The 65,019-nt window shown below is 42.2% G+C and overlaps 2 pseudogenes; both read right to left on the bottom strand.

The window, feature by feature from the left end:
• Positions 1-15,053: 15,053 nt before the first annotated feature.
• On the bottom strand, positions 15,054-16,066 carry LOC110328186 (annotated as a pseudogene).
• Positions 16,067-27,408: 11,342 nt separating this feature from the next.
• Positions 27,409-58,368, bottom strand: LOC110317610 (annotated as a pseudogene).
• Between the last annotated feature and the right edge of the window lie 6,651 nt (positions 58,369-65,019).

The raw sequence follows: 65,019 nt of genomic DNA on the forward strand, positions 1-65,019 counted from the left end.
GAGACAGGGTTTCTCTGTGTAGCCCTGGCTGTCCTGGAACTCACTCTGTAGACCAGGCTGGCCTCAGACTCAGAAATCCACCTGCCTCTGCCTCCTGAGGGCTGGGATTAAAGGCGTGCGCCACCACACCCAGCAAACGGTGCCTTTTAAGGATGCAGACCTCTCATTGGTGAACAAGAATCTAACTAAGGATTAACATGAGGATGTTAACTACAAGGAGCATCCCAACCTTTGTCTGCCACAGCTCCCCCAGAACAGTTACATTTGGTTTTGGTTACTTTGAACCTCACTCCTTGGCTTCCTGGTTTCGCGATCAGCATTTCCAAAGACTCTGCTCTTTCTAAGCTGTAAACTGACAAAACTAGTAGTTATTGCTGCTATTGTCGCACAGTCACCTGTGAAAGGGGGGAAAGTGGGCATTATTATCTCTTTAGTGCAATATTCCGCAGCTTCTTTGAGTGAGACTCAGAGACTGTGTGAGGCCATTCCATCCGATTATTGGCTTTGATTCTAAATCATCATTTCTCTTTGACCACTCTAGTTTCTCCTGAGCCACATGAGATGAGTTGTCATGAAAGATGAAAAGACTGACGCATGTACCTGTGGTATCTGTCCTAAAATCAGACTACAAAAAGAAATGAGTATTTAAAAGAGCTATTTAATCTTGAACTTACACTACAGAGAAAATTCTTTACATTTCCCAAGTGATGTTACGCAGGATGGCTACGTGGGAAAATAGATGGGACAAAGAATGCAGAAATGACTGAAATTAATGAAGTGGTTATAGCAGAGAGCCTACTCTTTAACCCTGGATATGATTGTTCTTTGTGGCATATGAGAGGACTTGTGCTAGCCTAGACCGAAAGGGGATTTCCGATTAGAGATCCACACTGATGATGCTGAGCTTGACCATTTGCCTTTGTTACATCTGGCTCTCATTTACCTGTTCAACAGCAGCCCTGATGTTGAGACTCCTTACACAGATCAAACAAGGAAACAATCCAATTTCTTTGTCGGTTGCTCAATGTTTCCCAAAAGGACATGATTTGCAAAAAGGATCCAATGCAGTTTATTTTGCAAATATGAATTCTAAAACCAATATATGCTTTCTCTGTCAGACAAAGAGTAAGCTGTGGTGGTTTGAATGAAAATGGCCTCCACAAGCTCATAGAAAGTAGGTCTAATAAGAGATATGACCTTGTTGGAAGATGTGTGTCACTGGAGGTGGGCTTTGAGGCTTCAAATGCTCAAGCCATGGTCAGAGGCACTCTCTGTTCCTGCTGCCTACAGGAGCTGGATGTAGACCTCTCAGCTCCTCTCCAACACCACGGCTGCCTGTGTGCCCCCGTGTTTCCCACCACAATGACAATGAACTAAACCTCTGAACTGTAAGAAACCCCCTCAAATCAATATTTCTATAAGAGTTGCCATGTTCATAGTGTCTCTTCACAGAAATAAGACCTTAACTACAACAGCAGCCATTGACAAAGAGCAGGTAAGTGGGAAAGACAATACAGAATCCATCAAAGTAGGCAAAGCTGTCAAGCGGCACTCATTACAGAGAGCAGCAAAGTCAGGGGAGCTAGCGTTCTGTTTTCCTGGAGTCAGAGGTGCATCCAGCAGGGAATTGCCTTCCTTCAGAGAGTGCCAAGCTCCAGGCCCTGGCAGCAGGCTTTGTTTCTTCTAGTTCCTATTGGTCCTCCCCTGGTTCATCTTCATTTTTTCCATGCCTGCCCATTTCACCTTCCTGCTTTTGTGAATGATTTGGTTGGTAAATTATTCAGTAAAGCAACCATGAATTATTCTATTTCATCAATTTTACAACTTCTGAAGTTGATGGTTGAAAGTGTTTCTCTAGACACCTGCACGTACTTACCTGGAGCCCTGAACACCAAACCCTACTTCACTATGGATCAGACATAGAAGCAGCCTTGGGAATCTGCTCAACTCTGGCCATCCATCAGTGTAATTCAAGCATGTAGTAAAAAGGCCTTGTTAGTTACTTAGTGATCCTCTAAAAGATAAGCACATACTAGCTGTCAGACCCACAGTTAATTACTTCATTTTTGCCTCTGTTCCCTTGTATGTAGTATAAGGCAGAAAACATTATCTAGCTCATAGGAACACTGGGGTACTGAATGAGACAATCACGGCAATTAATTTAGAATGCTATTTAGCCAATGGGAATGGCATTAAAATATGGATAAGTAAACATGTTACTTGTGTGGGCAATCATATATGAACAGAGAATAATGAATAATTTTAGGAGAAGATGAACACATTAACTTTTCATTGTAAAACAATATTCCAAGGGTAGTTGACCTGGGTGTTTCTTCTAGAAGGCAAAGCACACTTGTTCTGGTGCTCTCAGCCTTATTAATGGTATTACAATCCATCCAGCTGAAACTACAAGTCACTAACAGCTCTTTCTCCACGCTTACACCCTAGTTGTTACCTGCTTCTACAATTCTGTCCACCAATCTGACCCAGTCTAGCCAGAAGAGTAGGCTAGGAAGGAGTAATTAATATATAGGAGAAGGGACAAAGAATTGAGAACCTTTATGACCAACAGTGGAAACAGGAAAGTAGAGACTCAGTCAGTGACTAGGGAAGTCTGGGGATACAGGAACACAGACAGTAAAACCAGCCACCAAACAAAGGCTCGGAGGAAAGGGGCAAGCCCTCCTGTTTATCCAGTGATCACCAGGTACCGCTCTGCTCTAACTCCCTTTAATATACCATTCCATTTGCCTCTTGTGTCTGATGCAAGGGCCTGGTGGCTTGACTCTCACTTTGCAAATTGAGAAAGTAAAGCAGAAGAAGGTTTTGGCATCTTGCCCAAGGTCAGGACAACACTAGATTTTGAATTTTGGTCTTTCTGAATCCAGAGTCTTAGCTTTCTACTTCAGTGCTCCAAAGATAAAGCCAACGGGTGTGGTCATAAAAACGTTCAGGTTAATTCTACACCAGCAGTCAGCTCAGATTTAGTAAAAGCACCAGGCAGTAACTATCTTTTCAGGCCGTGTGATCTCAGTCAGTCACAGTTACTTCCACTGGCTCTCACAGCACAAAGGCAGCCATTAAAGAAAGAAAGAAAAAAAAAGATGTCAGGAGTGGATGTGACTGTATCCTAATAAAAAAACCTTGTTTATAAAAACAGAGGATGAGTCAGATTGAGCAACAGGAGGTAGGTTTGCCAAGCGCTGTGCTAGAATGATTTCTTAATCAGACCTGTTTTTCTCAGACCATACATATATCTGTACCTTCAGTCCAACTCTTAAACAATAACAAAAAAGGCAGGGGTATCCAGGTGGTATGCGTTTGTTTGACATTTAACTAAGTCAGGCAGAGGGGAATTCATGCCAACATTTACTTTCTACCCTCAATCCTTCCTGGTCCCCAAACAAACAAAAAGCAGAACAACCAATTTATGAGAGCATAAAACTTTTAGAACCTAGATGATAATTCTCGCTTTGAAAATACAGTGTACGACAAGGTTGTAGAGGAGAATGAGCTGGATCTAAAGTTGCTTCAGTGGCCTTCTCAGGAGCTGGCTCTGTAACACCATAGGTGACCTCAACTTAGGGCTCATTGTTTCTGCTACAATTAGTGAAAGGAAAAGCTAGACTGGATAACCAGCTTCCTTCTGGAGGCCCAGGCCCAGCCATACCTCCTTCACTTTACGGCCTATCGGTCCTGTGCAAGCATTCCCATAGACAAATCAGGACTTTGGACATGAGATCAACTTTTAAAGATGTAGACTGAAGCACAAAGTGTGTCCAGTGACTACCATGTGGCCTGCACCACCACTGGGTACCCTAGCTGTCCCCAACAGTTAATCTCGTTGCTATCACCAACCTGCTCTAAGAACCCTGCCCTTCACCCATCTCGTACCTCAGTCACAAGCATGACTGTTGATAACTCAGATCTGGTCAGAGCTTTGACAACCGTCTTTCCTTTAATGGATGAGAGGCTGAATTCCAGGAAAAAAAAAGAGGAAGAGATTAACAATAGCCACTATGCTGGATAGTTTTATTTCAGCTTCATGCAAGCTAAAGTCACCTGAGAGGAGGGAACCTGAGTTGGGGAATTGCCTCCATAAAATTGGGCTACAGACAAGCCTGCAGGGTGTTTTCTTAACTAGTGCTTGATGCAGGAGGGCCCAGTCTATTGTGGGTTCAGCCATCCCTGGGCTGAGTTCTATAAGAAAACAAGCTAAGCAAGCCATGGCGATCAAGCCAGGAAGCAGCACCCCTCCATGGCCTCTGTATCAGCTCCTGCCTCCCTGTTCTGCCATGTTTGAGTTACTGGTCTGATTTCCTTCAATGAAGAACATTCATATGGGAGTATGGGCCAAATAAACCCTTTTCTCTCCAAGTTGCCTTGGTCACAGTGTATTATTACAGCAGTTGTACCCTAATGAAGAAAGCCACTGAGATAATATGATGCTGAATTACTGGTGGAAGAAAGGTCTCCAAGATCCAGTTCTCACTGTACTGGCTTTGAATAGCAAAGCATTGTCTTTCAAATTCTATGTGTATGTTGTATATACTTGGAAAGTAATATTTGTTCTTATATGAGTTCCATGAAACTTTCTTAAATGATTTTTTTCATATTATAAAAAAATAATTAATATAGCTATTGTCATTATGTAGAGGAAACGGGGACAAGGGAAGAGAGAGAGACAGAGACAGAGAGATTACTGCATCAAATCTCACTTCTGCCACTCTCTGGTGTGTCTGGATTTATGTTCTGATAGCAGCAATCTTCTGCTGAACCGAGAGGGCAGACAAAACCTAAAGCCAAGCCTGTGGTTTGCCTGTCCATTGCGTGACTGGACTGCAGCTGGCAGCAATGATGAGGAAGATGGTAGAAGCTTTAGTAACCAGCTGGAAGAAGATGATCAGTGGTGAATGTGCCTTTGGGGGTTAAAGGCTGCTGGTCCCTCCCTCTTCTCTGCTTCCTGACTACAGCGAGGTTAGCAGCCTCCCCTCCACTCACTTCCATGCCATGAGATCCAGCCTCACCAGGAACCAGAATCAATGGAGGCAAGGGTCATAAAATAAAAGCTCTGAGACGAAAAGCCAAAATAAACCATTCCTCCTTTAAGTCGTCCCTGCCAAGGATCACAGCAGAGCCAGAAGACAAACAGCTAGTAGGCCTGGCCAGGTCTCCCCAGTTTGTCAATGTCCTCATAAACAAGGAAAGTCTAGGAAAGTACCACAGCTCAGGAGACTTTAATATGCTGGCTAAATACAATCTATTCTGCATAGGAGACTGGAGCAGACAGGGTATGGTAAATAAGAGCAAAGGCTGACTCAATGCTCTGTAGACTACGTTAGTAATAGTAGACTGGTCAAAGGTTATTAGTTGTCTAGTATATCACACTAAATTTAAGTTAATATGACAGAGAAAGTTTGAACACATGTAAATAAATTTAAAACATTTCATGCGATACATACAGAAGGAAAAAGTCATCATAAGCATATTGGAGTGTTTGCCTAGGTCAGGGATTCTCAACCTTCCTAGTGCTGCGAACTTTTAATGCAATCTCATGTTGTGGTGACACCCCCCCCCCGCAACCATAAAATTATTTTTGTTGCTACTTCATAACTGTAATTTTGCTACTGTTATAAACTGTAATGTAAATATCTGTGTTTTCTAATGGTCTTAAACAACCTCTTTGAAAGTGTTGTTAGACACTGCCCCCCAAAGGGGTCACGATCCACAGGTCTAGGCACCGTAAGAGTTTTGAGTTCCAGAGACAAAGAAGAAAAAAGCAGGTCTAACTGCTCTGTCAGGTACACTAAATATAGAGTCTTAGCCCCGAGACACCCTTAGGACAATAGCTTCTTTTTAAATTAGAAGAAAACTGAAGTTTATCGGAGTTCACAAAGTTTTCATTTGTCTTTTCTTCACTTGAGGAAAAGGAGAAAAAAATGTTTAGGGACCATAAACCTGCACTGTGGAGGGAGGTGTCCACAGAGGCAAAAGTGACTAAGACCCGCAGAAGGACCTCAGGGTGTCCTCCTGAACACATTAAAATGGCAGCACTCAGCTTGAATGTGCCAGAAACCAGGACTGTAATGTGCCAAAGGCCGAGAATGACAAATTCAACTCTCTGCACCCAAAAAAAGGAAATCAAACTCACCGACTTAGAGCTAACATATACACAGCTGAAGAGAAGTCTTAAAGCAGCTAATGTTCTCCTGAAGGGAAAAAGAATGCAAGGAAGGAGTCCAGCCTCCCTGGACAGACAGCTCTTGTGTTTACCCTCGCTGATACTTCACTACACATAGCCAGCCTTAGAAGGAGTGAAAGATACTGCATGTATTTTGTTGGTTTGAGCAGGACCCAAAAGTTGCCATTTTTAAAGAGAATCCCTGAGCAGAGTCTAGAGACTCAGAGATACAATAAAGAGGCTAAGGCAGAAGGTCAGGAGTTCAAACCACTCCTGGGCTACATAACAAGTTTATATAACTGTGATAAAGAGTGAGACTGTGTTCAAAGATATTTAAATAAAAAGAAAGCAAGGAAAAGAGAGGGAAAGGGAGGGAAAGATGGAGGGAGAAGATTGAAATTTAGCCACGGTTGGAAGTATGCCACCGAAATATTTCAAAAGTGACAATGGGAACTTATAAAACTCTGTGGGATGCAACACTTGGCGTCTTGTGTGGCTCATAACCACCCTCTTGGCAGCAAAGAGTCTAACACAAGCCAGCTAAGGGGGATGCAGGCAACAAAGATGGGAAATCCAGAGTCTCCACGAGATAGCCCTTTCAGCACACAGCTCTCCATAGTTCTGGGAATCTTCCTGGGATAGCCATTGGAATAAGTTACACTTACCGCAGAGCTGGGGAACCCCAAATTATCTCCATTCTCTAAGCTAATTCCCATGACCAAAGGGAAAACAGCACTAATTGACTGTTTCAGGAGCCGAAGCTCACCACCATTCTCCTAAGGCAAGTTTGATGATAGAACTCTTCAAACGCTGAGGGTCCCCCAACTAACTCCTAATGAGGGGCCCTTTGCTCTGGTTGGACTTGAACATCTGAGATTTCCTTTCAATGCCACAGCCCTAATTAGAGGAAAGACCTAGAAACACCATTGGTGTCATGTTGCTTCACATTCGAGAGCTCTAGGGAAGGACACCTTTGACCATGACATGCCCGGCCCACAAGCAGTTTCTGCTTCCCAGAGAAAACTCTCATGTATATAAAAAGTTGCCAATTAATATGATTATCTGGCTCATGAAGATTATTTTTTAAATGTCTCTAAGGATACGTAATTCTTAGCAAAATAGACTAGAGAAGAAAAATATTAAAGAAAAAAATCCTTCAATAAAATACCAAGAAACAGCCACAGATGGAAACCTGTCTGCCAAAATAAAAGCCACTGACTTTAATCTAAAGGCTACATTTATGTTCCAATAGAAATAAAATTAATACGCTAAGTTTCACTATTATTCATAGTCTACTGATTCTAGTCATTGTGAGAAAAATGAGACAGAAATTAGAGTCACAAGACCAAAAAATGAATGAGAAGACACTCCTAGCAGTGTGACCTCACAGTCAGATAACCCAGGAGAAAACGCCAGGAAATCACTCTAATTAATAAAAGTTTCAGAGGCAGGCTGATCATAGACAAGTGCACATACTCCCACACACGCGCAAGTTACTTTTATATGGTAGCTGAAATTATAAAGGGAAAAGTGCATTCATGGTGTGTACAGAATATAACTATAGTAAAGGCTTTTGTTGAGAATATCTGTTACCTAAAGGGACAGATCAACAATGTTTTACTCACAGACATAAAGGCTTTAGTATGTGAAGAGGAAGGATATCATATTATATGACAGGAAAAAATGAAAAATGCCAACTGTTCACATCAATTTACATTTAGAATAATTCTAACATGAATCTCCACATGTTTGCTTGACAAATTGCTCTGAAAGTCACCTGGACCCTGGACATAAATTGTGTAGAATAAGCCCAGTTTTAAAAGTACACAGCAAAAAGGGAACACTCTTATCAGGGATTGGAATATGTCTTATAGAGTCAAAGTTCTGAGTATCTGTTACTGGTACAAACCAGACAGACAGACACTGATCATAAGAGTCCTATGGTAAGAGAGTGGACAGTCCTCAGAGTCATGTGGCTAACAATTTACACATGTTTGCACATAGTAGAAAAGGGTTAGGGGACTGGCAATAATTTGGAAACGTGTTGTTTTACATTATATCTTAACTCAAGATAAATGCTAGAGCTACATCAAGCACACAGTTGAAAATAAAATGACATTTGTTAAATCTGAAAGTTAGGGACTGGAGAGATGGCTTAGTGGGTTAAGTTCAGAGGATGTTCTTCCAAAGGCGTGTTTTCAATTCCCAGCACCCACATGGCAGCTCACAACTATCTGTAACTCCAGTCCCAGAAGGTATGACACCCTCACATAGACGTACATTCAGACAAATCACCAATGCGCAGAAAATAATAATAAAATCATTTAAAAAAATGTGAAAATTAAAGATAAAAATGTTAGTCACCAGAAAAATAAAAGAAGAAACTTATTTGTATATTTATAAAGCTTTGGGGCAAGGAAGAGTTTCCTTAACCTAGAAGAAAGAAAGCACAAGAGAAGAGAGGAACAGATGTCATGTGAGAGAATATATATATATATATATATATATATATATATATATATATATATATATATATATATCAGACTTGGCAACTATCATAGTTTGGTTTCTATTGCTGCAGTAGAACACCATGACCAAAAGGCAAGTTGGAAAAGAAAGGGTTTATTTGGCTTACACATCCTTGAACTTCTGTGGAAGTCAGGACAGGAACTCAAACAGGGCAGGAACCTGGAGGCAGCAGCTGATGCAGAGGCCATAGGAGGTTGCTGCTTCCTGGATACTCCCCAAGACTTGCTCAGCCTGCTTTCTTATAAAATGCAGGACCACCAGCTCAGGGATAGCCCTAGCTGCAATGGGCTGGACCTTCCCACATCAATCAGTAATGAATAAAATGCCTTACAGACAGATCTTATGAAGGTATTTTTCTCAGTTGAGACTCCTTCCTTTCAACTCTATCCTTGGTGGTCAAGTTAACCGTAGACCAGCCAGCACAACATTTACAGTAAACATATAGCAATGTGCCATGCCTTAAAGAAATGGTTGTGTAACATACTGAGGAAAAACATATTCAGATTTCTCAGAGAGGATCAGGACAGAGGAAGAGAAACAGTTAAAAAGTTAAATTTTGGTCTATATAAAGGATATGGAAGAAGGACACTTTCTTTCATTGCCTCCTAGCCTTCATTCTCCCTGGCCAGTTGACTTCTTCACTGGCAGTATAACCCACTTTTTTAGGATACTGAAGACCTGCTGAGATATCCATCTAGCATTGTGGACTGAACAACAATTGGATTCTTGAACTTTTAATTGTTAGACAGCCACTTTTGAATTGGCTGAACCATTGCCTATAAGACACTCTAATGAGAGAGAGAGAGAGAGAGAGAGAGAGGGAGAGAGAGAGAGAGAGAGAGACTGACTCAATCCATTGGTGCTGTTCCTCTAGAGAACCCTGACTAATGCAGTGATGCCTGTGTGACTTCTCTTGGCATACTGTAATGGTTCTCAGTTCACAGCATGTATCACTGTTTCATTTTCTCCCATTGCCAAATATCATCCCCCACACACTCATAAAGTGATGCATTTTTGCTGTTACATATTTTGGATATTGTGAATAATTCTGTTATTAACATGCACATACGAGTCGTGTGGGGAGGGTGCATGTATGTATGTATAAAAGTACACAAGCCTATATGCACACCTTCAGAGGTGAGAAAAAAGCCTAGTGTCTACCTATATTCTCTAGGCAGTGAGATTGTTGCCTTGAAGCAGTGTCTCTAACAGAGTAAGGCGCTTGCCATTGCAGCTAGGTTGTCAAGTCAGAGAGCTCCCAGGGCTGGTCTCCAATAACCAATAGGAGGTTTAGGCATGCTCAGTCGTACACAACATTTTTTTCCAGTGGGTTCTGAGGCTCCAAACCTGCCCTGTTTCTTGACCACTTTTATATCTTCTTTAGAAATATCTATACCTATCCGTGCCCATGCTTTTAAATTTGACCTTTTGTAGATAAGTTATAAAAATTATTCATACTTCATAGATCAGACATATGATTTGCAAATATTCTACTACATTCTGCGGTTTGCCTTTTACTTCTCAATATCCTGTAAAACAGGAAAGGTTTCGTTTTCATGGTGACCAATTTATTCATATTTTCCTTTGTTGTTTTTCTTTGGTCATAGAGAAGACGTCCTGACATTATCCATTCTATGATACATTTTAAATTGATTGACACCTTTGGTATGGTTAAGTAGTTTTAGCTAGAAAGTGTGTCTTATTGCTTCGTCTATTTTTTTTGCAGTAAATGCTAAGTAGCCCATCAAGAGATCCTTATGCAGCATCTAAGAGCCTGAAATAGCAGAATATAAATGTTTCATAAGGCCCAAGAGCTTCTCTAACCCTGTACAAATATGAGCCTCTGCCATACCTCTCAGGAAGCTTGCATTTATTTCCTGGCTACACTTGTGATGTAGTTTTTAACATCTTCAACACGTGGAGCTAGGAAAGCAGGATGTCAGTGTGCACCACGCAGAAGAACAAAGTTAGATACAAATCAGTCACTCTACACAAAAAATCAGAGCCATAGCAAGATTAATATGGTAAAAATGAACATCTTGCTAGAAGCAATCTACAAATTCAATGCAATCCCTGTCAAAATTTCAACACAATTTTCAGCTTCATATGGAAACATACAAACATATGTGTGTGTGCACGCGTGTGTACGTGTGCATGTGCACACACACACATACACACACACACACACACACACACACACACACTCACACACAGAATAGCTAAAATAGTCCTGAATAACAATATAACTGCAGGAGATATTACCATCTCTCATCTCAAGTTATGCTAGAGAGTCAGAGTAATAAAAACAGACAGGTTGTTCAATGTAATTGAAATACAGACCCAGGCATAAGTCTGGATACCTATGGACACATGATTTTTTTTTTTATCAAGAAGCCAGAAGTATGCACTAGACAAAAGGACAAAGGGTGCCATTCAAACTGGATGGGTGCATGGAGAAAATTGTAAATCAAACCACATGTATCACCCTGCACAAAAGAATCAAGGACCTCAAAATAAGACCATATCCTCTGAATCTGATAAAATAAAAAGTATGGAATAGTCTTGAATTCATTGGCACAAGAAAAGGCTTTCTGAAGAGGATCCTAATAGCCCAGGCACTAAAATAAAAATTTGATAAATGGACCTCTTATCTATATGGAAAAAGGTGCCATCAACCAGACAAAGTGGCAGGCCATAGAATAGGAAAATAGCTTTCCTAATACACACTTTTTTTTTTTTTACTAATTTAATAACTCTGATGGAGAATTAATATCTAAAATAAATAAGAAAGCATAACATCAAGTAAACAAATGATCCAACTTTAAAAATAGGATATAGATCTCAATAGAGAATTCTGAAAAAGAAAACAAATGGCTGAGAAATGCTTAAAGAAACATTCAAGATTCTTAGTATCAGGGACACTACAAATCAAAACTACTTTGAGATTTCCTCTTACACCCACCAGAATGGCCAGTATCAATAAAACGAATGACAGCTCATGCTGTGACGTATGTGGGGTAAAGGGAAATTCATTCACTGCTGGTTGGAACACCAACTTGTACAACCACTATAGAAAGCAGTAGGGCTCAGCCTCAGGAAGCTGAGAATCCATCTATCTCAAGATCCAGCTGAACCACTTGTGGGTATGCACCCAGAGGACTCCACGTCCTACTACGGAGACACTTGCTCATCCATCACCGTTGCTGCTCTATTCATAAGAGCTAGAAATTGAAAACAGCTTAGATATCTCCAGCCATTAATAGAGAAAAAAATGTAATATATTTACACAATGGACGAATGTGATACTGTTTTAAAAAAAAATTAAATTAGCTGGTAAATGGTTGTAGCTAAAATTAAAATAAAATAAATCATCCTGAATGAAGTAGCCCAGACCTAAAAAGACGAATTTGGTATGTATTCCCTTATATGTGGATGCTCCTTGCTAAGCCTTCCATTGACATGCTATTGTCAGTACAAACACAAAGTGTTATATAGAGTAAGGAGCTAGAAAGAAAGGATCTCCCCAGGAAGGAGAAATAGAATATATGGTTGTTGGGGGTGGGACTAGAACTAGAGAGTTAAATGAAGAGGAAGAAAAGAGAGGGGTCTACAAGAGGAAATGTGGAGTGGGACAGCTAAAATGAAGGGCCATTGGGAGGGTCAGAGGGCAACCTACTACAGTAGAAATATATATATATTTATGGAAAATAAATTTCCATATATATATATATATATATATATATATATATATATATATATATGGAAAAAGGTGCCGTCAACCAGACAAAGTGGCCGGCCATAGAATGGGAAAATAGCTTTACTATTTTTTTTCATACACACCTTTTTTTCATATATATATATGAAAAGAAACTACATGGAATTATTAACTTATAGGAGAGACAAAGCTCCAACTAGTTAGTTATCACTTTCTAGAAAGTCAAATCTCAATCTCTAGTGCTAGGTATGGCTTGTAGCTATCTAAATTTTTGGCCAAACGGGACCCTCATACTCTCAAACAACTCAGACCATTGCCAAGGCTGTTGATTGTTCTCCACAATCTGATGGTTAGGTCCTGTTGCTGAATACAACATTTACATGGCTCATTGAACACAGGGAAGTAGAACTGGGACACACTTACTGATCGTGTTCACAGTACTGCAAAGTACATTGCATGCTTTGAGGGAGACAGCAGAACACCAACCCAGTTACCAACCCTTTGATCTATAAAGGTGACCTAGCTGTGCCATACATCAGTGCAATAGTGGCACCAGTGTGGGAGCAACCAACCACTATCTAACTGGATTTACGTCCCACTGCAGGAGATGGAACCAATATTTGACACTGCTCTGGTCGCCAGGAGTCTAAGACTAGATAGGCCATGGTCCTACAAGAAAAGCAAATGACTCCTAATGACATTCTCTTGTACACATAGATCAGTGTCTCACTCAGACACCACCAGAGAAGCTTCCTCCTGCAGAAGATGGGAGCTAATACAGAGACCCACAACTTTACAATGTGCAGAGAGTAAAAGGCCATGAAACACTGAGTCCTAAATAGAATGTCTTCATCAAGCCCTCCCCTCAGAGCACAGGAAAGTCTGTGGAAGATGAAGTAAGAAGATGTAAGGGCCGGAGAGACGGAGGAAACCATAAAATAGTCTCTTCTAGCCACAACAGGACTGACACACAAGAACTCACAGAGACTGTAGAAGTATGCATAGGGTTTCCACAGGGCAACCCAAATAGAGTCTCAGCACTGCGGTGGGGAAGTGGACATGTGCTCCCATCTCTAAGCAAGAAGCTATCTCCAAATGACAATCACTCACAAAGGAAAAATTCGTTCCCAAGCGCATTTCACTGGGTAAACAAAGGACAGTTAAGAGACACTCCAAGCCCAGCAGTAAATAACTAACACTAACACAGAATGAACTCAAAGGTATTGTGGAAGTTTGGTTTTGTTGTTGTTGTTGTTGTTGTTGTTGTCTCATATAGCTTTGTTAAGACTTTTTTTTGATCTTACTGGTCTTTGTGTCCTTGTGGGGCATGTGTGTATGTTATGATTTCCAATTTTGTGTCCTTGTGGCACACTTTTTCTTCATTTCTCCATTTTGCTTTATTCTGGCTTGTTTTCTTTATTACCTCGTCTCTTGTTGGTTTTCTTAAGAGAAAAAGAAAGAAAGCATGGAGTTGGAAGGGTGAAAAGGGAGCTATCTGAAGGGTGGTGAGGAAGAAGAAAAACAATGGTAAGAATATGTTTATAATTTTTAAATTACTATATAAATAAATAAAAATCAGATCCAAGTGGTTCAGAAACCTCAACTTGAAACCTGAAACACTAGACCTACTAGAGGACAATGTAGGCAGTGTGATAGGTACAGGGAAGGACTTTCTGCCCAGAGCCCCATTTGCTCATGAATTAAGAACAACTGGAAACTCATAAAACTAACATGTTTCTATAGAGCTAGGGAAACAACCAGCCGAGCAAAGAAGAAACCCGCAGAAGGAAAAGCAATCTTTGCTAGCCGTATATCTGACAGAGCATCAGTATCCACAATGGACAAAGAACCCAAAACAGCAAGTCAGGGAAACAAATGGCCTGATTTAAGATTAGGCTAGGCAGTCTCAACAGATACAGCTACAAAACAATTCCCACGTCTACAGTTCAGGGAACACTTCAGAAGAGGGGCCGTGAACACTGAGCACCCCAAAGGATCAGGAGCTTGCTGTGAAATTGCATCTGCTAGTGATAATAGAAGCTACACTCATCAAGTCTCACCAACATGACTACCTAGACATGGGCTGAGCAAGGACAACAGGCATGCCAAAACGAATGGAGCAACGCCCATGGGGCCTCAACTCTACACAAAGAACTACAAGCAACTAAGGGATGCTAAGAGTGCGAGGAATAGTCTTCCCCGGGGAAGAGCTCACCAATGGCTTATCCCATACCAAAAGGCCAACCCTGAAAACATAAATACAAGTAACATTATACAGACTAAAAGTGTTATATTCAAGAATGTAGATTTATATACATGCATACATACATACATGTCATAATAGTGAAAAAAGAGGTCATGAATTTAAAAGAAAGCAGGGAAAAACATATGAGAAGGTCTGAATGGAGGAGAAATTACATAATCTTTTGGGGGGTGCAGAGAACTTTATTGATTGTATTCAAGAGAGTAGGGAGGGCTCCCTAGGTCCCTCCTGTTATTATGGGGGTCTGGGGTGGAAATTGTGAGGAAGATGCTCAGTGTTGGGGGCTGAGTTGGGACAAGGACTCCTCAGCAACCGAGGGCCTCTCTCTTGCTCTCAGTGTCCTTGCTGGGGTGGGTGGTCCAGGGTTTCTTACTCCTTGGAGGCCATGTAGGCCCTGAGGTCTACCACCCTATTGCTGTAGCCGTATTCATTGTCATGCCAGGAAATGAGCCTCACAAAGTTGTCACTGAGAGCTATGTCAGCCCCAGCATCAAAAGTGGAAGAGTGGGAGTTGCTGTTGAAGTCACAGGAGACAACCTGGTCCTCAGTGTATCCCAGGATGCCCTTCAGTGGGCCCTCAGATGCCTGCTTCACCACCTTCTTGATGTTTTCATACTTGGCAGGTTTCTCTAGACAGCATGTCAGATCCACAACAGACTCATTGGGGTTGGAATGCAGAAGGTCATGGCAGTGAGCTTCCTGTTCAGCTCTGGGATGACCTTGCCCACGGCCTTTGCAGCACCAGTGGATGCGAGGATAGTGTTCTGGGCAGCCCCATGGACATCACGCCACAGCTTTCTAGAGGGTCCATGGACAGTCTTCTGAGTGGCAGTGATGGCATGGACTGTGTTCATGAACCCTTCCACAATACAAAAGTTGTCATGGATGACCTTGGCCAGGGGGGCTAAGCAGTTGGTGGTGCAGGATGTATTGCTGATAATCTTGAGTGAATTGTCATAGTTCTCATGGTTCCCACCCCTCACAAACATGGGGGCATTGGCAGAAGGGGCAGAGATGATGACCGGTTTGGCTCCACCCTTCAGTGGGCCCTGGGCCTTCTCTGTGGTTGTGAAGACATCAGTACACTCCACGATATAATTCAGCACCAGCATCACCCCATTTGATGTTAGTGGGATCTCACTCCTGGAAGATGGTGATGGGCTTTCCATTGATGACAAGCTTCCCATTCTCAGCCTTGACTGTGCCATTGAGTTTGCCATGGGTGGAGTCATACTGGAACATGTAGACCATGTAGTTGAGGTCAATGAAGGGGGTTGTTGATAGCAACAATCTCCTCTTTGCCATGTAGAGAGCAGACGGCAGCCCTGGTGACCAGGCACCCATTATGGCCAAATCTGTTCACACTGACCTTCAGCATTTTGTCTACAAGACAAGTCTGGCACTGCACAAGATGCAGCTGTCTCTGGAAAAAGAAGAAGCAGAGAGCCAAAATTGCATAATCTTAATCTCAAAAATGAAATACTAAATCTGAAGAAGAGTAGGACAGATACATAAACAGGGCTTTCAGTAGAATGAATTAAAACTGCTAAAACATAGTTCAAAAAAGTATTCATTTCTAGCCTAGTTCAGTCCTTAGTGAGGGAACACTGAGCCTGTTTGATATTTTCAACACTGGACAATAGTAACTCAAGAATATTTTGAAGTAAGGAAAGGGAAAGGAAAGTGTCACTATAGAGAAAATGTTGCATAGAAAATGAACTATTGCACCAAAATCCATCGCTCCAATATTAGGAGAATAACTCTTTTAAACTTTTCTGTGTGCTACATAAATTATTTTAAGCTTTAAAAATATTAATTTTTTTCTAGCTTACATTGAAAACCAGTCCCACTGGTCTCTAGCTCCATTCTCTATGTTTTCCAAAGGCCTCCCTCGATACACTCCCCTATCAAAATACCATTGTGAATTCCCAGGTCCCAGATAAATCCCTCCCATTTGTATGCCTTTGTTCACAATGTTCCCCCAGCCTGTACTTCTCTTCCTTCTTACCACTCTTCTGAGAAAAAGGTTGTTCATCGTTCAGCACCTGGCTCTAAAATCTCACACTATTTTCTTGAACCCTCCAGCTAAAAATAATTATTCTTCTCTCCAAAGTCATTTGTCTTATCGCACTTGCCTTTTTCAATCTTGCTATTATAGATAAAACTGTGTTTGATTTATTGCCCTCCTGGGAATGGAGGCGACTTAGTAGCATTTAGGTCATAAATAGTTCTGATTTTTTTTTCCCTCCCAGCTCTTAGCAATGTTTGCTCAGCTGAATCATCCATGGAACTTCCTGGTGGTGTGTTAAAGTAGTAAAGGGCACAGGACGTCACAGAAGTGATGAGGGCCAATGATGACCTATGAACTTCTGTGTTGGAACATTCCTTCTGCAAGGATGCTCTGCTGGTCCAAGCTACACAGGATGAACATGGCCATGACCACTAAGCTAGCTGTAGGGTAGTGAGCTAGTGTGGCCTTGTGTGTGTGTGTGTGTGTGTGTGTGTGTGTGTGTGTGTGTGTGTGTGTGTCTGTCAGTCTGTCAGTCTGTCAGTAATGGCATTGCAGAAGTCCTTCTGCAAAATCACATGCCTGTATTGGGATTAGTTGATTCTATTCGCTCCTGACAAACAGAACCTTCATTCACGTATGTATTTACTCCTTTAGCAAACATAAATTAAACAGGTACAGCATGCCAGACTCTGCATACAGCTGTGCATACAGTTCTGAGAAGTTCATGGATCCCACTTTAAGGACTCTTGTTCAGAAGAGGCAAAAATCGCATCCTCACTGAAGTGGAAAGTAGAGAGGATTAATAATCTCCAACCCTAAATAACAGCTTCATAAATCAGCAGACAGCTTCTCGCTGACAGTCTCGTCTTCCGCAAACAGCTTATTTACATAAGTGACTCGGAACTGAATTAGCTAATAAGCCACCTTGCAGAGCTGTGATGGAATTGGCTCCCATGCAGTTTTGTTGAAAAGAGAAATGAGTTCAAAGCTAGAGTGTGGAGCCTTTTTCTCCTTCCTCAGCAAAATAACTTTTCTCTTTGACTGCAAATTATTCCAAATAGCTCTATTGAAGGTCACAGCCACTGGAAACAGTTTTTTAAAGCTGACCAACCAAAAGATCCAGGGTATCACTTTTGTTAAACATTCATCCCCTATCAATAACCACTGGCAAGCACATAGTTGGTTTGTACTAAGTGGAACAGTCTATCCTTGAATTTCACCTCCAGCACTTGTCATTGTTGTTAAAAGCAAGTGTTTCCTCCAAGATTTCCTGCAAAGACTCCCTACCATGTTGTGTTTAAAAGCCTCCAGATTGAAGCTTGATATGTGGGCATCATATTGGTTGGAGAGATGGAATGTTATATATAAAGAAGCCAAGGTTATACTGAGTTGCGTTGACTATTGGTTCATTTTTGATGGCCATTTATTAAGACTACAGGATTGTTCTACACGGTCATGGACTGCTAATTCTGTTCTAACACTGATGCTGGGTTTGGCAGACCTTTATTTCCTGTCATCAGTAGGACTAAGAATGAGATTCCATGGAATCCTATAGGAAGTTTCTGGTCCTTTCTGAAAACTGAAGAACCTGAAGCTTCGAGTTCTTTGCCTCTTTTGATTGATTGATTGATTGATTGAAATTGTTTATGATTTCAGAGCTTACCACTTGGTATTAGATAACCAATTGAAGGACTCTTCCCTGGAAAATACTTTTGCTCGAAGGCTCAACATTCCTTGGTTGCTTGTAGTTGCTTGTCTAGGCTTGGAGCCTTATGAGACTATCCTCTTCCACATTAGTTGTGGAGATTTGGTCTTCTGTTATGCTAAATACTAACCCCCAAGGCCTGATTGCACAGAGGGATGAGAGAATCTGCAAATACACAAGTGATGCTATGTAACCTTGCCCCCCAAGTTAGCCCTGACAGGTGAATAAAGATACCTACAGCCTATAACTAAGCAGAAGAGAGATAGGTGAGGTTTTTGGTTCCAGGGCTTGGGGATTGAGGAGAAACATGAGAAGAGGGAAGAAGGTGGAGAGGGGAGAGATGCCAAAGGGTAGGTGAGTTATGAAAACATAGCCATGAGGGCTGGCTGGCCAAATGAAGTAAGAGCAGCCCCGAAGGAAATTATAACTTGGGGTTTTTGATAGGGAAGTAGACATAACACTATAATATGTAGATACCTGCTCAGCTTTAGTGCTGACTAAGGCTTAGGAAAAATATAAAAGTAGCTAGTCTTTTATCTGGAAACTGAATGACCATAGGCTGTGTAGTAACCCCATTAGAGAATAAATATTTATTACAATAGTTAGCATTTCTAATGATGTTGTCTTTGTTTAGGTCTTCTTTTGGTCACTGTCTCTTTCTCTTTCTAAAATCTTGAAATGCTAGAAGAGGGAACCCAGGGGTCAGGTTTACATCAGAGCCATCTCCCTAGCCTATAGATGGTCATCTCATTTTTCTTCACATGACAGAAGAGCTAGCTCTCTGGTTGTGTACCTGTGTGTGCGTGTGTGTGTGTGTGTGTGTGTGTGTGTGTGTGTGTGTGTGTGTGTGTGTGTGTGTGTGTGTGTGTGTGTGTTTGGGTGATTTGGGTGTATGTTGTATGTTTTTTATGCATGCGTGTATGTGTGTTATGCGTGTGTACATGACTGTATGTGTGCATCTCCAAGAGTGTTGTGTGCACACACATGTATATGTATGCATGAAGACCAGAGGTCAATATAGGACCCCTTGTCTTGTCCATTGTCCTCCACTTTAGGATTTGGGATAGGGTCTCTCACTGAACTTAGAACTCGTTGATTTGGCTAGACAGTGAACCCCATGGATTTTCCTGTCTCTGCCTCTTCAACACTAGGAATGCATGTGAATACCACTAAACCATGCTTCTTATGTAAGTGCTAAAGATCCAGACTCAGCTCCTCACGGCTGAAGCTCCTTCCTGATTAAGCCATCTACCCAGGCTCTCTGGTATCTCGCCTGTGGACAGTGACTCCACTAGAAAAGCCCCACTCTCGTGGCTTTGTCAAAGCCCAACTACCTCCTGAGTACCTTATCACCACGTAATATTGCTTTGGAAGATAGGGCTTCAACATATTTATTCTACAGGCTCACAAACACTAGTCCACAATCTTTCCTTCTGATGATTAACGTATGTGTCTACTGATCTGGTACCTAGTTACGTCGTCTCGCATTATTTTGGGTATGTCTATGAGTGGGTTTCTAGATGAGATTAGTGCTTGAATCCTGACTGAATCAAAGCAGATTTCCCTCCCTAGAGTGGGTAGTTCCCATTCAATGTGTAGAGCATCTTAATGGTATAAAGAGACTGAGAAAGAATGCCTCCTGACCAGCTGCTAGACCAAGGATATTGGTCCTTTTCAGCCTTTGGGCATAGACCAAAAGCTCATCTCTTCTTATCTCTGGCACTGTGGCTTTTAGACTGGAATAGACAGCATCAGCTGGCCCTGTTCGGGTCCTTACTCTTGAATTGAGTCTTCATCATCAGCTCTGCTGAGCCATTGCATATTGGCTGTAGACCCCAAGACTTTCCAGCCCCTGTGGTAATATATACACAGACACACAGAGTCAAACACACATTCACACACATGCATGCAAACATATACACACATGCACGCATACTCAGGAATGCACATCCACGCATGTTTTATTATTTCTGAAGAATGCTCTATTAGATAGATAGAACTCTGGGTAATGTTTCCTGTTTTATAACTTTTTAAAACTTATATATGTTCATGTGTGAGTGCATGTATCTGTATGAATACTCTAAAAGTACATATGCACATAAAAACATACATAAACATGGACTTTTAAAATGATTTGTTTACATATATATATATATATATATATATATATATATGTGTGTGTGTGTGTTCTATTTGCATATTCTATTTGCATGTTCTATTTGCATGTTCTATTTGCATATTTGCATGGTCTATTCTGCATGGCAGAAGAGGACATCAGATCCTACTGTAGATGGTTGTGAGCCACCATGTGGTTGCTGGGAATTGAACTCAGGACCTCTGGAAGAAAAGCCAGTGCTCTTAACCTCTGAGTCATCTCTCCAGACCAAACATGAACTTTAAAAAAAAAAAATAATTCATGAACTAATTCATCTTTTGATTGAATTCAGTGCTGACTGTAGAACACATGATGACTGTGTTGATACTAACATGAAAAGCTGTCTGGGCAGGCGATATGCACATCATGGTAGATAAAAGCTCATTTTCCAAAGTCAGGTGTCTGTGTGCCTCAGTATTCTGCCACTTAGAGAATAATAAGCATTGGGGATTCCACCTCCATTTTGTGAGTTGTTTTCTTCTCCTGTGAAATGGGAATTATGAATACCTTCCTGAGCCATTGGGAAGCTTAGAGGAAAATCCCTTTGGGTTTTTGTGGATTCCTCTCTGATACTTGCTGCATTCCCACGAATATCGGATTTCATTTTCTCTCTCTGTGACTCTAGTTTTTATAGTCCTATTCAGCTGATCTTCTCCAGACTGCTCAACAAAATGCAAGGGGAATAATTGTATAGGTAAGCATGGCTTCGCACGGATGCATGTCATTTGTAAATTATTTAGTGACCGAGGTTTTCAGAGAAAAGTCATCCAGGCCAACAGAAGAGCTCACTGTCTGAAGATTCATCTCACAAAGCCAGATCAAGCCAGTTCAATTATCCAAAACCGTGTGCTGGATGGGAAGAAGTGACTCACAAGTTTCCCTTTGACATTCACATATGTGCCTTGTCATAGATGCACACATATATGCACGTGCGCACACGCACACACACACACACACACACACAGAGTATTTTTTTTATTTCTCAATTGCCCTTTACATACCATATGGAATAAAAACAATTGTAATGTTGCTCAAAAATGTCCCTCTTGTCACCTTGACTAACCAACAACACCCAGTGAGGCTGTGAGGCCCTGTATCTCTGTCAGTTCCTTGTTTTACTAAAGCAAAACCCAAATCCTTCTTTAAGAGAACAAAACCAGAAGTGAGTCATGCCAAACCTCAAGTGTACCTTCAAGCCCTTCCCCCACACACTAGACACTTCTAAGTCATCCTAGGAAACACCCTTTGAACCAGTGTGGTGACCTTGTTCTCTCAGCCATTCTAACAAAGGTTTGAGGCCATTACCTCTTGAAGTCAATAGAAGATGCCAGGAATGTTAGGGAAGTACGGAGGTGGGAACCAGGGGACATAAGGGATAAAATAAGACTCTGATGGCCTAAATCAAGGACTGTAATTGAGGGAGCTTTTGAGTCACAGCAAGATATGAAAGAGGTATCCTGCAAAGCGGTTAGTCAATGTTTTTGTGCTAAAGTAATGCACTTGGGGATTTTTTTTTTTTCTTTTAGATTGTAAAAAGATCAAACCTAGCTCAAGCAATGGGTGGTTCTGGCATTTTCAAACACACAGGACATTTTCTCTCCTCCACAATAATATCTAAAATAGATCCACCACAGGTAGAAATGGTCCCAGCACACAGCGGGTATCATTACTGTTAGAGATGGCCAGCCCTTTCCAAACATTGAGTTTCAAAGTAGCAACTACAAACCAGGCAAGAGAAAGTTTTTGGCTTTGCTTTTAAGTTGCCTTTTATTTGTGGTTATCGTCAAAGCGAAAGACCTACAATAAGTCACAATTGTCCTTTCTGTGGATAAAAATCATTGATCCTCCTAAAGCAACTGCGGAAAAGGCAGTGCCAGTGGACAGCATAGATAACTCAGCATCACGTTATTAGAACTTGTTCAGAGAGCTGAGGATATCGGTCCCTCCCTGGCAGGGGTCTTCTATCTAGCATGTTACTCTTCCAGGGTTTCTCTGGCCATAAGCAGAATAATCACCATTCTCAATAATGTGTGGACTGACAACTGGAGAATTCGGCATACAATTCAAGTCACAAAAGCACAGACACAAAGCAAAGGTATGTAACTTCCTTTCAACTAGTAACTGATCTGGTGACACTTCACAAAACAGCAGGATTGAGACAACAGAGCCTTCCCCTCCCTCTTGCAGGACAGGGTAGTCTGTCTGTCTGTACCCTGTAAAGAGGGTGGAGAACAAAGACTGAGGGGCTGGCTCAGCCACTGCTTCCTCTGCATCTCCTCTCTGATGCTCAGATTTACATGTCAAAGTCCTGATCAATAATAAGGGTGACAATGTGCTGAGCATCTGCGTGTGCCAGGCAACAGACATACGGGTCACTTGATTCAAGGTATCTCAGCCAATTTTCAAAATGACTCCAGATAAGAACTGTAACCTTCATCAGTTCACAACTGTGTAAAAAGTAAGGCTCAGAAAGATAAAACAATGTGTCTGGGTCAGTTCTGTAGGAAGTTCAGAAATGGGCTTCAGACCCTAGATGCTTTCCAACTCTCTCCCAAAATAGCACTGTCTTTTTAGAAATATGCTTCCTCTTCTCTTGTGGGAGTCACAGGAGAGAGGGGATAAGGTCTGTCCTGGATTCACAGTGAGTGCAGCCTTGCTTGCTAACTGGCCTTCATCTTACTGGGTATGGATAGAGAGAAGGGAGGAGGGCTTTCCTGTGAGTAGAAAGAGAAGGTGGGACAAAGGCACCCCTGATCCCAAGGACAAATTAGTGATGGCCACTGGGGGTTAGTGGCATGTGGCTTATAATCCTAGAATCCAGAATCTTATGAGACAGTTAGCTGTTCAATGAGTGTTACTGCATGCTGCAGTGGGGAATGCCTTCTGCGGTGTCCTCAGGTAACCCCCCACAGCTCCCTGGAGCATGGGATTTAAGGCAACCCCAGGATATGCTTCCATAATTGGAGAGATCCAGTGCCAGAGAGGAAACCCTTCTTTTATGCAAAATTGGCCCTGACTAACACCCAAAAGGAAAGCTTACCAACCAACCGCGATAATTGACCCTGGGCTTCTGCACCAAAGAAGAATGTGGCCTTCAAGAGCCAGATTATAGGGTTATGGGATTTGCCAGCCATAAACATCCAGTCGGCAGCTCATTATCCAGGGTTTTTTCCTCACTCCCAGAGGAGAGCTCTTACAAGTCTTCAGTCTTTAGCGTGTTGCCCAAAGTTGTTTGCAAGGGCTCTTGCTTAATCTGCACAGTGTGCCCAAGGAGGTGGATCTCCATGTGTGCTTTAATCTGATCGCTTGCCAGGAGGACTGACCCAGATAGGATCCCGTGTCATAACCGAAGTAATTGTCCTTTTCTTTTCAGCTTTGGGCCTTGATTATTAGTCTGTCTTTTTCATTGGAGACAGAGTCCCCTAGATGCCCACAGAAGACTCCATTCCGACCACAAGAATATATATAAATGTGCACACATGTATATAAGGAGTGAGTTTGGAGATTTTGTATATATATATATATTGTGGGCACTAAGAACTGAGCCATGGTCCTTCCCAAGAGCAGAAGGTGCTCTTAACTGCTGAGCCATCTCTCCAGATCTAATTGCTGAATTTTGCTGTTGTCATATTGAAGAGATAGAAATTCCTGGTAAAGGCCTGTACCGCTTATGTTCTTACTATAAACATTAATCATAAGGTATGAGAAAGGGGAGGGAGAGAGAGAGAAAGAGAGAGAGGGAGAGAGAGATTTTCTGCACTTCCTGGGGTCTTCTAAGCTCTTACTTTACATTTCCTTCCAGCCTAAAGAGAAATCCTACCCCATATGGTCTTAAGGTCACTCTCATCAACTCCCAGGGGGTTTTGTTGCCCTAGGTTTCTAGTGGATTCCAGAGATGCCCCCATCTGATTCTCCCATACCCAACCCCACCCCATCCAGTCCTCTTATCTCCATCTACCCACGGTATCCACTCTACTGCCCCTTCTCAGTGAGATTCACATATCTAGTCTTGAGCCCTCCCCGTGACTTAGTTTCTTTGGGTCTGTGGATTGCATCATAGCTATCCTTTACAGCTAATATCCACTTATAAGTGAGAACACACCATGTTTGTCTCCCAAGGTCTGGGCTACTTCATTCAGGATGACCTTTTCTAGTTCCTCCATTGAGACCCACTCCATGAGAGGAGCCCACCTGGCACTGGTAATGATATTCTGCTCTACTTGCAGACAGGAGCCTAGCATGATCATCATCAGAGAGACTTCACCCAGGAACTGATGGAAACAAATGCAGAGACCCACAGCCAAACATTAGGCAGAGCTTGGGGAATCTTACTGAAGAGGGGAGAGGAAGGATTGAAGGAATCAAAAAGGGCCAAGGATACCACAGGAATACCTACAAAATCAACTAACCTTGACCTACAGGGGTCCACAAAGATTGCACCACCAACAAAGGAACCTGCATGGGACTGACCTAGACCCTCTGCACATGTTACAGTTGTGTAGCTTTGTCTTCATGTGGAAATCCTAACAGCAGGAACAAGCTCGGCTCTTACAATCTGACACTGACTCTGTTGCCTGCCTTTGGGACCCTTTCCTCCTCCTAGGCTTGCTCAACAGTGGAGGATGTGCCTAGTCTTATGCAACTTAATATGCCAGGGTTGGTTGATATCCATGGGAGGCCTCCCTTTTTCTGAAGAGAAACAGAGGAGGAATGGCTCCTTAAGGAAGAGAGACATGGGTGGGGTGGTCTTGGAGGAGATGGGGGAGAGAAAACTTCAGTCAATATGTAAAGTTAATTAATTAATTAAAAAAGAAAGTATACTGTCTCTGATTTTAGCAGAGATGGTGTGACAGGATTCTACAAATATCTTTTCCTCTTGTGAAGACTCTTTTTAATATCTTTTAATATCTTTTCACAATTTAATTTCTGTGAAGCTTGCAGATTTGGGGTTTCTTAGTTATATCATTTACTTCTTGAGATTATAATGTAATTACACCATCCCTCCTCCCCTTACCTCCCTCCAAACACTCTCATGCACTCCTCTCTGCTCTCTTTCAAATTTGTGGCCTCTTTTTCCATTAATTGTTCACACACACACACACACACACACACACACACACGCATGCACACATTCTTAAATGCATGAATCTACCCTGCTCCGTCTGTATAGTGGTTCAGTGTACTTGTACGCACCTGTTTTCAGGACCGATCATCTGGTATTGGGTAACCAATAGTTGTGTTCTTCCCTGGGAAGACGACTTCTCCTGCTCTCAGAATTCTATAGTTGCCTCTGTGTGTGTGTGTGTGTGTGTGTGTGTGTGTGTGTGTGTGTGTGTGTGTCTATGTGTGTGTGTGTGTTTTTCTGTGTGTGTGTATCTGTGTGTAGGATGGAGGCCTTGTGATCTTTCCAGCCATGTTAGCATGTCTATTGTTGTTGTTCTTCTTAGCTTATATTTGAGCTGCCATTTTGGTGAGACTTTATGGGTGTAGCTTATGACATTACTCATAGCAGTCTCAAAGAAAATCCCCCTGATCCCCTGGCTCTTACAATCTTTCTGTCCCCTCGAATACAGTGTCTCCTGAGCCTTGGGTACAGGGGTTGTATGTTAGAAGTGGCCATTAGGCCTGGGTTTCACAATTCTATATTTTGACCTCTTGGGGTTTTCTGCAATGATTGCCATCTGTTGTGAAGAGAAGTTTCCTTGATGAGAGCTGAGGGCTACACTTATTTGTGGGTATGAGGACAAATACTTAGAATGTACATTGGGGTTATCCTGGTTTAGTAAGTGGCCATTTTAAGTTCTCCTCCAAGATCTATGACTTCTGGGCAGTTGGGTAAGTTTCTGGTACCAGGCATGTTTTCTATCTTATTCAGCCTCTCTTAAGTACAATGAGACAGGTGTTGGTTACCGCCAGGGTATATACATGTCATGACTGTATCCTTAGGGTTATCATGCCATGCTGGCCATTGTTGGTCAGAGGCACCATAGTTGGATAGGACCTTGGTTCCTCTTTTACATTAAAAGGAAATCCAGAGGCTGGGGTTGCAGCTCAGTGATAATAGTCCTTGCCTGCTGTGCCTGGGGCCCAGAGTTCACTGACACTCCCAGTGGGGAAAGAAAAAAAGTAGAAGATAATTCACTTTCTAGAACACAAGTTGTAGGACTTTTGTGGAATTTTTTTCTATTGCACTAGAAGCATAATTCATAACAGCTTAATTAAAACTGAAGTCTAAAGAATACAGAATTTTATGTAAAAATATGTTACTCATATTGGGTAGTATTTAAACTAATAGGGTTCCTTATGGCATTTCCATTAATATGTCTTACTGAGTAGTTTAAATAAGAATACCTCCAATAGGCTCATATTCGAATGCTTAGTCATCAGGGAGTGGCATTAGTTAAGAAGATTAGAAGGTGTGGCCTTATTGGAGTGGGTGTGAACTTGGAGGAAGAGTGTCACTGGGGTTGGACTTTGAAGTTTCAAAAGACTAAACTAGACCCAGAAGGTCACTCTTCTCCTGCTGCATGTCACAATGTCGTACTCTCAGCTGCTGTAACACCATGTCTGCCTGCATGCCTCCGTGTTCCCCACTACGATGATAATGGACTAAACCCCTAAAGCTGTAAGCCAGCCCCAATTAAGTGCTTTATTTTATGAGAGTTGCCTTGGTCATGGTTCTTTCCACAGCAACAGAACATTTACTGAGACAGTCGTGATGGTTTATTCTTTCTTGTCCCTTCTGCTCCCTCTAGGTGGTTTTCATCCTTTACCCCACATCATCCCTCTGGCATGGAGAGCCAACCCCTGTATACTGCACCATGATGCAGTCATCAGAAATTATGTTGATCACATCCATAGCTCCTGGGACACATCCACAGGTTGCAGGGTGGACACACCTCGGAAGATACAGCGTAATATAATTCCATGGATGTTTGTACCTGTGTGGTCAAAGCAAGACACAGAGCTTTTCTATTATTCTAGGTTACCTCGTAGGCCTTACAGCAGCATTAGCCCCTCTAATAAAACCTCTTCTGTCATTTTTCATAGCGCAATTAAATTGATTGTTATAACAGAAAAGACCATATTCCAGAATATCAGAAATATTGAACCCAAACCCTAAGTACATGTTTACTTACATCTGAATTCTTTTACTTGGTGTATTGTTCTTTCAGACTTTGCCACACTGATTTACCTATTGGTACTTCAGGCTTTGTGTGTGTGTGTGTGTGTGTGTGTGTGTGTGTGTGTGTGTGTGTTAACTTTGGAGTTGACTGATTGGGCTAGCTCACCCATTCTGCTGCAAGTGGAGACATCATTACTTGGGGTTACTACAGGTAACAGCTTTGAATGTTCTTGCCCAGTTCTTTCATTTGATGTAACTCTTAGGCAGGACAGAGAAAGCAGCAGCCATAAAAGCAAAGGAGAAAGAAGGCTGTGGCTCATTAAACAGTGTGCTCTGTGAGAGATGGAGCAAGGAGAAAGAGCATCAGGGAAGACAGTGCTTGCAGGTACCACGTACTTTAGTTAAACTGCTGAGCACATGTTTTTATTTCTCCTAAGAAGACACCTAGGCTACTGCATAGATATATATTAAACTTAATAAAGAATAATGAAGAAGCATTGCAAAGTGTGGTTTCCTCCACTTTAAACTCCTGCCAGTAGTTCACTAGGGATCCAGGAAGCCATGCCCCTGCCCCCATTGGATGTTGGCAGCCATTTTGGTTTGAGTCTCCTTACAGTGGTACAGTGGCATCTCACAGGGCTTTTGGTTACATTTTTTATGACTACTGATGTTAAACAACTGTTTATGCTTTAAATGGCCATTTTTGTAAAGTGCATATTGAAGTATCTCATTCATTCTACATTATTCTCATGCTTACATTTTGCATGTTCAGATGCAAAACATTGATAAAGAACACTGGGAATAACATAAATGTTCTGGAGGCATCTTTCAGATTTTAAAGCACGGAAGTGTTGGGAAAAAAACAACAATAAAATTTGAGCCTTGTAAAGCTCAAGGTTTTAGCTTATTGAATTGTGGAAAGTCTTTATATATTGTGAATCAAGTCCCCTTCCTCCTTCCTTCCTTCCTTCACTTAGTACCTTCACGTCTATCATAGAGTACAAATCTTAGTTTTAAAGAAATTTGACCTTCTTTTCCTTCTTTTCTGTGTGTGTGTGTGTGTGTGTGTGTGTGTGTATTTTCTCAGAATCTGTATATCTGCAACGTTTTCTAGAACATATGTAATTTGAGGTTATATGTTTAGGCCTCTGGTCCATGTCAGATGTGGTTTTGCATATGTTGTGAGGTAGAGCCAAACCTCTTTCCTTCTCTCTGTGTCTATCGAGTCATTCCTGAAACATCTGTTTAAAAGAATTTCCTTCCCTCAATAAATTTTGTTGGCATAACACCTTTGTTAAGGATCAATTGGCCATGAAGTCTGGGAATATTTCTGAGCTTTCTACTCTGCTCCAGGGATCTGCTGTCCCTCAGCCAAGACTACACCATCTTGATTTCTCTACCCCCAGAATACTGTATCGTACTTGTCTCTCAAAACTGTTTTGGCTATGACGGGTCCTTCCACTTACATATAAATTTTAGAATCAGCTTGTAAATTTCCACAAAAGATTTCATTGGGATATATATATATACCCTATAAATCAAGTTAGAAGGAAACGGTATTAAATTCTTCCGGTTTTTTCTTTCCTTAGTACTATACTAAAAAATAAATAAAGCAGCTGAATTTTAAAACTTGAACTAGGAAGTCAACATGTGTGAAAAGTCTCCTAGCTGTGAGTGGAAATTTTGTTACTTGTTCAAAAAGTCACTTCCTAAATGCTTCCTAAAGGATTAAAGGGAACCAGTTGGAACACATTGCCAAGAGACTTTAAATACCATGGGACGTTCTGTCTGGACCTGTATTTTTAACCCACCCTTTTCATTTAACAAGTATTGATTGAGTGTCTACTGTGGGTCTGTGACAAAATCTCCTTCCTTCAGAAACCCAGATCTTTAATGAAGTCTTCCCAACACCTCCATACATTAAACTCTGCAGGACGCCCAGCAAATCTGTGTTATTGCAAGTGCTCTTTATTGGTAATTTTTCTATCTTACATTTTACATGCAAAATGTAAGCATGAGTATAATAATATAAGCCATGTGAGGATGTGCATATAAAAAAATTCCCAAATTCCATTTTTAGAACAGAAATATTTTGAAATATAGGGCAAGAAAGAGTAGGGCTTACTTTCAGAAGCCATGGGTATTGGTCCTTGTCATGTTTGAAGATCTGGAAGGAATGCCTACTGCAGATATTTGTGTCTAGACACTGATTTGCTGTGGGTGTGGTTGCTCTCACCCACACTTCGGCAACTGTTGTTGCTTTCAGTACTGATAGTGTTTGAACTTAGTCCCACATGATGCTAAGATACCACTCCACCACTAAGCTAAGACCCTCAACTCTTTCTCTCTCTCCCTTTCTCTATTTTTTTTGTTTTGGGAGGAGACAGCTCACAGGGGTCCCCAGACTAGGCCTGAACTCTGCACCCCAGAAGGTAAGTGGCTTTGCAGTCCTCCTGCCTTGGTGTCGTGAGTAGCTGGGGTTACAGGCCTGTGCTACCAGGTCTGGGTTAGTCATTACTTCTGCTGTAGAATTCCTGTTTAGAGAACTACTTTTCTTATTTTCTGTGTGCTAGAGGAAGATGAAAATTAAAGGTTTTGATGTGGGGACTAAATCAAAAGAAAAAGTTAACAGAGTGGGTGTGGTAGGAGAAAGATGGGGCCAACTGAACCACATTCATCTGCAGCACATTCGGGTACATTCATTCTTCTTCCTTTTTAAAAAATTGATGTGTCTCCTAATTGCTAGGTTTGATTATTATATACATAATTTGAAAATATCTCCTCTGATCTTATGAGCTGTCTTCTCTTTCTTGGTGCTGACCTTTGTCTGTTTGTTTTAGGGTTCTTTGTTGCGTTTTTATCAGATCAGTGAGTACTTTGACACTTCCCCAGATCTGAAAGGACTCTGTGGTCATTAGCTCCCACATCATTGCCCAGGACATCTGATTTTCCATCTTGGAGAAGAGAGAGATATGTTATATTCATCCACACATTCCCTTGTGCTTTTTAGAGTCGAGGTAAATAATAGGCAGAGGGAAGGAAACACAAGAAAGGCAACCATAAAGGAAAACACAGAGGCCAAGCGACTGGCCATACAGCCAATCTTCTGAAATGCAAGCTACAAAGACGCACATGTGTAAATTTCCCATAAGGGATCTACTAATAGTTTCATATATGTGTAGCACACCTACACACACACAAACATGCACACATGTATGCACACACACACGTGCACGTATATATGCCCATGCACACTTGCAATTATCCAAATCATAATGCCTTTAGCACATAAAATTCATATATGTTTTAAATGAAAAATATGACTCTGTTTGTAATAAATTGGCTTTTAGCCCACTAATCCTAATGAGACTGGAAGCTCTTGGCTGATTGATTTAGTAATCGAATATACTTGGGACCCAATTTTAATAATTAATTGCTCATTACAAAAGATTGCTTTGGGGTCATCCCGCCCCACTGTGATCATCACCTCATTATGGCTGGGCTCTGCACATCAATTCCTCCTCCGTCCCACATGCAGATATTAATGAAGAACTCAGAAGCTCTTTCATTTTCTTTGGGGAAAAATGGTTTCTTTGGCAGGAAATGGGCATGAGCAAATGGAAGGGATGTCAGGGGCAAAGCAGGCCCTTTCTGTGTGGGATAAAAGACCAGAAGATGATTCATGAAATGTTTCAGACTGGAGCTTCCAGGGCAAGGCAGTCTTCCAACAGCTAACGAGGAGCAAGGTTGCAACCTCTCCCCCAGCTCCAAAGTGCAAGAGCTAGAGAAGACAACTGGAGCAGATGTGGAGACCAGAGCACCTTGAGGTGCCTAAAGTAGATTTGAAGTAATGGTTGGGGTAAAATAATGTTTTCTCCCATGACACGGTCATTCTAGTACACTTTGGTATAATGAAAGAGACCTTTCATCTATTACATAAAACACTCTAAGCAACTGGGATGGCAAGGGGAGAGCAGGCCAAGCCAAACATGGTTTGCTGAGGCAATGTCTGTCTATCTCTAGATCCCAGCCATGATACCCTGGGAAATCAAGACAGAAGATGGACACTCAGCCAAGATAGTCGGCATGACAGAACTATCAGTGGAGAGTCTTAGGAAGGACCTTGTCATCATCCAGTCCAACCTTATAATTTTACATATGTGTTGAATATATGTACTTATGACCTCTCTTGTTAAAACAAAAACCACTTTATTGAATTTACCTATTGAAAGTACATACAATTCAATAGGCTTTGTTTTGCGCACAACTACCAAGAGTGTGGTAGGATATGTTAATTAGCGCCAAAGCAAACACCATACTCATTAGCAATGACTCCAAACTATCAGTCCTGCATTCCCCCAGAAAACTCGGCCACTATGCCTCTACTTTCTATTTCTATAGATCTGCCTATTCTGGGTATTCCACATGAATAGAACAATATGTGTTTTTAATACGTGGCCTCCTTCATATGATCTGTGATCAAGGTTCATCTCTTAGGAAGCATGCACCACCAATGTCTCCCTATGGATAAGAAACAGTCCACTGAGTATCGCACTGTAATTTATACTCCCATTCCCTAGCTGATGCATAGCTAGGATGTTTCCAACAGGTTCACCAGAGCTGCATCCATTCACTCTCTCACTAGAAATAAATGACAGTCTGGATTTCTTCGCAGGTTGTTATATTTATCTTCAGCAGGCTTCATCTACCCAGCTTGGTGGACATGTATGGAACAGTATCTCAATGTGGATTCGAAACTTCTTTCCTGGTGACGGGGCAGCTGAGCACCTCTCACATGATTATTGGCATTTTGGCTCTCCTCCAGCAGAGATACTCAAGTCCTTTTGCCCCTTTTAACTGGATTCTTTTCCTTTTGATTTTAAACGTAAGGGTCCACTATATATCCTAGATAGAATACTCCTATCACACAATTGGCCACAAACATTTCTCCCATCTATGAACTTCAGTGTGCCCTTCTAGGCAGTGTCCTATGGTGCATAAAAATTTCACATTTTGATGAAGTCCCACTGACCTATTCCATGTTTAACCTGTTCTATAGGGGATTATAGCTAAGCAGTCATGACCTAAGTCTCACATAACTTCAAAAGGATAGAAATGAAGCTAGCCCATTCATAAGTAAGCATCTGAATTGATCCCAGTACTTTTTGTACCATAGAGCGATACGTCATGGCTAAGAACAAACAAGCTGGGGCCTGGGAAGATGGTGCTAAGACTGCTTCCTGTTTCTCCAGAAGACCTGAGTTTAGTCCCCAGTCCCCAGGGCAGGCAGCTTGCACGCACTTTTAACTCAAGCTCTGGGGATCTAATGATCTCTTCTGGCCTCCAAGAGCACTGCACTCACATGCACATACGCACACACAAATACATACACACACACACACACACACACACACACACACACACACACATAAATGACAATTAAAATTAATCTGTTATGAAGAAGAACCAATTCACCACAAAGGATCTCTAGAAGGCATTATTGACTGAGATCAGAAAAATGAGAAGCATCCTCAGCAAATTAAGATTATTTTCTTACTAAAGTGACAGTAGATGACATCCATATTTGCCTTCTCACTCCTAGCATCCTGCTGGAGTAGTCTTCATGCTAGAACAATATTAAAGGGCTAATTAACATTCGGCAATTAATAACCCCAACTTGATGTTAGGAGTAGGTTAAAAAAAAAAAATCTATCCATGTATGGCCAGCTCTTGAGACACAATTGGCCATGCCGCCTTCCCACTGCCATTATCTAAATACTTTATTCGTTTCAGGACAATGGACAGTAGCCAAGTACAGAGTTAAATGTTCTTTCACTTGGGCCAGTAGGAAACATTATATTCTAGCATTTAATTAGGGCTAGCTTACAGATCCAGAGGTCCATAATTGTTAGGAACAAAATAAAATAAAGGGGGGGGGCAGGAGGGCAGGGGAAGTTGTGAGGGAAAAGATGCTCAACGCCCTGCCAGAGTTTCTCTATTCTCTGGTCAGTCAGGCGTGGGGAGACTGCCAGATGCTTTCCACTCGGCCCAGGGTGGGCATTGCCTCTGACCCACATGGCGGAGAGTGGAGAAGGGACAGCCCCAATGGGGACACCCCTGGAGCTACCTTGCTATCACTCCAGGGTTGTGGGACAGAGGGGACAGGGAAGAAGTTCCTAACAATGAGCAGAGTGTGCAGTGGGCCTTGATGGAGCAGAGCAGAGACTCTATGGTTTAAGAGCTTTATTATAGAAATGCAGGAGAAAGAAAGAAGGTAGGGAGAGAGAGAGAGAGAGAGAGAGAAGGAGAGGAGAAGACAAAGAGAAAGGAGAGAGGAGAAAAGACAGAGAAAGGGAAAAGGAGAGAGAAGAGAGAGGACAAAGGAGTAAGAGGGTAAGAGAATAAGAGTAAGAGAAGAGAGTGTGGTGGGGCTGAACACCCCCTTTTATGGTCTTCACTGTTGCTAGGTAACTGAGGAGGAGTTTAGCCTGAAGGTCAGAAGCTTGGGACATTGCTTATGTGACCACTGACCGTGCTTCTCTTGTGGGGGCTGTGGGAGGTGGTACCTTAGGCAGGGGTGGAGTTCCAGGAGAATGAGGAAACACCTACCGTGTCATGAGGGTGAATTATGACCATCGGGGTTCAGACCTCAGCTCAACTGGAGACCAGCCTGCAATTCCCCACACATAATCATCAAGGCAGGAACATGGCAGCATCCAGGCAGGCATGGTTTAGGAGGAGCTGAGAGTTCTACATCTTCATCTGAAGGCTGCTAGGAGAATACTGGCTCCCAGGCAGCTAGGACAAGGGTATTAAAGCCCACACCTACAAGGCCACACCTCCCAACAGTGCTAACCCCTGGGCCAAGCATATACAAACCATCACACATACCTTTAATCTTGGCCACTCCTTCTGATGGATGTCTGTATAAGGACATAGAAACTTCTGCTCTGCCGGGCGTGGTGGTGCACGCCTTTAATCCCAGCACTCAGGAGGCAGAGGCAGGCGGATTTCTGAGTTCGAGGCCAGCCTGGTCTACAAAGTGAGTTCCAGGACAGCCAGGGCTACACAGAGAAACCCTGTCTCGAAAAACCAAAAAAAGAAAAAAAGAAACTTCTGCTCTTTTCCTGCTTGCCTTTGCCTTGCTAGCACGGCCGTTCATTAACTGGCAGTGAATCCTATTTCTTTTGGGATTTGGGTATATACTTAAGACCAGCTGTGGCATTTAGCCTTGTAGACTGAGCAACTACTGGATTATTGGTCTTTCCATTCACAGCCAGTCATTATTGGATTAGCTAGACCACAGCCTGTACGTTATTCCAATAAATCCCCTTTAGAGAGAGAGAGAGATTCATTCTATAAGTTCTAATACTGTAGAGAACCCTGACTAATATTCACACTTATACATACTGTTCAATGAATAGAAATAAAGGTATGTCAATCAATAACAAAGAAATTGAATTAATGGTATATATGCATCATAGAGTAATATACTACCACTAAAAAAGGATGGTCTTGATACTTATATGACCCCAATGTTCATGTGGGAAATTTAAGCCTATGCAACAGTACTTGAAGGTATTTAATATTTAATGTCACTACATAATAAAGGACTTGTGAGAGTCTCCCTCTCCCTCTTCCACTCCCATCTATCTTCTTTATATGAGAACATAGCGAGGATGTCCTCAAGAGATGTTAACACTTGATCTTGGACTTCCTAGACTCCAGAACTATGAAAAATACATTTCTATTATTTATAAATGGCCAGTCTGTGGTGTTCTGTTAATGTACAAATCAGATTCTAAGGTCATGTCTCATGTAAGGTCAATTTTCTTGTGAGAACATAAATAATATAGAAATATGCTTCCCATAATTACATTCAGTATGTAGCTTTGTGTGTGTGTGCACCAAAAGGGATGCAAATATAGAAGGCAAGCAGAAAACAAGCACTCTTTTTTTTCCAACTCTATAAAGGTGTAAGTCACAAGAAGTGTATGCTTAAAATTATACAACATGATGTTTGGATATGCATATACATTGAGTAGTACCACCATCCAGCTAATTAAAACTATCACATTCTAATTGATTCTTTACTCAAAATGAAAAGACCAACTAAAATTTCACTTAAAATTGATGATTATCTAAATGTATTTCCATTTTTAATGAAAGCTCGCGGGTAGAGATAAAATAGTAGACTGTCAAAGCGTTTTTGAAAATACTACAATTCCTATGGAAAATAATTTGATCACATCTGATGAAATACAAATTTCATCTACCACCTGAGGATACTACTTTTGCAAACTATCCAAAAGAAAATTCAGCAAAAATGGAAAATGGCAATGTATATTTATTGTCTAACAAATTTAGTAACAGAGACTGGCCAAAAAAAAGTTCATCTCTAAGAAAATGGTTACAAAATTGTGATGAATCCAAATAGTGATGAAATAAGAAGCTGTTGAAGAGAATGAAGTGTGTCAGCACATAGCTGCCGATTTATAACAAGATACTATGAAAATACTGGAAAGCAGAAAATGTAAGTTAAAACGAAAGGATGTGCTGCAATTCATAAGTAAGAAGGAATGTGCTGGTACCTCCGTCCCCCAGTCAGAAGGCAAAAGGAGCATGTTGTTAAATGGTACCTCTAGGAGACCGAGGAAGGAAAGCACTCAGATGGAGCCTTCCTTCCTTTAGATATCTGTTTATTTCATTTTGAAGCCATGATAGCACTTAATATAATTTGTAAACCAAATTAAATTCAAAAACGATCCCTGGGAAATTAAAAGCAAAATTAAATCAATGTCCCTAGTAAATAAATAAAGTTGGAGGTGTTATCATACAGTTGGTACCACTCACGGGAATGTAGGTGCTTCTTCTTGCTGTGATCTTCCATGGGCAAAGAAGTGTTGTTGATAGATTTATTTTTATTTCTGTGTGGTGTGGTGCCGTGTGTGTGTGTGTGTGTGTGTGTGTGTGTGTGTGTGTGTGTGTGTGCAACATGTGTGCAGGTACATGCAGACGACAGAAGACAGCATCAGAATCAGAACCCTTAGTGTCACCGTTACAGCAAGTTATAAGCTGCCAAACTCGAGTACTAAAATCCAAATTCTAGTCCTCTTGAGAAGCAGCAGGAGCGCTTAGTTGCCGATTTGTCTCTTCACTGTTTTGAAAAAAACAAACAAACAAACAAAAAACAAATATATGACTGGAGAGACGGCTCAACGGTTAAGAGTATCTACTGCCCTTGGTGGGACCAGGATTCAGTTCCTAGCTCCCACATCAGGCATGCCACCAGCACCTACAACTCCAACTCCAGGACATCTGGCCTCTCGGGGCACTGCATGTGCACAAACCTATATTCAAGTGCACAGATTTACACAGAATTTAAAAATAAAAAATAAAATCTTTAAATGAAAACAAATATAAAACTGTTTTCTGGAAGTGTGTTCTGGTTATTTGCAATGGTTTGGCTAGTTTGAGGGTTTTTTTTTCTTTGTTTGCTTGGTTTAGTTTCATTCTTTACACTTTTTTATGTGCACTGAGAAGTAAAGCATAAATAATGAATAACTATGTGGGTACCAATGAGAGCCTGGTATTTGACACGGTGGGAGGAAATTCAGATGTTAATTTGCCACACTTACATTTTTTAAAAGTTATTTCTAAATTTGAAGTGGAATATTAGATCAGACTTCTCATTCATTTTATCTTTCAAAACCCAACCACAAGATCTAACCTAATGAGTCCCCATGAGGAAGTCAGCTATATTCTCTAGACTAGGCACAAATAATTTCGAATAAAAACTAATATTAAACTTCCATTTTTCATAGCATCAGAGGGTGTGGATTAAATTTATCGAAACATAAAATCTTTTTCTATTGAAAACCTCAGAATACCACTGAACAAGAAGAAAGACATAAATGAAGACATGCAATGGGAAGGCCTCCCCTTCTACTCTTGAAAAATAGTAACCAACTGTAAAATGTGCATGGCATGAAGCGAATTTGTAGGCTGAGGCCACCTTTGAAAACAGGGGCGCATAGTTGAAGGACTATTGCCTGAATGGTGACCCTATAAGAAAGAATGAAGACATCAGAGACACGGTCTCAGAATTCAGAGCTAAGATCACATCTGTGAAGCTGATCAATGATGAAGAAAGCTGCAAAGGTGACTCAGCTTGGAAAGAAGTCTGCAGCACATGATGCCCCAGCACGAGCTGAGACTAACTGGAAGGTGGAGGCGGGGCCATCCCATCAGCCCTTGAGTTTTCAGACACAGAGGATCTGTGATGACATCAATACCACTCAGTTCTCACTCAAGTGTGCTCCATCAGGCCAGTGCAAAGGCCCTGGTTTGAGATCAATCTGAGCTATGTCTGAAAAGTACTAATTCTAATTTTATTTCTGTATTGATCAAGAATACCAAGCTTTTCTCAAGGATAGCATAAGATGTCTGTCTGGACAGAATAGTATTATGTCTGTTAGACGGAAGCTAGACTCATCTGGGCAGAGAGAAAGGAAGCAAGTAAATCAATTTCTCTAAAAACTCTAGGTTCTGCTTTCAATATTTTACAAATCTAGACTCCTGTGAGGCTTTAGTTTGTTTCCTTTCTGTGGTAAAATTCCTTAAATTTTCCCCATTCTACTCTTAATTTATTCTGTCCAGCTGTCATAAATCAATGACATTACTGAGCGTACTAAAAACCCATTAGTTAGAAAAAAAAATCCTGTTCTAATACACCCAAACATAAATCTGGACTACACCATACAATGGAAATGATCACTAGGATTCCAGTTCACACTGGTTTGAACAGAGGGCCCTGTAGCAATATGTCACTACAGAGCTATCCTAGAAATTCCTTATCAAGCACGCTTGCATTGAGCATCCACTTCCACGTGGGAGGCAAGAAACACTCCCCATGTCATTGTTGCCTGTTTGCCTGTCTTAGCAGTAGTTGTTTAGGAATACTCTTTGTAATTGAAAATAATAGAATTACTTTCAGGAAAAGGGGAGAAGAGTGAGAATTCTGTAACTTAGATTAATCCACAAAGCGATGAATCATAAAACGATATTTACGCTTTCCTAACTTCTTGCCTCCTACCTCTTCCACTCTCAAGGGGAAGGCGAGAAAGGCCACAATCTTATTCAAAGAGCATCTCACAGTTCAAACCACTCACATCACACAAAGCCAAACAGAGCCAGCTCCCCTCCTCCGGAATCCCCTTGGCAAAGAGCTACCATATTCCTCAGCTAGCAGAAACCTGTTTCACAGTCTGTCTAATTAGTCACTCCTTCCTTACCTTTTAAATACTAAGTCAATAAGCAGGGATGTAAAACTAATGATTTTAAACCCATGAGGGGTCAGACAGGTTAAGAATCACTGGACCAGGTTAGCAATTAGTGAAGAAAAGGAGAGCAGGTTATTACCAAGTGGCCCATCACATCCATTCATAGCTGAAAATGCAGTGATCAAGGGTTCGTTCCAGTGTTTTATGACTATAATTTACATATTAATGATCACATAGAGAAGCATAATCATTGATGAGAATATTTGATACAGACACAATAGTACAGAAGACACATGTCATTATCTGACTTCTGGGGTTTTAAATACAGTTCACCCAGGTAGCTTCACTGCATATGTCACAGATCACTTCCAAGAGCCCTTAGGTGTCATAGACCCAGACTCAAATACCTTCTGGGATTAAGTAGGCAACATAAATAAATGACCCAAGACCTAGGTAAGTTTTCCTCTAAATCATCAACGCAGCTGCCTACACAATCATTGCAAAGTCATCGTGTAAGGGTCTTTGTTTGCGAGGCAGAAAGAAAGGCATTAAAGGAAGCAAGCAGAAGTCTTTTCCCGACTCCTGCTGCAGCCTGTCCTTTCCTCTGACAGGCACGCACATGTGCGAGTGCATGAGTGCACACGCTCACCACCACTACTTGTCTATTGCTAATTATGTAATACTGCATTCCTCCAGCACCAAGGCATCATGAAGTCGGTGTATCCCCTGGTTTAAGATCTCAAACTGCAGCTTGTTGTTTCGTGCTATCTTGACATCTTGATCCAGAAGGTCCTTGAGGGAATAAAACACATGTTCTCTCTCTCTCTCTCTCTCTCTCTCTCTCTCTCTCTCTCTCTCTCTCTCTCTCTCTCTCTCTCTCCATATATATGAAGATATATACAATGTATGTATATATAAATATATATGTATATACAGAATATGGAATATATATGAAAGAAGTAGCTAATTATATATATGTGTGTGTGCGTGTGTGTATACTTATAGATCTAGCTGCATCACACACACACACACACACACACACACACACACACGCACACGCACAAAACCCCTCTGGGGTTGAATAGGCAACAAAAATAAATGATCCAAGACCTAGATAAGTTGTTCTTTAAATTGTGAACACAATTGGCTATACAACTTGTAAAACCCAATGCACTTAGATAGATGATAGATGGATAGATAGATAGATAGATAGATAGATAGATAGATAGATAGATAGATAGATAGAGATAGATAGATAGATAGATAGATAGATAGATAGATAGATAGATAGATAGATAGATAGATATTGATAGATATAGATAGACAGAGGCAGGAAGATGGAGATAGAAAAATGATATAGCTATAGATAGACAAGTAGGTATACATTTATAGAGAGATAAATATAGATAGAAGAGATATATAGATATAGATAGACAGACAGATAATAGACAGACCGATAGATAGATAGATAGATAGATAGATAGATAGATAGATAGATAGATAGATAGATAATAGATAATTAGTCATGCCTTTCTTACCTTAAAATATTAATTCAATAAGCAGAAAAATAAAATAATGACTTTAAAATTAAAAATAATGACTTTAAACCCATGAGGGAGCAACAGGTTAAGAGTCACTGGACTGGATTACCTACTAATGCAAAGAGGACAGGCTATGATCAGATGGCCCTTCATATCCACCAATAGCTGAAAACAGAGTGATCAAGAGTTTATTCCAGTGCCTTGGGACTACAATTTACACGCTATCAATCATGCAGAGAATTATAATCATTGATGAGTATATTCAGAATACAGACACTACAGAAGGGGAGGCATATATCTGCTTCTACCTATGGATAAAGTCCTCCAGCCAAACCTCCTTTATCTTCAGAACCTAGCATAGTCCTTGAGGTTCACTATTCTTCTAGCACACGGAAGTAGTAAGCACATCACACGGGGAGCCAGCTGTCACCTCATGCTCTTGTCATGGTGACACCTTCCTTTCAGCGTTACTGCTTATTCTCTCTATTCCCACGAACAGCTCCAGCATGACCCTGCACAGCATGATGTGCCCAAACTGCTCCAAATTCCCCTGCTGTAGTAGTCGGGGTCATATCTTGTCATCCCCATACTTCTAAAAATGCAACACACACACATACACACATACAATCCAGAAGTAGTTCTCTCACAGACACACAATTGTGCATACATCAGCACATGAGTCATCAACTTCCAAGGTTCCCCTTGTGCAAGCTGCTAAACCAACATGTGGTACCAGCCAAGGGAGAGGAAATTGAGCTAGACATATTATATTACCAATAAATCTACCAGCCCAACTTATAGCAGCACGGAAGAAGGCAGGCAAGATCAGGGGTAAGAGACTTGGAAAAGAGATAAAGGCAGGGAGATACTGGGAATGAGACCTGCCCGGGAGTTCACACGAAAGGCCTAGTAGTGCCTTCTACATGGGCCTGTGAGACTCCCTTCTAAAGCACAAATTCAAACATACACTTGTTAAAAATTTTAAGACATCAAGTATAAATTATTAAAATATGTAAGCCAGAGGGTAATTGTGCATACCTTTAATCCAAACACTCAAGAGGCAGTGGCAGAGTGGATCTCTGAGTTCCATGTCAACCTGGTCTACAGAGTGAGTTCCAGGACAGCCAGAACTATCTGAGAGAGCAGAGCAGGTTGAGGGAGAGAGGGGGAGAGGGAGACAGGGAAAGAGGGAAAGAGGGAGGAAGGGAGGGAGGGAGGGAGGGAGGGAGGGAGGGAGGGAGGGAGGGAGAGATTGAGATGCTTGTTTGGGTGAGTGGGTAGGTAGGTGGGTACTTGGGTGGGTGGGTGGATGAACAGACACACAGACAGATGGACAGACGAACAAACATCCAGCCAGAGAGTGCATGCATAAAGCTATATGTCCAAAATCCATGCTCTACTTCTCAACCACTTGCCACACTGAAAGCCCATGCTTTCCATTGTGTGTATATATGTCTGTCCATGGCATGTCATTTCAGTGTTCACAAACTTGATATTGTTGCTGCTTCTGCCACACCATCCATATCTCTACTTTCCATTTTGAGGCCAGGTCTCCCTGAATTGCCTTTGTTGGCCCTGGATTCACCCAGGAGACCAGACTGGCTTTAAATACGTGACCTCCTTGTCTCAGCCTCTGAATTGCTGAGATTACAGGGCTATGGCCGCAGGCTCTGTGAAGCTAGCTCTTATGCTCCATAACACTTTTCTTACAGGGGGATCAGCTCTACCATCCAATTTCCTCAACCCTTTTATCACAGTGCACTCCTGTCAAGTTCTAGGATGTCATACTATGACAAGTTTGGGATAACCTAGGCTTCACAAAATTTAATTGTCCTATGATGTCTTAGAGTATGGTGTCACATTAACTCTAATGAATATGACTGACAATAAACACATCAACATCTTGCTCTATAAAATCCCTTCTTCGCACCCCAGTTATTGTGCTTTTAAACAATTGTGCCAGAATTGCTCTTATCTTAGCTGCTTTTTTTTTTTAACTTTACTGCATTCATGCTCAGAATAATCACACAGATACTTTCCCAGTCAATCACTGCCTCCAAGCCAATAACAACTCTGTATGGTGGACAATAATGTTAGCTACCTTTCAATGGCTATTTGCTCTCTCTGCCAGCCCATATTTGACCTAATGTATATGGCCTGCAATGTATCTGAGGCAATTCTTTTCTATTGAGAATTTCATGCACACATATAATACATTTTGATCCAATGGACTTCAATCCCCTCCCCTCCAGCCCCTCTCACATCACCGTTTATTTTTGCCCTTCAACTTATGTGCCTCCTCTTTGCTTTTAAACCCACTGAGTAGCAGTCTGGGAAGAAGTCACATCAGAAAATCTACACCACGAATCCCTTGGCTGGGATTCATGGTCTTTATATTTAAAGAGAGCAGATAAATCGTAATTTTTTAGTCACTCCCCAGGCCCTTGTTGTTGAGAGCTCTGATGTGGATCTCTTGTATCCCATTCAGTTCATGCAAACCTATTTGTGACTAATTAAGCCACATCAATGTGTTGGACAGGACATTCTGTACCTGTTGTTTCCAGAATTCAAAAAGGAAGAAGGGCATATCGCATAGAATACCAATGACCTTTCTTTAGCCTGTTAATACTTCCTTCCTCAGTTGGTACAGTCTGTGTGACCCCATGAGCATTTACTCTAGCTTTGTTCTTGCTTCTGCTGCCAGAACATCACCCCCCCCATGGTAGAAGAATGTGCTACAATTTTCCACAAGTAGGCACTTGAATATTATAAACACTATTTTCCGTAGAATTATTATAACCATTTACTCTTTCAACAAACCCTAGTGCTTGGTGTAGATTCAAGTAAATCTATCTGCAACTCATATTAACACTGATATCTTGGATTTGATGCCCTCTGAAGAAATTAATTTCTTGAGTAGACAGATCATTCTTTGGACAACATAATTTATCAAAAACAAAAATCCATTACATATTGATGTGATATGTTTTAACTCTCCTGCAGTAACTAACACTCATACTAGAAAGAGGCTAAGTCTACACTCATTCTTTCCTGTCTCAAAAAATGGATCAGAAAACAAGATAACAGTTCTCAAATTGAAAAAGAGTTTGAGGTACTGCCTCCCACCTGCACCTACCTTCCTGGGTGCCCCGAAGATGAAGCACACCATATGGATTCCCCATTTTCTTTTTCCAGCCCAGCTCGCTCTGGCCATTTTTATTTCATATATGTGGGTACACTGTCACTATCTTCAGACACACCCGAAGAGGGCATTGGATGCCATTACAGATGACTGTGAGCCACCATGTGGTTGCTGGGAATTGAACTCAGGACCTCTGGAAGAGCAGTCGGTGCTCTTAACCACTGAGCCATCTCTCCAGCCCGAGTCCCCATTTTCATCCCCCCATTCATTCCTTTCTCTGTGCTATGTATTTGTCTTTTTTTTTTCTTCTTGAACATCATTATTTTTACAACAACCCAAAGGTCAATGTTTTTAAATTAATAATGATTGATAAAGTCTTTATAAGTTCTTTATCACTTATATCTTGATTATTAAATATTTATTAATTTCTGGGCAGGGTTTAATGACATAATGAATACATAGTGGATATCTAGAATTGGGTTTATACTGTCTATTGTTGCTTGTATAAAAAATAGCCATTTTGGTAATTTCAGTCTAAAGAATTTTCATGGAATTTTGCATTAAGGTATAATACAAAGGACCATTCTATCTTTCAAATAATAAAAGTAGATTATCATGCCCAAGGTAGCCCAAGGTGGCATAGCTATGAATCAATCTTTCTTACTTACTCTAATTATAATGCATGTTGCTACACTCACAGATGACCTCTATACACAGAAACCTGTTGTAAGTTCACTGCGCTGTACTTGGGCACAGCAGAATAGTTTGTTTCCCACCCAGAGTCCACTATGACCTGGGACTGACCGCAAAACACCCTGTACCTCTGGCTGCCTTTGCTCAGCCCACCATCCACAAGAAAACAAATTAGAAAGGGTGGCCTGGCAGAATTCTGCACACCCCAACCCCTAGGTCAGGCGTTATCAAAGAACTCATAGTTTCTGAATTTCTCAGACCTTGTGTTCACTCATCTGTAAACCGAAAAAGCACAATCTCCTTGAAGGGTGGATACGAAAGCAAAATTAAAAAGCCTGGCTCTGTCTAGGTTGGCTAATAGTGAACAGGGTGCGTCCATCCATTTTCCCATCACTCTTTCTTCAGAGTCAGACCTAAGTGCTTGTAGAGTTGAACTAAAAATCCTCAAAATGTTTGATCTTTCCCAGATTCCAGCATCCATGTCTACCCAATAACAAAAAAGACTTGGGTTGAAATATACTTGGAGCCAGAGGGACTGAGTGAATTAAGCTCTTTGTGCATTAACAGAGAATAAAGACAACGGTACGGTCTGGTGTGCACTGAAAGGGAGTACTTGAACCCTAACCTTCTGTTTCTGTTTAAGAATTTCGTACATACTGGTACTTTTAATACACTCCCTCACCTATAATGCACATCAAATCTGGAAAAGCAACTTTACAGTCCAAAGCATGAAAAATAAAGAATCTTTCAAAGGAACATAGAAGACTAGGAAGTCAATAGCAGATCTCACCAGGCCCTGTGCCTTTCTAGATAATTCTCTTCATTTAGAAATGCACTACATGAAGCCCCATCGTTTTTTGTTTTATTTTTTGTTTTGTTTTGTTTTGTTTTGTTTTTAACAATGGAACTATGCTAGCCAATGCGTAAGGAGGAGCTGTTGAGCAATAAAACCAGAAACCACCCTGCATTTAAGGAATGCACTAAGTACATTCCTTTTAGAATAAAAGTTGAAAAAAATATATTGGCAGAACCAAAAATATGAAGACAGTGTGAACTGCTGCCAGAGCTTTTTCTTGGGAGATTTAGAATGCAAATCTCGCGGCAAAGTTGCTCTTTAAAGAAGTTGCTGTTTGCTTTTCTCTACACTGTGCATGCTAAAATTTAGTTCATTCCCCCAAATTATCAATATATAAGAATAGTTCTCAAAAACTAATTTGGTGGAAATACATATTAATAAACTTATGTAAATCCCGTTTTTAAAAGGCTGTATGGATGGGACTTTGGTGTTAAGATAGAGCTCCCTCTTCTTTCTGGAATGAAAAAGAATTGCCAACTTCATCATCAAAAGGCTGAAAGAGTCGCACTCCCTGTTCTTGTGTGGGGAAAGCTTGGGCAATTAGTTTGATAAGAGTAAGTTATCAACAGAATCTAGAGATAGCCAAGGGGTTAGTTTAGTATCTATTATTGAAGTTCAGAGTGGAAGACCTGAAAGGCAGAGAGAATTTGTAAAGCTCAGACACACACTGGTCAATTACAAGAGATGAGAAGAGAGGCAGGTTAGAAACCAGTAACTGGTGTCCCAAGAGAGATGCCCTCAAGATGACTGTGAGAACTAGAAGCTCTTCTCTGGCATCTCTCATCTGATGATTCTTACCCCTGACATCTGACAGCTCTGTCTTCAGAGTGACGTGCTAAATGCTGTATTCGTGACACACACCATGAAGGATCATCCTCTGTCCAGCACTGCCCAAGATATAGTACATGCAACTCCACCGTACGTCACATTTCACTATGCTTGGTCTATTAAACAAATTCTATTAGATTTGCCTCCCATGTATGTCAGAATCCTTCCCCCTACTTCTGCCTTTCTGTGACAGTTCTTAACAAAGCATTGCCCAGTTTCCATGGAACCAAACATCCTCCCCAGAAATTCAACTCTGATCATGTTTATAAACTTACAGCATAAAACCTGCAGGTTTTTTTTTCTTGTGTTCAGCGGATTCTGATAAGAGACTGTATACCAGATATGTTCGTAGACACCAGGAAAGAGAAGGGCTGAGTTCTTTCCCAGAGAGCTCACCGTGGATGAAAGAATGTGGTCCCATCATCTCCACCCATTCATCTTTTATCCTGTACTTCTGACATAGTGCACAACCTGTGCTTTATAATCTTTCCTAGTTTCTGTCCATCATTTATCTCCCTGGTCAACTCCCATTCAACCTTCTGATAGTGAATGTATTTCTTACCTTGGACCTTAAATTTTTAATTCTCTAAACAAGCTCTGTTCTGTGTGAAGTTCCCAGAACATTTTTGCACTTTTCTCTTTTGAGCACTGTTTCTATTAATTGTGACTATTTACTTTTAAAAACCTCTGTCTTTCAGTAGACTTCATCTGTTGCTCAAGTAAAAAGGAAACAAATTCTGTCAACAATTTTACTGTTGAAGAATGAGCAGAGCACAAAATTACAGGAGACAAGGAAAACGTGGTTTGGAAAATGAACTTCTTAATTAGTAAAAGAATGCAGACATGGAATGGGAAGTCATGGGGAAATCTGACACAAGATACCCACACAAATACTTGTTTTCCATCTAGAGTTGTGAATACTATAGAGCGGATGGTGTGGGAAACACCTAGAATGTTGGGGGAGGGGGAGCCAACAGACACTGCGTCTCGAAAATGAAGCACTTCACTTGCATATGACCTCAGAGGAATCCATCTATCACATAAATAAATTATTTCCTTAAAAAGGATCCTTATCAGAAAAATGATCTATTTGAGTCTACTTAATCTCTTCAATATCCTGGTGTTAAATTGATTTTATTAGATGATTTTTCCTCACCTCATTAAAGGCACATCTCAGAGATGGTTTGAGCCCTGCTTCATCTCTCATGCCACTCACAGCATCCTAGCAACAAGGGCGCAGGTACCAGGGGCTGAGAAGAAATCAATAACTGACGATGAGGAAAGAAGCAAGACATTGATCCCCTTGGTGGACTTGGCAGTTTAGACAAAGACCACAGGATCCAGTGCCCTGTTAGCTCTGCATGAACTGGAAGGGAAAAATACATTTAAATATGTTCCAGGTTTGAAATGTGGAAGAGATTTTAGGGCAACTTAAACTAACACATGGTTTCTAAGCATTAGCCCACCTGACATTTTGAATCAAGTATTTGTTTATCCTATGCATTAAATAGTACTCAAGATTATTCCTAGTCTTGATCTACTAAAAGACTGCTCCCTTTTTTTTTGTGGAACCAAAGATGTCTCTAGACATCCTTAAAGAACTCCTGGCATGAGGGTGGGGAGTGTGGGCCCCTGCTTGAGAATCAGTGATCTAACCCACTACCCACAAAGAAGAGCACCTTAACTGCACTATGAAAGAATGCCTTTTTCAGATTCTTTACTAGTGACAGCACGGAACGGTGTCAAGTGTATACTTAGACAGGAGATGTTCATATTATCCCTGAGCGAGAAGCTTAAACCACTCCAAAAGGACATGAAATGGATTTTGATCAAGCCTCAGCTGGAGTCCAGTTAGAGTAAGGCATCTAGGTACCATTTACCTCTCCTGCCCTGACGCTTCTAGAACGTATCTCACTGCATTTCCTATAGCCAGAGAAGAAACAAACAAACAAACAAACAAACAAAAAAATGACAGCTTCTGTTTTTCACATAGATTAAATTTTAGAAGAAGGCTTTTTGGGGGTGCACAGGCTGTAAATAATCCCCTGATACTGAGAAAGGAGCACTCATCCCTGTGCCAAAGACTCAGCCCTCCCTCGGCCCACTGTCCCCATTAAAGATTTTGTTTTCAAAAGACTGGGGAGGTGACTCACTTGGGTAACTGGTTTCAGATGGCCAGCTGTGGAAGCAAGTGGACCTGAGTTCAAATCTCCACCATCCATAAAAGCCTATGACTCCAGAATTGGTTAGCAGATCCCAGGACCTCACAAGCCAGTCGCCATAGCCAATCTGGGGAGCTTTGGGCTCAGTGAGAAACACCTCTCTCAAGAAATAAGGTAGAGAGAAGAGGAGGAAGACACCCAATCCCCTCCGCTGGCTTCCACAGAGCAGGCACATGCATGAGCATACACACGCATAGTGAGAGGGAGGAAAGAAAGATTAAATGGAGCTGTCTTACACTGGAGGGTAATGCATCTGACACCAGAGGCTGTCATGCAGGCCAACTCATAATGTGAAAAAAAAATCAAATAAAAAATAACCGTGCTCTACATCCTTTTGTGTGTGCATGAGTCACATCAGGCACCACGCCAAGTCCTCTACATAGGTATGTGATGTTTCCTGGTGTGTCATGCTGCGATCTCATCCCTCGCAGCAATTTCCATTATTCCCATGTTACGGGCAAGGACAGCAAAGCTGGAAGATAGCAGGTAACCTGTTCAAGCTCACACCCCTCAGTGGAATCAGGATTAGAACCCAGACACTCTGACTCCACAGCCTCTCTCCCAAAAACCAGGAAGTGTGCTTCAGTGGATGTGGATAATGGAGACAGAAAGAATGGGAACATCTCCTTTCACCTGAGTGGCCCCAAGGCAGTGACTTAGACAAACTGTGATGGTTAGGATACGGACTGAGCATGTTCCCCCAGGAATTCTAGGGGAGGAAGCTTAGTCCTCGGTGTGGTGCTGTTAGAAGGAGGTGAGGTGGAAAGTACTGGATCACTGATACTGACCTCAGAAGAGAATGATGAATCTCTGGTGGTCCCAAAGTGGGTTGTTAGAAAAGGTTGAGCCTGGCGTCTCCCCTGAGTCTGAGCTTCCTTTTTCCATATGCTACCATTATGAAAACGTCCTCTATGGAGGGACACAGTTACAATAACCTTCCCAGAACTGGTGTGTTGTTGTTTGGACTTCATTCTCCAATGTGCTGCTAATTAAAACTCTTTTCTGTATAAACTGTTCAGACTCGGCTATGTCTACTACAACAGAAAATGAGTGGATCCAGAAGAGTTGAGAGAGCATGGCCACTGAATTTGGTGGTGAATGGAGTTCCTGGGAAACTAGGGTTGGGTTCTGAAGATAACAGCCATGAAAACTGGCATGTATGCGTATTTTCCCTATAGATAAGACATCAAGTAAAAGAAACATGGTGGACTCTTTTCCTGAATCTCCTTGGATAGACATATCCCTGTATAGACCTTATGAATAACAAGGTAGATAGATAGATAGATAGATAGATAGATAGATAGATAGATAGATAGATAGATAGATAGATGTATATCTATATCTATATAGATATAGATATATTTGATAGATATAGGTATGAATATAGATAATTTCGTGTGTATGGCAGCTCGCCCAAAATTTTTTACAACAAAACCTTAAAAAGACATCCTTCTAAGTATGTAGATCAGGAGCAGACTAAGAACCTCACATGCCCAGGCTCGGGGACTATCAAAGAAGATGAGGCAGAAAGATTACAAGAGTTAGAGCATCGACGTCTGCCTTGAAGCATCATTTGCTGAGTCACTGCACACTTGAACTCACAGCAGCACAGGCACAAGACACGCATAAGATCAAACCATCCAAAATCCCAGCATGGGTGGGCAAAGGGACTCATGGGGTCCAACGTCTTGCCGAGAAGCAATTGGCAATGGATGGCTGCCGGGGGAGGAAGAGCAAGTTTCTTCAGAGATGTCCTGAAACAGCTGCCTGTCCTCCAGTGGATGGTCCAAATCAGCGCACACACTGGCAGCACTAAACAGACTCACTGGGGTTTTTTGATTTTTTTTTTTTAAGGGACATGGAATATGTGATGGATGCTTCCAGATTGGGGGGAGGGGGTAAAGGAGAGGAATTGAAGGGGAGTGGGTTTGATCAAAACACTATATTCTTGTATGAAATTTCCAATAAAGTGTAAAATATTAAAAAGGACCTTTCTATTTATTTTATCTTTTAATATTATAATTATATCATTTCCCACTTCCCTTTTCTCCCTCCAAACCCTCCCATATACCCCTCCTCGATCTGTTTCACATTAATTCCCTTTTTTTCACTAATTGTTATTAAACACACGCACACACTTTCCTAAATACACAAATACAACCTCCTCAGTCTGTGTGTTACCTCTATGTGTGTTTTCAGGGCTAAATCTTCGGTACTGGCTAACCAACTGGTGTGCTCTTCCCTGGGGAAGACCATTTCTCCTGCTCTTACCATCCCTTAGTTGCCTCTAGTTCTTTGTGTAGGATTGAGACCTCGTGGACTTTAGTACAAGCATCCAAAAGAGTCTAATTTTAAGATATCAGAGTTCTACAGTCAATCTGAACACGGTAGAAAAAAAGATAAACAATAAATATCAATATACCAGTAACACTTATAGATGGCCAAAGGAAAGAGGCAAGTATCTCAAACTGCTAAAACTGAACCCAGACTACTATCAAGTAGCAACTCGTCAGATGCCAAGTACCATATCAAGAACTGTAAATTCCAAAATAAGTCATGATGGATTAAATATTAGCAATGTAAGAGATTGGAAGGGGATAGATCAGTAGTTTGTCATAGAGATGAAACAGTTCTTGAGCAGAGCACTAGGTTGGAAGTTTGTCTATCCGTGTCCAAGAAGGAACACACAGCACATCCTTCCTAGAAAAGAAATATAGGAGAAGGGGAGCCAAACTGTGGACCTGGCCCGTGGACTGAAGCAGAGACATGCCTGAGAACTCTTGGGAATCCCATGGGTAGCCATGTGCATCATCAGAGACACTAACCATAGACCTAGGGAGTCAGTAGGAGCTTTCGGAAGGAAAGCAAAGAGATTCCACTGGAAGTCGAGATTGGAAAACAAAGACGAGCACGAACGCCCGGTTATCATAATTCAAAAAAAAAAAAAAAAAAAAGAGAGAGAGAGAGAGAGATGAGCTTACAATGGCAGAGACAAATAAAGGTTCTGAAAGAAAAAAGGTCCTAGAGAAAAGGAGTGCCCAGCAAAGGAAACTGAATGCAAGCCGAAAGAGAGAGGTGTCCTCAGATGGAGACACACCTATGTCAATTTCAATAAATGACTCATGGATTGCATTGATGAAAAGCATTCTCCCTCAGGAGGAGTGGTGCTCTCCCAAGCTCTACGCTGAATATTTTGAACATTTTGCAAAAGAAATGTTTACTCATGGCTCACTGTAGCCCTTGCCAGTTTGCGGGGGGGGGGGGGGGGGCAGCCAGTCGCGTCTTGTGTGGGTTCGCTCTAGGGTCGCTCAAGAAGAGCCTCGCATTGTCTGGATTCTCTCACTCAGGGACAAAACGAGCCACTCATTTTGTGACAGAAGCCCTACAGATCATTTTGCTGAACTAAAGCAGGCCCGCGAGACTCACAGGTCATGGGCTTTGAGACTTCCTCCCACTGGTTTGTGCAGATCAAAAACAACCACAAGACTTTGGAAGAGAACACACACACACACACACACCCCTCCCCGAACCCTACCCACAGCAGAACTGAGGCGGAACTGAGGCGGAACAGCCTCCAAACAGCATCAAGGCTCCTGAAATGTCAGAGGCAGCAGAGAGAGCCCGCTTGCCACCCCCACACACGCCGTGCTGGAGTATCGATTTCAGACACTGTTGCAGAGGAAAACTGAAAGCGCCTGCTCCAGCAGCTTGTCAGGCACTCGCCAGCCTGTCCCAAGGGACATCACACCAGCAGCTTCCTCCGGCCTGGTGCCTTTGAAAGCAGAGTCGGGCCTTCGGAGACTTGTTTCTTCACTCCTTGAGATTTGATCAATGACCCAGCCAGACAACATTTTCATTATTGTGACAAGCATACTTAGAGTACTCCAACTAGGAGAAAATGGAAAGCCAGGCTGTAGCTAGTGTGCGCAGAACTTAGGTAGAATAACAAAACAGCAACGTGCTCTGATGATTGACATTGTTAGCATTCGGGGAATCTGTTATTCTTTTGAGAAAGGCTGTATTTAGTCAACAGACATGTACTGCACGTTATAGTGAGCCTTGGGGCAGAGAAGAGCAAAAGACAAACGTCTGCCTCAAAGACTTACTGTCTAGAAAGGATAGCCACTATTGACAGCAATGTGAGCAGCCAGAAATCAAAGAGGACGAGGCAATAGGAAATAAGGTGCATGGTTTGAGCACATCAGAGCTAGGATGGGTGAGGGTGTTCATTTGGCTCCCGAGTGCATTAGGAGAGGCAGACGATATTAGGGTCTGAGGATGGACTGCTGCCCTGCCCCCATGATCACTTAATAGTCAAATAGCAGTGTAAAGAGGTTCGAGTCACAAACTGCTTCATTAGCGGGTCAACTACCTTGCAGAATAGTCTATCCCACTTGAGGTTCTATTAATCCCCTCTATCTTGAGTATAAGGTACAATTTTGCAAGGCATCTTTGTCAAGGAAATGGCAGGAGGTTTGCTCCCTATGGGAGTAAAAGAATCAAATAACCAACAAATAGAGAGTGTGGGCCCTGGGCTGAAAGACAGCTTGATATTGAAAGTGACCTTGAGGTTTCTCTGCTCAACCTCAGAGAACCACAGGAAGAGAAAATAAAACCAGTGGTGGTGGTTCGGTATAATCAGTTGTTTTAAATGTTCTAAAGTGCTATCTATTTTTAATGATCTTGGATGCCAGAAACCCAAGGAAGACAGGTCATGCTTAAAAATAGCCAGTAAGACATTATGTGGTTCCATATTTGACAATGTTTTCAGGCTTCCCTGGACCATAACTTTATAATGTAGAGGTATGGAAGGGCATCCCCAGTTCTTAAGATTAGAAGAGACAAAGAAAAGGAATGTGTGGGGCAAGGCAAGTCATCGAAGATGGCTACCACAGCTAAGTGAGTTCAAGATCCACCCACACCTTTGGCAGAGACGATGAGAGCCTTTGTTCAAGCATGTCTATAATTCAAACAACTTTACTGAGTCTCTAATGTATGTGAGGTATTGAGCCAGGCAGGCAGCCATCTGGTAGAGCATCCTTGGATCGACTACAAATATCTACTGATTTTGAACTGTTCGTAAACCATCTCACATTTTTTCCAAAAATAAAGCAATGTGTGATAGTCATCCCACTTCCATTTCTCTCCAAGTTGTGGATCCAATGAGTATTTAAGCATTTGATCTGCACTAAGTATTTTCCTAGATTCTGAGAACATCAGAATCCAGCCTTTGACCTTAAAACCCACCATATAGGTGCTTTCAGTAATTTCAATTAAATGAGGCCAGCATGATCATTCTTATATCATCAAAATGGTATAAAAATTTCCAGGGGTGAGTAGGAGAAAGGGATTTAATTTTTAAGGGAATATCAGCAACTTCATTAGTCTATCAAATAAGAATTGTAGCTTGTAGGACAAAGAAAATCAAAGGTCTCTCTTGCTGACATGAAGGGATGCCCTGCAGAGGACCAGGGGTTCAGGAGGACCCAGGCAGGAGGAGTTGGTATGTGCATGTGAGAGCAATGTGCTTGGGCAGACACCTGAACACCTTTCTACAAAGCAAGACACCCACAGGACAATCTGGACAGCTCTGCCAAGGAGTCCAGACTCCGTTTGCTGAACAATGGGGGGGGGGGTGCTTTTATCAAACCAGGCCTAGAAAAAATGTAAACAAAACACACAACGGCAAGCCTGTACACAACAAACCACTGTCTCACTCTGCTTGAAAAATGAAAAAAAAACCATAACAGTCCAGGTTGAGCTGAGCTATGAGTGGATGGATGGTGTCTCCCCTGGGGTGGCAGAACACCAGGCATATGTCTTATACCTTCATGCATATATTCACCGGCCTCACGAAATAAAATAAAATGAAAATGAAAGCAAGCTCAATGTCTGATGCTGTGTGATACCCTTGATACAGTTCATTGGTAACTGTAACAAAAACACTGTGTAAGAGCTTTCAGGGAAGTTGTGAGAACAAATAGCATGTAAGGATGCATACTACAGGGTACTGTGGGGAGCAGGAACCCAGCCCTAAACAACAGAATGCCCAGGAGAGCCGCCACTGCCCTCTCTCCAACACACACCACACCTTCCCACCAGAGCTGTTACATCTCCTGTAACTGATACCCATGCCCCGATGAACAATGATGAACAGTAGGTGTCCTTCTGCATGTGTCAGAACTAATTCCAGGAGCGTCCTCTTCCGTGCCAACCTAGAGCCAACCTTTGAAGCCTGTTTATACAACTCTCTTTGGGAAGGAGAACAGATACATTTCTTCCAAAAGGAATCACTAGGCAGTGAGAGGCACCATCATCGATAGATGGGAAGTTCAAGTGCACCTCCGGTTTGTCATGTCTTGCATGCAAAATGACAGATTTCACAAAATTTGACTCATTCCAGGCCAAAATACTGCAAAAAAGAGGGTAGAAGCTAGTTAATTAATCCATGTTTGGGCATCTCATCCATAAAACATCAACAGTGGCTCCTAAACCATTGAACCTTTGAGCTTCTGGGAACTGCTTTGGAGACGGTCGTAAGAGTTTCAAGTCAGATTGTCTTTGCTACTGATTGGCAAATGATTGGGTCAGTTACATAAACTCATGAAGACCCACAGAACTTACCAGCCAAGAGAGCTTAATTTCCCTGCCTCCTACATTTTGCTCTTGGTATTAAATAAAGGAAGCGTTTTTTTTAGAAACCATGGCGATTTATAATCACAAAAGGTGTTGTTAGCCAGGATCAAATAAAATAACAAATAGGGTCTTAACCCTCAAGTGCCTTGCTGAGCACTACAGAATTGAATGTACAGCTTGATCTCTTCGGCAGCCCAGCCCCGCCCCCACTCTTTTTTTTTTTCATGATTAACCTTTAACCTCTTGGAGGCTTGGAGGCTGCCTCCTTGTGTAGTCAGTTGAGGAAGAAGCTAAGAGTCAGGGCAGCTGCAGCTACCTTGTGCTGATCATAGTGACAAAGGTGAACCTGAAAGCCCAGTCACCCAAGGCCAACTCAGTACGAAAGGTAGGATGGAGGAGTGAGGTCCACTTCATGTTACCTGGAGGATTTCTGAGGTTTAATTGCAACCGGCCTTCTGCTCTGAGCCAGAGCTCAGACCAAGTCTCCTTCCATGAAAGCCAGATTGACCCTTTCTAGGTTAATGACATGTGAGAAAGCACTTCACAGTCATTTCTGATGACATTTCAGTTCCTAACGCAAGTCCATTCATGACTCTGCCTCCTTCAGCCTTCCCGGCACTGTAATGCGCACAGCCTTCTCCTGACTGACCCCTGATGCATCTCAGGCTTAGCCACAAAGAGAGAAAACTTGCTGACCAAACATGGTTCTCATGCACTCACCCTTTGACCCTGTTTTAAAACCTTGTGTGGGGACACCTGCTGTATCTCAAGCCAACCCACAGCACAGGGAAAGGAGAACAAAAGTCACAGCTGAAACTTTCTAAGGAGTCTTGAGTGGGTCCTTCGCAAAAGGCAAGGTTTGCATGCTTAATTTAATAGGAGCATCTTGCCCTAAGTGTCATGAAAGAAAAAATGAAGGGAGGAAGGGAGTGAGAGAGGGAGAGAGAGAGAGCGAGCGAGAGAGAGAGAGAGAGAGAGAGAGAGAGAGAGAGAGAGAGAGAGAAGGAAAGACAACACACACAAACACATGAATCATTTGCAAGTGAAAACTAGAGCTTATTCTTATTTGGGGGCATCTCCCATGAGAACATCGCTTTATTTCACCGACAGAGAGAAAAAGAGTGACATTTCGGTTCAGCTCCAGGCACAGAGGGGGCCAAAAGGCAAGTCCCACAGAAGAACATCTGGTTGGCAAACGCTGAGGAACACAACACCTGCAAGCTCCTCGTGTGTTTACGCAGTAACTGCTTGTCCATTATCCACGCAAAATATGTTCTGGGGCTGGAAACCCGTGCCCCGTGCCAACAAAGTCTGGAGCGATAACGCGGCCTGTTTATCTTGGAATTCCCTGTCCTTGCATGGGCGGGCAGCCCTCAGCCAAGCCGACTTTGGAACATTTTTGTGCCTAGCGCCTCTCTGCTGAAACTTGGACAAGCTTGGAACTGGAGAGTGAGGAAAGGGCTTTGGAGGATGCAAGCATAAAGAACGACTGCTGGGCTGCGGGATTCGTTTGTGCTATTATTTACTTGAGTGTGAAGATTTCCTGGCAGGGCTCTGTCATTTCTGAGCCTCTGGAAGCAGTTGCATGTATCAAAAAAACATCACCAAAACAAGCCATCTAAACACCCACACTTACAGGAAACCTTCCCCTGGGGACTCAGAATTCTTCTAAAAGAACAAGGCCTGCCGCTTGCGACTCTGCCCTTGGCAGCTGGGGTTGGGAGCCCCCGGCACAATTTATTGTGTCTTCCTTTGAAGCACTCTCTGCTTACATAGGAAGCATCCACCCAAGAGACCGGGCTGGATGCCGTGTGATGGCGACTAGGGCAGAAAAGTCCCCACCATCAGTCAAAGCCCACCCTTGAGGGTTGGGGTCAAGCCGTACACTAACCCCAGCACCACCCTGAGTCAAAATTACTGCCACAGTGAACGCTATTGGCTTGGGAAACAGTGAAAGCCTGGAACGTGGAAGTGAGAAGAGAGGTGTGGGGAGAACAGCGGAATTCCTAGGTATTGGAGTTACAGTTCTGCGGGGCTTTTCCTCACAACTCAAATCTCCTCAGCGTTTAGCCTAGAAAAAGGCGGGAAGCTTCCAGGGTCAAGTTACTTAGCCACGTGGTTTCCTCTCGGGTCTGACTGGCTGTTCCCTGCTATACCTTAAAGCCTGTCAGAACTGAAGGACAAGGTACACGCAGAGTCGGTCCCCTGGTCCACAGAATAGCGTTAAGGAGTCACAAAGTGTGATGTCCAGGAGTAGAAGGAGCTGGGACCTGTGTTGCTTTGAAACTGCGTCTAAACCATTATCCTTCTACAGGACTAGACACTACCCTCAGACAGAATTACACATTTCCGAGCGTGCAGCTCTTCCTCCTCTTGCTTTGTCCTGAAAATGTTAACCCCACTCCCCTTCTACCTGCTCCTCACTCTATGTCTGAAGATCGGTTTTTGTTCATTAGACATCCTGATTTGTGTTTGACCTTTTATGTCCCCTGACTTCTGCGTCTAACGCACTCAGCCGCATCCAGACGCATCCCATCTAACATGCGATCTCTAAGGCTCAGCGGACCTTTATTGTTATATAATGCTTGGTCCTCTGAAGAGACCATGTCCCAGTAGAATGACCCAGTGGAAATGAAAACCAGGTAAACCCAGGAAGAGTCACATGATCTCTTTTAAAGACAATATTCACAAAGTACTTCCTAGCTCTCAAATTTGTAGTCGTTTATTTAAAATGTGTTGATCCCCAGATGCCCTGCCTATGGACAGCATCACCCTGACCTTAGGCAACAGCAGGATATGTGAGTCTAGGCTCAGGAATGGTTACATATTTATGGTGCTACAGAAACTAGAAACCTTGAACCAGACCAACAGTTTGTTGCAATGTAAATTACATGTATTTGCATGTAAATCTGTTTGAGGGAATAGATAGATAGATAGATAGATAGATAGATAGATAGATAGATAGATCGATAGATAGATAGATGGAAAGATAGAAGTGATAGAGGAACTGAGTGGTGACTATGTAGTAGAGAGAGGTGGAGGTAAAGACATGATGGTGATGACAAGTGTGAGATATCTGCGGTGAACAGGAGAACATGTCGCTGAGTAGGGCAAATAGGGTGACATGCAGCCTGGAGCTTTCATAGACTCAGACCCCAAATATGCTGCCCTGCTGTACAATCGCCCTGGTTCTGAGCAATGACCAGATAGCCAAGATTTAAAAAAAAAAAATGGTTCATTTTCTGGATTGGACTTCCTCAAAAGACCTCTATGATCCATGCTGCCCCGGAAGTCACTTTGTGATCTGTGGTCCACTGTCCACGTAGTGTGAAGCCCAAGGTTCATTTGGATGTCTCAGGTCCCACAGCAGCCAGGAGCCACGATGAGGTCTGTAGAGTGAGGTACCACAAAGGCCATGTGGATAGTCTGCTGCTGCCTGAAGTCATGTTGATGTTCATGGTCCACGCTGCCAGCAAGGGCCATGTCTGGCTGGGTCCGTGATACTCCTGCAGGCAGGAGTCGTGTTGATATCTGTAGCCTATGTAGCCACCAACGGCTAGGATGGTGATCATCACACATCCTGTGACAGAGGGTCATGACGATGTCTGTGGCAGTCTGTATTGCCACCAGAGACCATGCTGAAGTCTGTGCCACATGCTGATTCCAGAGACCAACCATGTGGAAGTCCGTGCTCTGTGCCCATTCTGACTGTAAAGGGCAAGGAAGCTACTTTTCCTATGGTATTGATGACCACAGGCTCACAGCTGAGAAAGAGGGACATAGAAGGCTTATGTGACAGCCCCTATCTTCCCATACCCTCTTACCCCCCCCCCCAAAAAAAAAAGTAACAGCCTAGACAGAAAGCCATTGAGGAGAACTCTTCAAAGTTGTGAAAAGTGCTCCTTACCCCAAGACACCTGTGACAGTCAGGAGGCCTGGCCCCAGGGTCATGAGAGTGGAGAGTAGGCCCTGGCTCTCACCAGCTGCATTCAGTACTCAGGAGAATGGACCCTGTACCTTGCCTGGGTAGGACACGCAAGCTGCCCCTGGTGGCCGGGGAGTGGGAGATCTGGCCCTGCCACTCATCTTCCCTGAGGTGATGTGGTCACAGGAGTTATGCCCTCCCTCTCCCCTTGTGACCTGAAGTAATCAGGAGAGCTGGCCCCACAGCCATCAGAATGTCCCTGCCCTTTACCAGCTGTAGCACTAAGGAAAATAGGCCCTGTACCTCGCCTGGACAACACAGTGGAACTGGCACTGGTGGCAAAGGCATGGGTAAGCCAGCCCTGAGGGTGTGAGGGCAGGGCTGACCCAGATCCTCAAAGTCTGCAGCACTTGGGAGAGTGGTCCCTGTACCTTCACTAGGCAGTACAGTGGAACTGGCTGGGTTCTGCTGGTATGAGTGCCCGTGAGCTGGTCTCAAGGGCATGGGACCAGGAGAGCTGATCTTGCTCCCGGCTCACTGTGACGTTGAGTGAGCTACTCAGGGCAGTTCTGGAGAGCTTGCCCTGGTGGTGCAGATACAGGGAAACTGCTGGGCTGACCAACTCAGTTACCACCCAGGCCCAGATCCAGAGATCTCAGTTGTCCCACCCCAAAATCTATCTCATCTATGAACAGTTGGAGCATGTGGCCTGTCCTGCTGATCCAAAGCTATAGGATCTCCATGACACAAAGCAACAGCAGCCAACAGGGAGGAATCCCAGTGAGGATTCAATATTGATGGTGTCACAGAAGCCAGTGGCATCAAAGCAGAGCAGTGACTCATGAAAATGAATTTATGCAAGTAAAGACTCTTGGACAAAAGGATATATTGTGGCGCACACTGTGACTACAGTTTCCATGATGAGATGTTTTCTATGTTTTTGTTTTGGGTTTTGATTTTATTTTCTTTGGGAGAGGAGGTTGCAAGAACAGAGGATGGATGCAAAGGGATGGATGGGGAGATGAGTGGGACTGGGGTGCATGATGGGAAACTCACAAAGAATCAATAAAAAACTTTTTCAAACGTGTGGTAAGATGTTCTCCATGACTGATGGCTTTTAGTGGAGGCTCAGGTAGGGAAGGATGCAGTTTTCTTTAAGGGGCTGCCCCCTGGGAGTTTGACAATACTCCAGTGAGTGTGTGGTAACACAAAGTGAATTTGTTTTTCCTCTTCCTCCTCCTCTTCTTCCTCCTCCTCTTCTTCCTCCTCCTCCTCCTCCTCTACCTTCTCCTCTCCCTCCTCCCCTTCTTTTGGGGGAGGGTCACTCAGGTGGAGGGGCAAACTTGGGAGGATTGGAAGTGAGTGTGATCAGTGTTCATGATGTGACGTCCCCAAATAATTAATAAAATTATTATAAGAAAAAATAAAATAAAATCTGTTCAATGTGTCTCAGGATTGCCTGCCCTGTCAGCCAACACTTTCATCACACACAGCCTGGAGAAGCCGTGTGAGCTGTGTTAACCTTGCAAAGTTCTCAGAAAAGATACGATTATTCCTGTTCTATAAGTGGATAAACTCTGCTAAGCAAGAAGTATAAACTGCTTGAAGCTACATTGCTATAAAAAGATGATTCCAGACAGAATATTTGTTTCATTGATTAATGTATTATTTTACATCCCAATTGAGTTTCCCCTCCCTCCTCTTGTCCCAGTTCCCCCCCCCTCTCTCTCTCAGCTTCTTCATCCAACCCCTATTCTTTTCTCTTCAGAGAAGGGAGGCCCCCCATGGATGTCAGCCCATCTTGGCATATCAAGTTGTAGTAGGACTGGGTGCCTCTTCTACTGGGTTAGACAAGGCAGTCCACTGTGGGTACCAACTGATTTTCTAGTGTCAAATGATCAACCCTGAAAGCATGCATGCATGCATGTAGTATTACATGGATGGAACAGGTTATACTTAGGAATATACATGTATATACACATATGCAGACAAAAACAATTGGCGAAACAAGAGGCTGTGAACTTGAAGGAGAGTGAGGAAAGTATGTGGAAGTGTTTGGAGGCCGGAAAGGGAAGTAAGGAAAGTTGTAATTAAATCATAATCTCATTTTTTGCTTTTAATTTGTAAAGCAAGTTGTTGAAACTCAGTATGGCACTAAGGCCAAAAATATCTTTTTTTTAAAATACTTTTTTTATATTTTCTTTATTTACATTTTAAATGTTTTCCCCTTTTCAGGTCTCCCCTTCAGAAACCCTCTATCCCAGCCTCTTTCCCCCTGCCTCTATGAGGGTGCTCCCCCCCCAACCTCCTCCCATCTTCCCACCCTAGCATTCCCCTAAACTGGGGAATCAAACACCCTCAATCCCAAGGACCTCTCCTTCCACAGATGTCCAACAAGGCCATCCTCTGCCACATATGTGGCCAGCGCCACGGGTTCTTCGTGTGTATTCTTTGGTTGGTGGCCCAGTCCCCGGGAGCTCCAGTGGGTCTAAGACCAGAAATTCTTATACCTGATATTGAAGCAGAAGGATATGGAAGTCAGACTAGCCTTAGACTGTACAGTGAGATCTTCTTCTCTCAAAGTAAGAAACTACCACAAACAATAACCCTGAAGACATTGATTGTAGATTGGGCATTAGATGATATTGATCAATGAATAAAAATGTATTTTTATTTCCAGAAGTGGAAAAATGTTGCTACTAACACAAACATCTAATTTTCAGTAGTTTTGTCTTCGTCTGTGTGTTTGTGAGTATTCATCATGTATGTGTGTGTAGCCATGTCATGTGTTTGTGGAATGAATGTGCAGATTGTATGTCCCTGTGTGTGCGTGAATGTCTATCGAGGCCTGTGGTTAATATTGGGAGTCTCCAAAGTTTTCTCTCCCACCTTCTTCATTTGCAAGGTCTCTCAATGTAATCAAGAGCTCACTGGCAGGGCTAGCTGTTCTGGTTCAGTTTTGGCAACTTGACACAAACTAGAGCCATTTGGGAAAGGAACCTCAGTTGGGAAAATGCCTCGATCAAATTTCCTGTAGGTAAGTCTGTAAGAGGCATTTTTATTAATTAGTGATTAATATGGGAAGTCCCAGACCACTAAGTTACCACCCATGGCTTCTGTGTGCTTTCTCTCTGTTCTCCACCTTTTCTGGATCCCCATCTGCACTTCCCTGACCTAATCCTGTGAGATCAGTGCTACCCCCCAATAAACCTGCATTTATACACATTTTTATTCTGCTTGAATTGGCTTGTATTTTGTCAGCAGTCATAACCTATCAATGTTCAACCTGCAGGAACATCTCCTCAATGGAGAAAATAAAACACCTGCATGCCCTCTAGAAAGCTGGAAATGGATGCTGTAGCTGACCTTGTGACCTTTTGCCACCTATAGAGGAAGACCTCATCCAAACCCTCTAGAAAGTTTCTCCCGGACTCTACCTCCCCAGACTTTACCTTTATCTTTCAGTTAATAGAAGTACGTACTTTATAGCTTGCTGACCTGCATGCTATCTTGGATGGAGACCGTACTAGATTCTAGGCCTTTTAGCGATAGAACACACACACACACACACACACACACACACACACACACACACACACCATGGTCATAAAACCTACCTTCATATATAAAGGAGTTTATACATAGTCTCACTTTAAGCTCTACTGTGCGCCTGAAATTAGAATGATTGTTGCCTGAAATTGTACAATGTTTAAACATTCTTCAATAGACAGCCTGGTATCAGACCGCCGAAGTTTTATCCAGTCTATGTCAAACTAAACCAAGTTTTTCACCTCTTCATGAATCATTTTGCTGCCTATAGTAGACCTGCAGAGCCCCCGACAAAAGGGGATGGTGGAGGAGGCCAGAGAAGATGACTTTGGATCCAATGAAGCTTCTGTGAAAGCTTGATGTAGTTCATTCCTGTGTTGTCATTCATTTGAAGACAGGGCTCTATAGCACTGATAGACGCAAAGTCAAAGGTTTAAAGAACCAACATTGGATATATTCTCTTGAAATTCTTCGCCTAATGGTACAATCACACATAAGAATATGCTTTTTAAATTTTCTAAATGCGTGCCAACCTCAACCTTACACAAGCTCTTAAGACTTCATCCATGATACGTTTCTATCCAGAAACCCCCTAACATTACAACAATTTGCTTATGCATGTGAAATGGACAGTAGGAATAAGGATGTGAAGCTAGATGGGAGGAGAGGTAATTGTTTAACTGAACAAGGCCACATCCCTAATCAAGCTGTACTGGAAGGCCTCCAACTGGGGAAGCTTCGGGTCACATGCAAAGTGGCCTTGTCACTGGAAGAGGGAAGGGTCTCCCTCTGTTTTCTTCTCAGCTAGGAAAAGTGCATTCAGACTTGAGAAAGCCAGATGTAAAGCTCTTGCATCCAGGATCCTTGAATAAATCTTCAATGAAATGATCAGTAGTCTGGAAACTCTGCAACTTAAAGCAATAATAATAACAATGTTGGGATGATGTTTTGGCAGAATCCATAGCTCACTGTGTGGGCTTGGGCCAGTCAGGTGACCTACTTATACCCTGGTAAGTCAAACCATCTGGATAGCTGAATTGGCAGCAGGAGCTGTGCTGGAGAACACAGGAAACGGCTAAGCTGGACTTCCTATCTTCTTCCTAAACAAATTGAGGCTGCATGGGGAGAAGAGGGTGGCGAGATGTTGTAAGCATTCAAGAGCATCTCCAAGCAGAGAGAGAGCAGCCATGATCGGCCTGAGTGTTTGCAGTAGAGAGTGTGAACAGATCCCAAGGCACCACAGGAGTTCAGAGATCTTCTGTAAATGCAACTGGAGCACATTTGATCTCCTTTAGACAGCTTAAGCCTTGACCTAAAGTTATCAAGGTGATGACCCTTGAACATCAAGCTTGTTAAAATAGCTGCTCTTTAAGGTTTCACTTTTCCCTCAATTATAATTGTAAACTCCCTTTTTTGCATTTATGTTGGTCCATGGCTTTATTAGTCCATATCACCTAACATGTGGGGTTTGTGTGTTCTGCCCCTGTCCTCACGCTTGTGTACCCCTTTATATCTAAAATCAGGTCTTATAATATCTCATTAGAAACTGTATCCTTAGAGACAGAGACAATCCAATGTGTTTCCTCTAAGTTTGAAAGCTGAGGAGATTCACGGTGAGCAAAGCAGGTTAGCTTAGTGAACAATTAGTTCAGGAAACCTTTAAACAAGCAGAGTGCTGTCGTGACAATTTTGGTTTCTTTAAAAAGCACAGAAATAGTATAAGAATATGATTTCATTTTAATCCCAGGTATGGGGTGTGGGCTGTTTTAGATTGTCCACAGCAGCTGACTATGATTTGCCTAGTGCTCTAGCAGAGGCATGGTTTTGCCAGCTACAGATTGTTTCTGTGATTGTGGGACATTTGGGATTCTGGGAACTTTTCAGAGAGTATATAATATTATGGTCCTGAGGTGGGGGGTGGTTGGTTAGTTGGTTGGTGTTGGTCATTGGTCATTGGTCACTGTTGGTCGCAGTTTGTTAACTAGTCATGTACAAGGAACAACTAAAGGAACAACTAACTATCTAAAGAAATTAGATACCCTAACAGCAAAGATCAAACTTTCCCCCAAGGAATTTGACATCCTTAGTCAGCAGGAAGTAGTCTAACAATATCATAGCCCCCTTTCCAACTCCTGACTTTATTTGGGATCTTTCTCCTTTCCTCTCTGTCCTTTTTTCCTCTTTTATACAATGTTAGGGGGGTTGAAAAGGTAGAAGAAAAAGAGTGGAGAAAGGTAGCAAAAAGAACCCACAAAGTACCTAAGTCCAGCTACAGACTGCATTCCCCAGGTGCTCTCATAGTCCAGGGTAAGCTTAAAAGACACTCTTGACATCTTACCTGCAGATCTACAGAGGCTGAATCTCTCATACCTGGCTGGGTTTATAGGGTGAACGTGGACTTCTTCAGCTTTGTTCTTGTCTTCAAGCTCAGCAAGCTCCCATCTTCCTCCAGCAGAATTTTCAAAATACAGAAACTTGACTTTATGGTTCCCAAATTCCTTCTCATTATGTATAAAAACTCCAGCTTCCACAGGGGCTTTTCATCTACCCAAGTGCACATTTTTTTGTCCTGCCTCCGTAATTTCCTCATGCCAGCTATATAGTCTCTCTCTCTCTCTCTCTCTCTCTCTCTCTCTCTCTCTCTCTCTCTCTCTCTCTCT

The sequence above is a fragment of the Mus pahari genome, chromosome 1 (assembly GCF_900095145.1).
Source record: "Mus pahari chromosome 1, PAHARI_EIJ_v1.1, whole genome shotgun sequence".
Classification (NCBI taxonomy): domain Eukaryota; kingdom Metazoa; phylum Chordata; class Mammalia; order Rodentia; family Muridae; genus Mus; species Mus pahari.